This window comes from Acipenser ruthenus, chromosome 10, assembly GCF_902713425.1.
Source record: "Acipenser ruthenus chromosome 10, fAciRut3.2 maternal haplotype, whole genome shotgun sequence".
Taxonomy (NCBI): Eukaryota; Metazoa; Chordata; class Actinopteri; order Acipenseriformes; family Acipenseridae; genus Acipenser; species Acipenser ruthenus.
Window position 1 is genome coordinate 37,539,289 of NC_081198.1, and position 72,089 is coordinate 37,611,377.

Sequence of the window (72,089 nt, forward strand, 5' to 3'; positions counted from 1 at the left end):
GCACACATCTTGCTAACAAAGGAAGAAATATTTTGGCCATAGGTTTTCAAAAATAACTTTGGTCTTGGCTGTTCAGACAGAATGACATCACTTCTGTGAATTCCCTTCCACACTTGAAAATGAAAACATAGCCTGTGGTTCAACTTTCCATGTTCTTTTCTAGTGGAGGTTTGGATGTAACAACTTAATCATGTTTGTGCTTCATTAAAGTACTAACATGTGTTTATATACCGGCAAAAACAATCTACAGTTAATATTTACACCATTTGGTTAGTATAGCGAGGATGTAGACCTGTTTTTACCCACAAGCACTTGGTGGCACTATCAAAGCGTTGACAACAGGCTAAGCCCTGTTCTATGCTGAGACAACTGAAGCTGAAACTATTTCCTGCCCCTTACATTTGTCTGTCAACAGGCACCAAGAGTGATCTTTTTTCTTGTGTACAGTCCATGGCATGAAGAAAAGCAATTTTAGAATCTAGTTAATGTATTTTCTGGATTATATCCCTTAGAGCTTTTTTCCCCTTTTGCTTTGAAAGCTAAGGCTTTATGGCAGAAATAAATGTGTGGTTATAATCTGTGGCAGTCCCTTTGGTCAGGATGTAATGCCTGAACTTTATAACAATAATTAGTAACAGTCCAGCAAGGCGTCAGGAAGAGTGACATCTTCAGCCCTCGTATTTCATAGTATTGCTGTATTATATAACCCAAACAGGGCAGAGGCTACCTCTAAAATTTGGAGATAAACGTTTAGACAGTTTGAGAAACATGAATTGTGAATGCTATATTATGCTTATTATGAATGTGGATGTTATATAAGGTTAGGAAGGTTAAGCATCCTTTTCATTTTGTTAAATACAAATATATATATACCTGTGAGTGCAGCAGCGTTCTCCCACAGAATGTAAGTAATCGTCTATGGTTTTCTAGTATAAACACTGGTTTGGTTTCATGGTTAAACCAAAGATTCAAATCAGTTCTATTATAGTTCTTTTATAATCTAATTTTAATATACAATGCCTCCTATCTTTAAGTGGAGAGAATGACCTTGAACTAACTTCAACTCAGAGACGCACTGTACACTGGTAAATTCTTTAGCATAATGTAGGTCGGTTAAAAAAGAAAACAGGTAGGTTTACAAAAACAAACAAAAAAAAAACAACATTTTGCCAAAAAGTGGACATCCCCTGCTCAAATGGAGAAATAAAACTGTATGGTACAGGAACAAAACTGATTTCATATTCAGGTTTGACTCTTATTAAAGATGGGATACTGTCATATTAGATGAACAAATCATATTAAGATCAATCCTTGTTTTGGGCTTAAAGCCTGGCAGTATAATTATATCAATCTGGTGGTTAGTAAAGAGACACTGCTTATGGAAATGTTGTCTCAAAATGAAAAAAACAGCACCTTTTTCACGAAAGGTTGTTCCTCTGTCGTGGTTTGTTCTATAGTAACTAAATAACACAAAATAGCTCTTTTTTTGGTGCCAGCAGAACTATTACATTTTCCACTCAATGTGCCAACCCATGTGTTAACAGGAACCTGAAGCTGCCAACCAGCACAATTATCTTGACAAGGTCAATTTAAAAAATGGATGCAATTATTACTCTTGTAATTGTTTTCCAGATTGGTTATGCTTGCTGTTAGAGAATAAATAGTACAAAAGTCAATATCAAGATACAATGAAGGTCAATGAAAGGTAATACTGATTGTAAAAGTGCAAAAATATATATTGTGTCCAAATCCATGAAACCATTCATTGTACACTTTCTATAAGGCTAGAAAGAATATACTTTAAACCCACCTTTCAACGTTCCACCCATGCTTACAAAGCATGAGTTAAACCTCTAATGAATAAAACATGATATGTCATGAGTGGACATGCGTTAGAATGAATACATAAGTATCCATGCCACTTTTAACAGAAGATAGGATTGAATTCACCCCAAGCAGTTGATATCTGTAAGTTTACACTACGTACAGAGCACCTACACCTGACCAGCCCAAATACTGTACAACCAGATAATGACATCCTCTTAAACCTTCCTGAGTGGGTCTTTGTGGTTCAACAAGCCAGATTAGTACATGCTTTGGCAATAGTACACCATGTATAGTAATGTCATACAAAATATGTGTGTTGTGCTGGGGACATTTCATCTCTTGTGGTGCTATACAAGGATTTCCTGTGTACAATGACACAGTTTTGGTTTAAGTTTCAGCTAATCTGATTTGAGCCAAATTCAATATTACTGATGAATTTTCTACTAACATGAGTTTCACAAATGCTGTTCTAGATATTGCTATGAGACTGTCGTCGCTGGTCCTAGGAGCTTGCAGAAGTGTCGTGAAACAGGAAATCTCTGAGGAAAAGAAACTTAAGCAGATACAATCCAACGGGAAGTGGACTTTAGGGTGAGCTGTCATGACCTACAATTGCTGGACAATGAGCAGACACAGGAATGGAGGGTCAAAGGGTGTGCTCTTAGTTGACTCAGTAGTTATCAAACTGAAGTTTTCAAGATATCAGAGTCTCTGGAGCTACCGCATCTGTATTTTGCCAAGTGTATTTCATTGACATTGAAGTAGGATAGAGGAATTATCTGTGCTACGGTCCATAGTAGGCAAGATCTTATGGGTACATGCTACAATAACAAGACAGCGACTACTGGATGAACTGAATGCCCTGAGTGGATAGGCAAATCTATTAAAGGTTGATAACTTTAAGCAGTAGAAACGAGTGATGTGTCATCATGTAAAAGGGTCTGGCCAAACCAATAGCCTATTCAATGTATATATTTGTACTTATTTATTTAATTTTTTTGTTCATCATTCTCTCTCAACCTCCCTTGTAAGGGTTTTTGTCCAAAGTTTAAGTTACAAGAAAGAATATGCTCCAAATCTATGTTTTTTTTGTTGTTGTTGTTGTTTTGTTTTTGTAGCAAGAGATTGTGTATTTTTTATCTATATATTTTTTATCTTATATTTGTTTTTCATCTAAATGGTTCAGTATAAAATATTCAAATACCATTAGTGAGAAGAATTATAGGCCTTTCTTTATTGGACAAAGAATATAAAAAATCACGAGCTTTCAAGGCTAAAGATGTCTTTTCATAAGGGGTCATGTGGAAATGAAATAGGATTGTATTGTTCAGCTGCATAATGAGGTCATTACTGTTGGCATATGATCTTCTTTTGAGGAATTTGAATCATCTTGATCACTTGCAGGCTGAAAAAATACCAAGAAAATAGCATTTAAGAAATCTGAATAGACAAACACATTGTGCTGTGCAAACATACGACAGATGCCATTATAAAAACGGCTCTGCTGTGACATTTATAAGATTGTTTCAATATGAAGGCTGTTTACTCAAAGGTCATTGACAACAAAGCTATGATCAAAAACACCTTTTTTATTTGTTATGCACAGGTTTTTAACCCTTTCTGCATTTCACGTACCTGGTCTGTTGAATTACTTTTTATTGTTTATTTGTTTACTGGCACTTTTACAGTGGAGCTGTAATGAACACTTGAAACTCATACAATTGAAAGAGAAATAGTTTGCAGTTGTTAGAGTTACTTTTGAACTGGTCTTTGTTATATTCCATGACTCCAATACTTTAACAATTAACAGCAATTGTATAATCTTCAGAATTGATGACTGCAGTATTTAATAGTTAATATAATTATGGGAAACACTGAGTGCCTTTTAAAAAAAACACTGTTTTCCTGGTCTTTAGGAAGGAAGTGCAGAATTTAATTGATTCCTAGGCCAGGAACTCTGTTTATCTGAGTTTATCTGTGTTCCATTGACCATGTCTCTAATGCTTTCCACATGTTAGCACACTGTTTTTAATCCTAAAGTGCAGTACCCTCTTTTTAAACTGAGCAGTGCTCATTACCATTCATGAGGTTTCCAGTCCAACCTGTAGCCAGCCAGCCAGCCAATCACTTTTGTGGGTTGGTTTCAATTGAAATGTATCATCCAATTAAAAAGACCAATTAATGGAACCCATGGACCAATGTACTAGGAAGACATATATTTCTATGAATAAAATCACTAAAGAATATCTTGGAAGTACTGGTTGGATATACTGGTAAATTGAAAGCATTAGACAATCTAATATTAGCTACTCTTGACTCGAAAGGACCTTGGCCATTTTAATTCATTTAACATTGGCTCTAAAACCATAACCAATGAAGAAGTTACACACAATGATATACTGAGCCAGTCCTATAAATGGAAACATACAGGAACGTATAGGGAAGATCTGTAGTTAAAATGCCCTAATGCCCTAATGCTTATATTTCAGTCTCCCTACAGTAATTATGGCTTTCAGACAAAGTAAAGTAATAGGTTACTGCTATCACCTTACAAACCCTCTATCATTTGTTCTAAAACAATTGTAACAATATATGTTATCTGTAAAATGCAGTTTTACTAAAGACTATCTTCAGTATTCTCAATTGAAAATACCTGCTGTAATATAATATACACTTGACTGTAAAATGTGTGTACAAATTGTTGTCCTTCATATAATGAATTCTCAATATATATATATATATATATATATATATATATATATATATATATATATATATATATATGTATATATATATATATATATATATATGTATATATATATATATATATATATATGTATATATATATATATATATATATATATATATATATATATATATATATGCATATAGGTGCATTTTTTCATTCATGTTATTATAATGAGCACAAGTATATAGCAAGAATGTTTTGAAAAGGTGTGTTATATTATCAATAAATTACGGTATGGCATATTTTACCATTTCTTTTTTTTTTTAAACAAATGCAGAATTATAAAATTATAAAGCAAAACATAACAAACCTAAGGATTACTTATGTCTAGCACTGTAGTTCATTCTCCTACTTTGAACAATGACAAATGAATTGTGTGAAAATGACACTTGATAATACATATCTGTAGTTTCTTCCCCACAAATGGGGTGGGCCCATTAGAGTAGGGGTTCCCAAACTGTGGGCCGCAAGATACAAATTAAAAAAAAACAACCATATAGATTAAGTTTATTTACAGTGTTACAGGTTTTAAAATGTTTTTAATTTGTCATTTTTCCTAAGTAGTGCTAATAGTGGCCTTCAGTACCTAATGCAGTTGAACAAAATTGGTAACCCTTGCATTAAAGGATACAGAGGCTGCATTATATTTTTTATTTACCACAACCACTTTTTTGGTAATACAGTGGCCTGTTTGGAACTTTGATTGAATAACGGCAAAGAAAAGGGGAAATAACAAGTCATAAATGGTATTCTATTTTTTCAAAAAAAGGTTGTAGGTACTAGCATTGCATGTCAAGTCTTTGCCCAACATTTATCGCTGAAATATAGCCACATTATGGACTAAAATGTATTCTTAGGCATCATATTATAGCAATACATGGACTGTATTACTAAAGATAAAGAAAGCTGGGTACTGTATAAATCTGCTTTTCTGTCGAGTGTGAGTCATTACACTTTATCTATAGATCTGCAATGAAGTAGGATCATATATATATATAACAAATGTGGAATATGACATTGGTTTAATTTATTGTTTATTGATTTTGACTTGGGAATGGAAGGTGTTCAATGTAGCATTGAAATTGGAAATACCAAATTATATGTTGCATGAAGATATACTCACTGCCTGAAGAGACATTACAAATGTTTCCCTTGTACAATCTATAATATTTTGCCATCTATAAAGACGTAAGCTGTTTTACATTTTTTCTAACACAATTATGCGGCTCCTCAATTTCCACTGTGACCGTTAATAGTGTGCGGTTGGTATAAAGCCTTATGGTCATGAAACAATAAAAAGCCTGAAAGGTTCATCATCAGAAAAGCAATTTCCAAGGAGGAACCATAAAATAACTTGATGAGTTTTCACGAACAGTACGATGTATTTTACAAGAAACAGTGCTCCAGTGTAAAGAAATACTTTAATCTTCTGATGAATGATACATTGTAATCTTCCATCTGTTTAACATTTTAAAGAGCTCTCATTAAAAAAAATATGAAGATGTTTACTTAGCCTGTTTGACTGCTATTGCGGAAACCAAAGAAACCTGCATATTCTAATCTCAGCATCCAGAAAAGAGGAATGCTCTGTTCAGCTCTGAACTATGCTGGTTGATTATAAAAGATAATGAAAAAAGGAAAGATGATTCCAGATGGATAATTTGACTTGTGTTAAATTGTGTCATTTCTCACTTTTCACAGCCAAGGAATCAACCCATAAGGGCTCTTTGCCACATTTCATTGATTTCAGACTCTCTAAAAATTAGTGATAACAAAAACAGGATTTCCCATTACCTAGTGTAAAAAGTAGTAATCACACCTATTATAGTGATCGGTCTTCTTATGAGTTTGGTGCGGACTACCACAGTTCTTTCACAATTTCAGTTACCACAGAATGCTCCTCACAATGTCATTTATTTGGGGATTGCAATTGTTAAACAGTCTTTGGTCAAAAGAGACGAAATAAATAGTTGGGGCAGCAGTCTGGAGTATTGGTTAGGGCTCTGGACTCTTGACCGGAGGGTCGTGGGCTCAATCACAAGTGGGGGACACTGCTGCTGTATTATTATTATTATTATTATTATTATTTATTTCTTAGCAGACGCCCTAGTCCAGGGTGACTTATAGTCGTAAACAAAAATACATTTCAAGAATCACAGTACAAGTAATAATACAGTTAAGAGCAAGATAAATACAATGACTTTGGTACCCTTGAGCAAGGTACTTTAAACTGTATAAATGGGTAATTGTATGTAAAAATAATGTGATATTTTGTAACAATTATAAGTTGCCATGGATAAGGGTGTCTGCTAAGAAATAAAAAAATAATAAAATAATAATAAATAAAAATACCCATTATTTTAAACAAGCAATCTCAAGAGTAAAGTATAACAATGCTACTTATAATTGCTTGTTTTTATTGTATACCTCCAAAATAATATACTTGCCTGTCTAGGTCTCAGTTAGAATGGATACTATCCAAACTACCTTAATAATGCACGGTCAACACACATTGAAACCATGTGACTGCCCTTCAATTCATTCACAATCACTTTTTCAAAACGCTGTGATAGTGCTTCATATAGGTCATGTGAATAGGTATTTGAGGTTGACTGTATTTCCTTGTTCTTTGAAACTCCAGAAAGACACACCTCATACCCACCCCAGGATCAGCAAAAACAGATAGTGTACAGGGAATGGGAATGGGAATGCATGTGTTAATGTTTGGCAAGCTTATAGTTGAAAACGCATCCGTGTACTGAGACTTTAAAAAATGAAGTTAAATCGTCCTAATCAAAACAATTTGCAGGGAAATGTTGGATAAAAACATCATTTATAATGAGGTAATTACCAAAACAAACTAATCATTGCTCAATATTCACTCTGGTGGATGCATAAGTATCCCAAGCACTACAAAGTAGTGCTGGGACAAACACAGGATTTTCATGTTCGGATATTCGCTCATAATTTAAATATTCGTTCATTTTTCAAAAAGTATTAAAAGCCATTGTATTGCTCTGAACGCAGGTAGAGGCAGCAGCAAGGGCAGGGGTGTGTCCGTGGCCCTCTGTGTGTGCGCCTTTATTTTACAGCAAGACCTTACAATATGTAACATGTTAAAATAATAAGTTGTGTAGGACTTATTTTACCCTAGTGAATTAACTACAAAACAAATGATGCCAAATAGCAGTTCAAGTTAAACATTGTTTTGTTTATTCCCGAAATAAATAGTACATAAATTTGACAACGCATTATTTATCTTTTTTCATTCTTTGCCTTGCCGTTTCTTCACAGTAAACAGTGGCCATAGCCACATTTTCATAAAGTAATAACAGGAGGTTTACTTGTGTCTTTTTGTAGCTGAACAAGCAAACTGAAATTTAATTTTAACACTTCAAATAAAACAAACGTGAAAATGGCGTTGTAAAGTGAAGGGGAAAAAAACTCACCATTTTGGTACTCGTTTATTACATTCCACATAACAGAAAGTCGCAACAATATATATATATATATATATATATATATATATATATATATATATATATATATATATATATATATACAGTCTATATAAAAATCACTACACATTTTCAGGAAGTTGGGTATTGTTTAAGCGAGGCATTCCTGAATGATGTGCTTGCCTTGTTTCTGGCTTGCTCTAAAGCAGCACAATGCATTTTTGTCCCAGATGGCATATGTGCGTGTGCATAATCTAGTTTGTTTACCTTTTGCTGTCTAAAACTTTTAAATAGAGGCTGAAGAGCTGCTGTGTTGATTCTGTGTTTTTATATATATATATATATATTAATCTCACATATCACACAGAGCTCTTTTTCATTTGCCATTTTTTTTAAACTGTCATGCACATTCTGATGAGATGGTAAATAAGTGCAAGGTATTTTTGTCATTTGCAGCGAATACGAACATCTGATTGTTGTATCCGAATACATGTTAAAAAAAATGTGTTCAAATATTCTGATATTTGTATCAGCACAACTATAAAGTGAATCAAAATAAATTAGGCTCAGTGTTGTCATGAATAGTATTTTGTTTTTAATTATTGATTCCCCTGTTAGCTGATTTCAGCATATCATTTTAAGTGCCCAATCTCAAAAATGAAAAGCAGTTTGATTATTCAGACAATCACGTAATTGGACTATAACCTACCAGAGAGAGTCTTGACTTGCTTTAATTTTTGACTAATTATGCAGGGCCGATTTCAAGGCTTATAGTCTTAATTTGTACTACCATTCCATGGAGACCCTTCATTTTAACTTAGTTTACAAAAGCAGTCAATAATGATGGACTCTCATTGCCCCTCAGCAGCTGGTACTGTATTCCTAAAGGTGGAGACAGGGACAGGGACAGTGGGGCTTCATATTGTTACCACTGTTGCTAAGAGGGAAGGATTAAATTAGCTCAATGAATCAAGTCAATAATTTCTGATAAACTAGAAATATAGTTTGTAATCTGGTGTAAGGAGGGAACTAAAAAAAATATTTGTGGGACTGGAATAAAATTATTGAAATTAAACCATCAAGACTGTTAAAAATGAGAAAGGCACTAATTTGATTTATTTTAGTAGGCAGACTAATATTTATGTCCCATCGTAAGAAACATCTGGCCCAGACCATTCAATCATTTTTAATGGGTTTCTTATGGTTACCTTGACATTTCATAGAATGTCACTTGTAATCCAAGCACAGGCTCTCAGAATCAATAAATAAGGTCTACCTGCCATGATTCAAATGTAATGTATTGTTCGATCTGAAACCAACAGTACGTGGAGTTTTCACAGCTATGCAAATGATTCACAGATTTATATATCTGTTAAACCAGGTGACATAACAGCTATCAATGTCTTATTCAAGTGTCTTGCTGATATTATTATTATTTATTTCTTAGCAGATGCCCTTATCCAGGGCGACTTACAATTGTTACAAGATATCACATTATTTTTACATACAATTACATTATTTTTTACATACAATTACCCATTTATACAGCTGGGTTTTTACTGGAGCAATCTAGGTAAAGTACCTTGCTCAAGGGTACAGCAGCAATGTCCCCCACCTGGGATTGAACCCACAACCCTCCGGTCAAGAGTCCAGAGCCCTAACCACTACTCCACACTGCTGCCCTATTAGAAGCTGGAGGTCTCAAAATGTTTTACAGTTAAACCAGGATAGACAGAAGTCCTACTTTTAGGCTCTAAGCAACAGATGGAGTCGACAAACATTGATTTAGGTTTGTTAAACTCAAATGTAAAATCTGAGGTCAGAAACCTGGGGGTTATTTTTGACACTGAACTTTGCTTTGAAGCGCATATTAAACATATTACTAGAGTCTCTTTCTATCATTTGAGGAATATTGCTAAAGTTAGACATTTTCTGTCCTTGGATGATGCTGGGAAATTAGTACATGCTTTTATTTTTTCTAGATTAGATTACTGTAACGCTTTATTTTCTGGACTTACATGTCATGCTCTATGCAGCTTGTGCAAAATGCAGCTGCTAGAATGCTAATGAGAACGAAAAAAAAGGGGCTCACATTACTCCTGTGTTGGCATCATTGCATTGGTTTCCTGTGCGTTATAGGATTGATTTTAAAGTTTTATTACTAGTATTTAAAGCATTGAATGGATTAGCTCCAGACTGCTTGAATGACATGCTAATTCCATACCAGCCGGAAAGCATTCTTAGATCTGCTGACGCTGGCCTCCTGTGTATTCTGAGGGTGAATCGTAAAAGGATGGGAGAGGCTGCTTTCTGTTTTAATGCTCCCACACTCTGGAACTCTATACCGTCTTTTCTTAGAGATTCACCCTCAATTGTTATTTTTAAATCTCGATTAAAAACATATTTTTATAATAATTGCTTTTTCTTAATATTAACATGTTTTAGTTTGAGTTGTGTTGTTACTTCTGCTTTTAATAGTACTTTTTTTTTGTTTCTGTGTTTTATTCTGCTCGTAAAGCGCTTTGAGCTGTATTGCTCATGAATTGTGCTATATAAAAGATTTATTATTATTATTATTATTATTATTATTATTATTATTATTATTATTATTATTATTATTATTATATGGTAAACCAGTAGCTTTGTATGAGGCAATTTGGAGTATTACAGTCCTGTACTGTTGTTAAATTCATTTTACCTAAAATGTATAAAACCTTTAGGAAGTGAGTCATGCTTCAGAATGTGGGAATTATGCCAGGAATTGACCATAAAGAAGGAAATACCTCCTAAGGCTGAGCTGCTATTGTCTTATGGATGACTGGCACAGATAAGATATTTAAAGAAACGGGAAGATTATTGAGCAGTCTGCACTTATTACTTCATTCAGGGGAAAAACAATATCTTACTGGTATTGCATTTTAATAAAAAGCTTGCTTTTGGATATTTTTCCATTACTGTTTTCCATCTCGCCAATAAAGAATATATGGAATATCATGGGTGGGCATGAATATGGTAATTCACAATCAGTGATGATATCTGCATAGTGACTCGAGCAGACAGATTTCAATTTACATTTTCAACTGTTCATGAAAGCAGAAGGGAGAAAATTTATAAGAAGTGAGCTTTAATGTATTTCCTCTCTGATACTAATTTAAATACCATTTATGAAGTGCTGGAAGGTGTAGAAATGATTCATGAAATGGTAAATTGATTTTCTTTTAAACTCCCAAGTAAAGTAAATAGTTCTGTAGCACACAATTCTGCTCTACGAGGCTGTGATTGTGAAAATATGTCTGCTCTTCTGTTGTGTCTTGTTACATCTATATGCAATTTGCATCTACAGTAATAACCATTACCTAGTGCACGAAAGTAATAATCACACCCATTATATTGATCTATCGTTTTGTACAGTACTGTGCAAAAGTTTTAGGCAGGTGTGAAAAAATGCTGTAAAGTAAGAATGTTTTCAAAAATAGACATGTTAATAGATTATATTTATCAATTAACTAAATGCAAAGTGAGTGCACAGAAGAAAAATCTAAATCAAATCCATATTTGGTGTGACCACCCTTTGCCTTCAAAACAGCATCAATTCTTCTAGGTACACTTGCACAAAATCAGGGATTTTGTAGGCATATAGTCAGGTGTATGATTAAACAATTATACCAAACAGGTGCTAATGATCATCAATTCAATATGTAGGTTGAAACACAGTCATTAACTGAAACAGAAACAGCTGTGTAGGAGGAATAAAACTGGATGAGGAACAGCCAAACTCAGCTAACAAGGTGAGGTTGCTGAAGACAGTTTACTGTCAAAAGTCATACACCATGGCGAGACTGAGCACAGCAACAAGACACAAGGTAGTTATACTGCATCAGCAAGGTCTCTCCCAGGCAGAAATTTCAAGGCAGACAGGGGTTTTCAGATGTGCTGTCCATGCTCTTTTGAAGAAGCACAAAGAAACGGGCAACGTTGAGGACCGTAGACGCAGTGGTCGGCCAAGGAAACTTACTGCAGCAGATGAAAGACACATCATGCTTACTTCCCTTCGCAATCGGAAGATGTCCAGCAGTGCCATCAGCTCAGAATTGGCAGAAAACAGTGGGACCCTGGTATACCCATCTACTGTCCGGAGAAGTCTGGTCAGAAGTGGCCTTCATGGAAGACTTGCGGCCAAAAAGCCATACCTCTGACATGGAAACAAGGCCAAGCGACTCAACTATGCACGAAAACACAGGAACTGGGGTGCAGAAAAATGGCAGCAGGTGCTCTGGACTGATGAGTCAAAATTTGAAATATTTGGCTGTAGCAGAAGGCAGTTTGTTCGCCGAAGGCCTGGATAGCGGTACACGAATGAGTGTCTGCAGGCAACAGTGAAGCATGGTGGAGGTTCCTTGCAAGTTTGGGGCTGCATTTCTGCAAATGGAGTTGGGGATTTGGTCAGAATTAATGGTCTCCTCAATGCTGAGAAGTACAGGCAGATACTTATCCATCATGCAATACCATCAGGGAGGCATCTGATTGGCCCCAAATTTATTCTGCAGCATGACAACGACCCCAAACATACAGCGAAAGTCATTAAGAACTATCTTCAGCGTAAAGAAGAACAAGGAGTCCTGGAAGTGATGGTATGGCCCCCACAGAGCCCTGATCTCAACATCATCGAGTCTGTCTGGAATTACATGAAGAGAGAGAAGCAACTGAGGCTGCCTAAATCCACAGAAGAACTGTGGTTAGTTCTCCAAGATGTTTGGGCCAACCTACCTGCCTAGTTCCTTCAAAAACTGTGTGCAAGTGTACCTAGAAGAATTGATGCTGTTTTGAAGGCAAAGGGTGGTCACACCAAATATTGATTTGATGTAGATTTTTCTTCTGTTCACTCACTTTGCATTTTGTTAATTGATAAATATCATCTATTAACATGTCTATTTTTGAAAACATTCTTACTTCACAGCATTTTTTCACACCTGCCTAAAACTTTTGCACAGTACTGTATGTCTGTTGTGGAGTGTTATAGTTGTTTCAAAATGACAGCAATAGATGTCAGCATTTTGTTGATGTTTTTAACCAATTTACTGGTATCTCCTGATGAGGCAATATACAGTTATACAGTTAATATATAAAGTGACACTGCAGGATTGGAAAATAGTGACTTGTAGTAGTCTGGAATCTATGTATTGTCTGTCTACAATTAATGTACAAGCCTGCTCTACTACTGGGTCACTTATTGTAAAGTTTGTCAATTTCGTGATCCAGTTACAGGTAGTACAAATATGTTTGTTTGTGTAACAAAAAAGGATACACCATGCCTCTAGAAAACATAGTTATTGCTACAGAACAGGCAAATAACATAGGTGCTGTGCACAGCTAATCTACAACTTAATTATGGATTCTGACTTCTGTCACAGATAGCTCTGGATCGCCTAAATGCAGACGGGCGTGGCTCTTTTGCATAATGGTTAAGACACTTGCCTGTGTGTGCGTTGTCGCTTGATCATGCCCAGCCTCTGCACTGCTACACATGTACAGATTATTGTATAGATTATGATGCACTCTGTGCAATAGTCATGGCTGTTATTTTAAAATATATACTGTATTTATAGTCTGCCTTGCAGACAAAAGAAAAAAATCCACACAATAAAATGAGTTAAATAGATCATAGTTTCGTTGACTTGTGGTTGAACTCTTCATAACCAGGCTGTTCTTTTTTTCTTTTCCAATAAACAAGTGCATCATGAACAGAAAGGAGGAAACTGTGCTACACTGATGGATAGACATAATTAAATCAGCAGTAAAAAAAATATTGAGTTTTGTGAGTAAAAAATATGTCTTAATAGGTTGCCAGTTACCAAGAAACTGCTGTCCTTGGTTTCATTGCTGACTGATGTGCAACATGAACACCAGTAGCCGATGTGTTCATAGGAAACGAAATACCTGTTGAGAACTAACATTGTCTCATTTACTTTGTTCCCTTGCTGTCTTCTTTAGTGTAAAGACAAAGATATTTGATATCAGTTAATGGGATTCAGTACTCAGTCATTGTTTGACATTAAAAAAAAAACTCAGATAAACCACAGGTCGACATAGCCTGTCCCATCAGTTTCTTATTAGCAATGTCATCAATGCAGTAATATATTCTTTGACAAATGTGTGTCTTTCTCAATGTCTTCAATGCAGTAATACATTATTTGACAAGCGTTTGTCTTTTTCAATGCCTTCAGTTTTAAAATAAGTTCTGGGTCACGTTCTTATACCACTGGGTGCGGTGTAGTCTCACCCAAGTGATAAATATCTTGTATTTTGATCTTAATTGTACTGTAATTCTTGATATGTACTTTTTGTATACAACTGTATATGGGTAAGGGCATCTGCTAAAAAACAAATAATAATAAACAGAGCAAATCTCTTCAATGTCCTATTAAGAGAAATGAGAGTGCACTGGTTATATACATAGCAGACATTAACTGCACAGGTGTGAATAGTTTGATTATAAGCACTGTTAGTCACATAGGGAGATGAGAAGTTAAGCCACAGCAGGATTGAATTAAAGCATTTTACTGGTGTATCATCAGGGGTTGTATAAATCACTTACTTTTAGGGGTAATCCCAGAGAAACCACGGATAGGGGGTTTATACAATCCAAGATGATTCCCCAGTGCAGTAAAATGTTCCATTAAAATTGTGGCTTATTCAGGTGGGATATAGGATGTTATCACCTACAGTGGAGATAAAATAAAATGATCACATAATGTGTTAAAGTGTTGCCGTTGGTTACCATTGTTCTATCAACATTGTCATTCTGCCACCTGACAAAAACAGCTCCTGGGCATGGAAAAAAAAAAAAGTGTTACTTCAACCTCATAGTTAATGTCTATCTTCTCACAGTGAATGGCCACCTCTACAATGTCTTTATACACAGAACTACATTAGAACTCCCTTTCTAATTTTGGAAAAAATGTACTGCAGAATTGGCTCGTGACATACCTTAAAACTTTAAAGAGAATAACAACGGCTCCATTTCAAACTTCAAATAGAATACTCCAAATATTGTTCTTGCAGTTTATATAGTTGCTAATTATTCACAGCTTTACAATGACAGCAATTCTTATTTTATGATCCATTTTGTTATATGCTAACACACTATACTGTTTGATGTAACAATAAAAACTCTGCTGCTTTTTTGTTATGACTGCATTAAATCTGGGCTATTATTTCAGCCATTGGTAACCATAAAGTACAATGCAATTACAAATGCCAGTCTTTAAAGGGATTGTTTTGTCATTAACACATAACAAGTAGTCAATGTTGTTTTGCTATAGACTGCAATTCTACTTAACCCAAGCTGTTTACCACCTGGCAAATTCCAGCTGTTATCAATGAAGCAATGCTGTTACAATTGGCTAGCCTATCATGAAATAGAAAACCTATTTTATATTAAACCCTCGTTTAACTACAAGAATGGAATTTATGAACCATATACTGTGATAAATGATTTAATCCTGGGATGATGGTGCAGTTGAAATATTCAAAAACTTGTAAATGCAAGACTGCCGGCTACCAGAACAGTGACTACTTCCTATTGGCCATCTGTGTAATAACATTCGTGTTGAAAATGGCTGGAGTATTTGGGTTTGCTAACTGGGTTAGTTATGTATGACTATCGCCTAGGTTACATGTCTGTGCTGGGACTGCTGTGGGCATCCGCCTTCAAGTCTGAGCTGGTATTTATTGATTTGATAGGGTCGCTATTAGATGCTGTTCAGAAAGCATGTCCTGACATGTCCACAGAAAAGTTGTCTTCGAAGTATCATTGGGATGCCATAACAATTTCAGTGGAAGGAAACTTGGCAGAACAAACCACGCCACAGGATTACGAGCAATGACAACACAGTGGATTTATCCTGATAGAGTAGGGCACTATCAGTAGTATCATACTACACTGTTCTACAAATATCGCATACAATTGTAGCTGCCCTTGCTCATCCCTTGTCTCTTCGTACAGAACCAATGAAGTGTCAATGCATTGCCATTGAAGATCACTCGGGATCAGGCTTACTTTATTTATTCAGTTTTTCATTTCATGCTCACTGAACACTCAACTGTAAAGCCATTGTAGGGTATAGTAATATCTTCTTACTAAATGTTATGTTGTGACAGAATTTAGACATAAAATCAGATCAAAGAAATTTTGATCTGCCTTTTTTTTGCACTTTCATGTTTGGTTGGAATGTTCTGTAAACCAGAAAATGTCTTTAAACAATGTTGGTTTACCACATCACTGGGCAGGATTACATACAATACAATTTGGTAGCTAATAAGGAGCAGGCATTGTAATTTGAAACCTATAAAAAAAAATAAAGTACTTCAACGGTAAACATTTCCTAGAAAAACACCTGCCAGTAGAGCTATAATTATCCTATAATAGATGCACACTCCACAGTAGCATTATATTTGTTTGCCTTAGCTGAACTTACTAATCAGTTAAATTACCCCTATTGTTTTCCCCTTAAATAATGGAAAAAAGTGTAATTCTGAAAATGAATATAAATGGGTTTTTTTTGTTGTTTTTTATGCAACCAGGTTCTTTGCTTTAAAGGGAAGTATGTCCACAGAGTACTGCTACAAGGATAAGAATACATAAAAAGTCTGCACGGTATTATTAAAGTAAGTAAGGTAAATAATAATAATATGTCCTGTAGACAGCTCCAATATCATCCGACAATAGGATATTTTTGCCAACATCTCCATCTAGTGTGTAATAAGGAACCTACAGGTCTGTTGCACTGTCAACGCAAGACTGTGAAAACTGTCTTTTACACTTTGGAGCAAATCACATCAGCTATTGAATGAAGTTCACTAGTGGCAGTCAGTGTTAGGGTCATTTAAAAAAAGTATACCTTTCAGACACCATAATCCTCTACATCCCTTGTCTTCCCTTATCAGTCTCCCATTGCTTTGATCCCACAAAGATGAATTAGAAAATGGATGGTTAGGGATTTTTTCCCTCCTTAAAAACATCGGACACCAAGGATATTGATTCACTTTATTAAATTACGAGCTACCGAAAAAATAACTAAATGAAGGCGAATTGAGTACTTCAGTTGTAACAAATAGAAATGCAGTGGTTCAAGTGGTATTTTCAGGTCCCACTTGGTAACGCATGCACAGTAGTAATGATTCCCATTTCAGCTGCTGACACATTGCCTCAGACTTGCTGTTGATTACTTTTTGTTTCACAAGCCAAGTCTCCAACAAAATGCTGAGCACAATGGAAATTTCCTTTGATGCTGACTGCAGTTATAAATTACATTTTATGTTGTGAACAGTTTATTGCTCTCAACAGGTGTTTGTTAAAAGTAACAGGCCGTCTGGTGTTCTAGACAGCCATGAGAATAGGAAGGGTCAGTTAACACATGAGGGCCAGTCTCAGTGAAATAAGGCAGCATACTTTCTCCTGGACAGAATCCAAAGATTAATGACCACACCTCATATACAGTGAATATAAGGGAAAGGAATGTAACAGTAGGGGTGCACTGAAGAATGCGATTTATACTTCATAGGTGGTAAACCGTTTAATCGGAATTGTTGGTTGATATTGTGTCACAGAGTGTGCATTATTTCACAACAACTGCATGGATGTAGGTGCTCAACACCTCTAAAGATAAAAGGCTGTTTCATAGAGTAAATGAACAACTACTACAGTAGTATTATTATTATTTTATTATTATTTATTTCTTAGCAGACGCCCTTATCCAGGGTGACTTACAATCGTAAGCAAATACATTTCAAGTAGTAGATCGTCCAGCCTACTTACAGTATAAACTCTAAAGTCAATGTACAGATATCCCATCTCACTCATTTGGAGTGAGACTCAATCATTTTAGGTACCTGTTTTTTTAATTTTTTCAATTTTAGCAACATCAGCCCTAAAGGAAATGAAATGGCAATGCATTGTATTGGAATATCACAAATCTGTGTTCTTTTGAGCCATGTCAATGCCCTTCTCAGTTGGCTGAAGGCACATGTAGTATTAACTGAACACAGTGCCCTGTCGTGCCACATTGATTAATGGTGAGAATGAGAGCAATTTTGCTACGAAACATTTTCCTGCAGAATTTTACAGCAGATATTTGCCTGTATTATTTTGTTGTGGATGCTTTATTGTGCTATTATGGTAAATTAAATATTTAGTTATTTGCACATTCTAAGATATTTTATTTTCTAGCAGACAGAAGTGTGTAATTATTAAAACCAGTGAATCGTGAGGTCATGAAGCTCTGCAGGCAGTATCTGCCCTTCATTATTTGCTCTTCATTCAGCAATAAAACCTCTCAAAGTCTGTAGAAAGCCAGGAAAGCTGTAACAAATCCCTGTGATCCCTGGTTACCTCAGTGTGGATATTAGGCAATAAAGCTAGTGAGAATGGAAATAAACAAATATTGATGAACATGAACAAATACTTTATATGCTCAGGGCATGATACTTATAGTCAGAGCTGTATATGTTCATGTAGATTAATAATATTAACATTGTGTAGTATAATATATGAACAAACTATATAGGAACATTTATACAGGACAGAAACACGTATGAGATAACAGTGCATAGTTTAAATCAATGTTGCTATAATCGTAGTGGTCATTAGTCAAAGAACTATCCCCTCAAAAGTCACTCTACCGGTCAGTTGTAAAAATACTACTGTAGTCTGATGTCACACTCCAGTAGAAAAAATGTCCATCTAGTATATCTTCTCCAGTGAGCAGTAATCCCCATAACCTGCATCTTCTGTCTTTATACATTAATTGTCTGTCACTTTTGCAACCTTTTGGCCAATAGTTTTCCACGATAGTCTTAACAAAGTCAATGTTTGTACAATGTGTTCGTTCTCATAAAAAGCCACAGATACTGTATACATATAAATTCAATACTTTGCCCTGACCATGTAAGTGAATAAGGTTTCACTTTGTTGGAAATTTAATTTTTACCCAAAACTTGATTAAATTCATAAAAAAAAAGTTAGCAATCTGGTTACAGACTTTTTCAGAGTGGAAAAATGAACATTCAAACACATCTGAAACAGTTTATTTTCTGGTCACAGTTTCGGTTCATATTTCTCAGAGGGAATGTGTAATTCCATTTCTGGTGGATTCAGCAATAACTTATTTTTTGTTTTCAGTATCCAAATTAGCCGCTGCTTTAGTCTTTCTCTTGCCAATAGAAATATTTTCAATGAAATATTTCACTTGTGATATACCTACCCAGACAGTTACCTCTGCGAGCATAGTGGGAGGGAGATCAGTGTCTCTGCCATGGCCAGTGCTTGATTAATCTGACTAAAGAAATGTTTTCAAACAATGCCTGGGCCTCACCAGAAGTGGAAGAGCAATGCTAAATGTGAAATTCTTAGACACTTTTGAAAACAAAGGCCTACTAAGCTGTTTGTGCACTTTAAATGTGGGTGTCATGGGAAGTTAAAGTAGGCAGCTGGAATTAACAGATGGCTAATGGATAAAACCGTAATGCTCCACGTAATTAAAATGAAAGTCATAAGAAGGGAAAACCTCAAGATATTCAGGGAAACCCTTTCCTGGAGAGCAGGTATGCCTAATAAAAAACAAAGGAACTGGAAACTACTGGAGGAACAAGCAAAGGGAATCACAAAGCAATCTCCATTTGCTTTGGCTCCTGTACAACTTTTCATTTCATTTGGAAAGATTGACATCTGGAAGCATTTGATGTTAAATGACCAAAATGTAATTCAGTATCACCCACCACAAACTACTGTAGATACCCAGCACTTTAATTGTTGAGCAAAACGCACTTCAGTATGCAGAATTGTCTTCTTGATGATCCTGAATATGTCAGATTTCCATTCCCCCTTGTTTCATTTCATCTTGGTTGTAATGATTGCATTGACATAGTTGAGTAACATGGGGCACTTTTGTCTACTGCAGTTATTATAATGTCAAATTAACTCTGTAGCGCACTTTAAAAAGATATACAGTGTAAATCATAAAAGGCTCATATACTCACTCACCCTTCCCTTTCATACTCAAAAGTAAAGCCATTTGCAGGTTCCACACCAGGTAAAAAAATAAATAAAAAATTCAGGATTTTTTTTTTTATGTCTGTAAATCATTGTTACATTTAGCCTTAAGAGATGGCATTCATTGTCAATGTAAGAATATTAAAATGTCAATGCAATCTTTCTGTACTTACTGTAGTGGTACAGTATTATCATTTATTTATTTCTTAGCAGACACCCTTATCCAGGGCGACTTACAATTGTTACAAGATATCACATTATTTTACATACAATTAACCCATTTATACAGTTGGGTTTTTACTGGAGCAATCTATGTAAAGTACCTTGCTCAAGGGTACAGCAGCAATGTCCCCCACCTGGGATTGAACCCACCACCCTCCAGTCAAGAGTCCAGAGCCCTAACCACTACTCCACACTGTAGCATGGGAACTACAGTGGCATGAGAATTTGCAACCAAAGTGGCAAAAAATGTTTTATGTACCATGCTATCAATGTTAAGAACTAATACAGACTGGTAGTGGTAATCCTATACCATGGTACTGTACTGTGCTACTGGATTAGGACCACTATGCAATATGCATTACTATGGTTCTGATAGGGTTTCTTTATGGAAATACAGTATTATAATGGTATTTTAGCACAGGGTTTGAGGACTTGGTACAAGAGTGGAAACCCTGCTACAGTGTAATGGTATCCATTATCGGGGTGTACCCTTTCAACACTTCAATCACATCCTTCATTTTTTTTAAATTTTCACTAGAAACATAGAACATCCAGAGAAATCAGGTAATTGAGCTCAGAGTGTCTGTTGCTGATTTCAATTAAAATGCCAGTAAACAGATTGCTCTTATCTCTTGCCCAAATACCCACACTCGGATGTCTTGCTTTGCTTTGGAAGCGGTATTCCGATAGGATGAGGGGTTTCCTTGCCATTTTGATTTACTCAGGGTTGTGACACATGTGCAGAGAAGCCAAGGAAAATGGAAAAACAGAAGCTGTCCGGCCCTATTAAGTTGAATTGTTCATTATATTTTCTTGTTGTACTATTTGAAAGGAAGTCCTCATTCCAAAATAATTTCAGGATAAAGTCTGGAGTGAACCATAAGGGCAAAAAGACACACTAGTTCTGATTATTATTATTATTATTATTATTATTATTTAGCAGATGATTTTATCCAAAGCGACTTACGAAAATTTACAGGCAAAACAAATGCAATACAAACACATATATACAATATAAACCAAATAAATACAAATAAAGGTTGAATAAGTGAATTTTGAGAAGATGGCAGACAGCAGTAAAAGACTGGACAATCCTGAGGATAACAGGTAGCTGGTTCCACCACAGGGGGAGGAAGAGAAGGAGCGAGCACGGGAGGAAGGAGAGTGAAGAGAAGGCATAACAGGTCGGTCAGTAGAGGATGAGTGGAGAGGGCGAGATGGAATAGAAGGAGACACAAGGGACTGGAGATAGGAAGGGGCAGTATGATGCGAGCAGAGATAGGTAACAAGTGGAGAGTGTGAAGCAGAGGGCTAGCGTGAGAGTAGCGGGGCTTGGAGAATACAAGACGAGCAGCAGAAAAGTTGAAGAGGGTGAATAGCTGAAGCAGGGAAACCAGCGAGGATAGAATTACAATAATCAAATCTCAAAAGAACAAGAGTTTGGACCAGGAGTTGAGTGGAATAAGTAGATAGAAAAACGAGTGGATTCTATAGATGTTGCTAAGAAAGACACTACAAGTACGTGTTATTGAAGAGATGTGTTGAGAATAGGATAGGGAAAGGTCCAAAATAACACCTAGATAATCAGGTATTAATCTGATAATCAGGTGTTTTGTACAAACAGGGTTCCTTGGACTGTGACCACATGAAATGTGCTTGATAATCCAGTTTTGAATGATAAGGCTGTATTCGTAAAACTGTATTCGTAATTAATCAATCACAGGGCGTTTCATTTGAGTCTGTTGGTAGTTGGGTCTGTTGGCAGCAAAAACCTGAAATTGTTGACAATATTATTTTGAAAAAATGAAAGGGTTAAGAAATCTGTGTTTGCCAGGTTTTGCCAGGTTTCACATTATAAGACCCTTTTTAATCTCATTGGGCAATCTTGTAGAATGTCGGTAGCAATCTAGTTTAAATGCAGTTATTTACAGTAATGCCAAAGAAAAAATATACATGTGGTAACTGTAAGTATAAGATGTATAAATGTCATCTTTATTATGATGTAATTAGTTATATACTCACTGTAAGGGATCAGGATTTCACTGCACTATTTCTGAAAATGAGGATACAGCACAGACAAAAATGACTTATGTAAGTTATATCATAATAAATTAAAATGTTTCCTTCAGGTCTGTTTTCAGATGATATATGTATGTATTTATAACAGATAGTATCCATAACTGCATATTTACCCTTTTTTGAATTATTATTGCGGTTTTGAATTTTATTGCTTAGAGCCTTTTCTGTCGCAACCTCAGTCTGTTTCTTGACTAGAGAGATACTTACAGTATTCATTTATTTATTTATTTTTCATTTACATTAAGGAAATTTCTCAGGCAATGTTTTAAGATAGGAGTTTAAATGATTGATCTTCACTCTCATGGTTTATCATGTCACGAAGCCCTTGATGTAAATTATTTGCTTGTGATTATACATTATTTAGTCTAAAAAAACCAAAAAGGTTTTGTACTATTACACTAGTACAAAAGCAAGTGCTGAAGTAGCACCAGAATTTGCAGGAATGGGCCTTTTGTTAAGCAGCTTTATTGCTTACTCCTGACTTCCTTTCTGATCTCAAATCCGTCCCTTGACCTGGTCCTACATTCAGTTCCTGTCATTTTAAGCTGAGCAAGGACCTGCACTTCCTAGAGCAACGAGCAGGATGAGGAGAAAGCTGTGGACTGACCTTCACTCTGGCAATTAGAAAAGGACACTTTAAAGGGCGCGGAAGCAAATCCTGCTTAAAGGAAGAGAAAGCTTTCAATTCTAAAAATGATTATTTGTGTGTCTCATCTGACCTTTGTAGCGATCATTAGAATGATTATTCAGCTGTTTCATTGTCTTTGCTTTATCACAGTAAACTACTCTTATAAGTATCAGTTGGCTCTTCTCTCAAGGCCATACTCTTCAATGTCCAGTTTCTGATGGAATTTTGTTTATTCATCCAAATTTCTATATTTTTTGTCTGAAATTTTTGCTGGGAAGCAGAGCAGAAAAACTAAAATCTTCAGTTAGCGAATTTACATGTTTTGAACAAAATGTGCAATTACAAAACAACAGTAAGCAACTTACACTACATTAAATCCATCCTGTTGTGCAAACTCCAGCCCCAGGGATGTATAAAACAGACATTGCAGTAATCAAACTCTTCAGAAACCAAATACCAGACCCAGGAATTATATAGTTAATGGTTTTGCTTCAGAAATTCCAATATGTAGAGAGAAACAATATCAGACATCAAATGAGCTTCTGACCGAGCCAGTAACCAGCGTGTGAATGACGTGCTATTCCACTGATGTGATCTGGTTTGAGTATAAGTAATTAACAGCAGTTTCTAGAAAAGATTAGTTAAACATTAGACTTTAATTATATGATATGACATTCCTTCAGATAAAAAAAACATTGATCAGCAGATTAAGGCAGCTGTGAATTAACGGTATCCATCAAGAAGTTAATTTGTCTGCCATTAACATTGATGAAATCACTTCCAGATGTTTGGTTTACCGTGTCACTTCAGATCTGTAAGAAGATCAATAGCCACTCAAGCACACAGATAATTATTACGGTATTCTTTTTTTTTATTCTAAACTTGAATTTCCTTTGAAGAGGTAAACAGCTACTTTGGCCATGTGCAAATGGATATCTACAGTAATAGCTACTGCATTTTAAAAAAAAAACATTGGGAAGCATATGGGTTTAATCATGGATGTGTTGGATCTGGCCCTTTTTGGAGTCAAATCAAGGGTGTTGTTACTCTAACTAAGCATTCTATAAGCCACTACATGGAGTCTACTGACATTCAGCAACAACTGGTAAAATTGCTGATGTTGTTTATTCAAACCAAGAAACAAACAAAGCCTGTTAACAACCCAGAAGAAATGACAGCAACTCAGCATTAAAATGTACAACCACTTTATTTTTGTAATATTTGTAATATATCTGGGGCAATATAACAATTTCTCCCTGGTCCCCCCTACCGTCTAGTTTGTTGGAGATATGACCAGTGTCTGTTTGACAAAAATCACCTCTAGCTTCCCTTCTTTAAAATCTCCAGTTTCACTGCCCCCACTAGAGGTCGCCACTGACCACACCCTACAACCACCCCCCGCACTGGAAACACCTCCTAATTAAAGCCCCAATTTAAAGATATTCTAAAACTGAACAATTTCACAATCAAATTACTCGTCAAATAGCAGAATGTCAAAATATATTTAAAAACAATAAATAATTTAACCAATCACTGAACCTCCTTGTGCTCCATCCTCTGGATGAGATGTTAAATCAATGTCCTATTGTAAGTGACTCTGCATATAATGCAGTTCACAGCCTACCTGTGTAAAGTGCTTTGTGATGGTGGTCCGGTAGTGGTCCGATAAACAGGTAGTGGACAAAAAAATGTAAACACCTGAGTAAATGAGGGACACCAAGTATATTGAAAGAAAAGGCTTCCACACAGGTATGGCTCATGCGTTAATTAAGCAAATAACATCCCAACATGCTTAGGGTCATGTGTAAAAATGCTGGACAGGCCTGGTTGCCTATTATTATGGCTAGCATGGCTGCAAGAGGAGACCTCAGTGACTTTGAAAGAGGGGTGATTGTTGGGGCGCATTTGGCAGGAGCTTCAGTGACCAAGACAGCTCAACTTGCTGATGTTTCACGAGCAACAGTGTCTAAGGTCATGTCGGCATGGAACTCCGAGGGAAAGACATCATCAGCAAAGGGCAACAGTGGGCGGAAGCACATACTCCAGGATCGTGATATCCGTGCATTAATTCAAAGTGCAAGGCAAAACTGCAGATCAATTTCAACCTGGGGCACGAGCAGCCAGTTTCATTCAAAACGGTCCTCCGAGAACTCCACAGAGCGGGATACCATAGTGGCCCAACGCCCTGTTAAGTGACTTTACATTGGTGTTTCCATTTTATTGTCCACTACCTGTATATATATATATATATATATATATATATATATATATATATATATATATATATATATATATATATATATATGGTATTGCAACTTTATGGTGATTAAGCTTACAGTTTGCAATAACCTACAATCATTCACAACCGTATATACTGGCCCAGAAATCTCTATAAAAAAAATAAAGCTATGTGTGTACTTTTACTAAACCTGGTGTTGTGTTTGCACTTTACTATTTGAGCCTGCCACATGTAGATGAATATTTGTCAGGCTTTATAACAAATGTCCTTTTTCTCAAGGCATGCTTCTGAAGTGAGGTTGTTTTACAAATGATGCTCAGCTTTATGTTCTGCCCCCTGTGCAACAGTGGCAAGTTATTACATACAAAATATCACTACAAAAACAACTTAGTGCACAACTGCACAACTTAGTGGTCATTTTTCAAACCACCACCCTTTTTTTTACAATCCACACTGTACCCCATGTTTCTTTTATTTCAGTCTTGCCCTTTTTGCATTTGTGGTCAGTTTTATTTTGTCTTACCTTGTGCAGTCAAAAGGGGAGAAACTGCAACGTTATTATTTTTATTTTTTTAAGAGATTTTTGCTTGAGGTTAATGATCGCAATGGAGTTTCCTGGTCTGTAAAGGATTGTTTCTATGCAGAAAACTTCTGTGCTGCAGCATTCCTCTGCTTCTGAGATCTTTGCAATGTTCATTTAAAGTAAAAGAAATTCAATTGCAGTAGCACAATATCTTTTTGCAAACATGGCAATACAACTAAACAACCCTTTGTTGCAAAGTGTGTGTAGCAAGCCTGCCATGCTCATATTAATGCAAGAAATGAGAATGTGCCCATTAGCCTCTTCATATCTCCCTGATCATCAGAGATTCATTAGCCTCTTCATATCTCCCTGATCATCAGAGATTCATTAGCCTCTTCATATCTCCCTGATTATCAGAGATTCAGTGCCCATTAGCCTCTTCATATCTCCCTGATTATCAGAGATTCAGTGCCCATTAGCCTCTTCATATCTCCCTGATTATCAGAGATTCAGTGCCCATTAGCCTCTTCATATCTCCCTGATTATCAGAGATTCAGTGCCCATTAGCCTCTTCATATCTCCCTGATTATCAGAGATTCAGTGCCCATTAGCCTCTTCATATCTCCCTGATTATGAGAGATTCAGTGCCCATTAGCCTCTTCATATTCTCCCTGATTATCAGAGATTCAGTGCCCATTAGCCTCTTCATATCTCCCTGATTATCAGAGATTCAGTACCCATTAGCCTCTTCATATTCTCCCTGATTATCAGAGATTCAGTGCCCATTAGCCTCTTCATATCTCCCTGATTATCAGAGATTCAGTGCCCATTAGCCTCTTCATATCTCCCTGATTATCACAGATTCAGTACCCATTAGCCTCTTCATATCTTCAGATTCAGGTTCATACCTTTTAGCATGCTATGTATTTCCTTTGGCATTCATTTTTTAACTTAATCTGAAAATAGCCAAAAAAGCAGCTCGGCTCTATTTGCAGGTAAGGGACGAAGTGTCAGAACACATACCGCACCACGAATGTGCAGCAGGTAGCCAGGAATGTCCCCAAAGAACAAGACATAATGTAATTACTCACATGTTTGTCTACTTTTTTGAAGATATTAATAATGAAAATCAGTTTTGTTGGAAAGTGTGTATACTGGTACTCTTTTTTTTTACCTATTTGGTTATCTCACACAAACAAAGGACTGTATATATCTGTACAATTCCTTCTTTCAATATTGGTACAGTGCACACCCCCATCCTGACCTGCATGGTTATTCAATTTGAGAAGTTGTAGGGATGCTTCAACAAATTAAAACTCCAGAAGATTTACTTTTGGGCTATATCAACAGCAGTCTATTCACATTTCGGTTGCTATACAAAATAAAATCACAGATTTGGGGGATTTACAAATCGCCTGAAAATTGAAAAAGAAAAAAATGTAATAAATAAAATGAACGCTGAAAAACTTTGATATTCATTTGAACTAGTTCCATTTTATGTGCAAAGAATTAGACTGTAAATTTATTTTCCAAGTCTTTTGAAAACATGTTTAGAAAGGTCAAGAGTTTGGGGCTAAGTCAATTATTTGGAACACAGGGACTCTATTTATTGATCCTGGCTTGTTCAAGGGAACATAAAACAAAGCTTTAATTAAACAAAATGTGTGTAAGGAGGATAAGGGGGAGGTTAAATAGGAGTCAGAGGACTGTCAGTAAGGGTGGGGAATGGTTTTACACAGTCAATGTAGAGTTCTGAAAATATATTCATTTCACAGGCTTTTTTGTCACAACAAACAACTGAGTAATGCAAGACAGCAAGTGTCATTTCAGATTATTAATGGTATGCTCATCATGACATTAACTGTCTATCTGACTTTCAGCTTCCTAGAAATTCTTAAAACTCTAACTGCATGTGTGTCATAATTCCAAACTCGTTTACTCCTCTGTACTATGCAGACGGAGCAAGCATTCAACACAAAATGGTCACACATGAATAAGTAAAATAATTCAAGGCGGATCTGCAAACTGATTTGACAGTTTTATGAACAGTGCCCTAAGCCTTTGCAGAGACAAGGTATTAAGGTTTAAGGTTCAATTAGCATGCCATAGAGCAAGAAGTGAAACTAAACAGAAGCAAAGTGGGAGTTTTGTAAATCTATACAGCTGTATAAGGGAACCTGGAGCCAAACCACCAAAACACACCCTGAGAGATAGCTCTTGGTGTGTAGGGTTAATGTTTGCGTTAGATTTTTAAAAACATATTTGTTCCATTCCTGCTGAGCATACCCATAAATTTCCGCTGGCATGTTGACACTGTATCAACATGGAATACAAGAATTCTATGTTTGCTGATGCTCAGTTTGAAGGGAGCAAGCCTAATGGAACTAGCTTACAACTTGTAAAAATATGGATGATTCCGCTTTAGATCACAGTTGTAGAACAGGAATAAAATGAATGTCCCCCTCTGGTATGACAGAATGAAACTGTCAGCATATTTAATCCTGTGTGTCTTCTGGAATCTCCCCAGGAAGCAAGTGAACAGGATGTTAACAAAAAGAAAACAGGTTGCAAAATAATTTTTTAAACCTGTTATCGGTCACTATATTACTTAGTGTGTATTTTAAAATGGGTCAAAGCAGTAACCAACAAGATTTGAATGTGTCTCTTGTGTATAATTTATTTCGTTGCCAGTGGTTTAAATCAGTATTAAAAAAAAAAAATACTTAGCATATACAGTAATACTTGCTACTTAGAGGAAGTCTCTGCAAGCCACTCTAGCTGTCTTTATCACTGAATAGTATTTTGAGGCAGAATACAGCATAACATTTAGTTTCTGTCAGTGTATTTCTTAGTGTGTTTCTTCATGTTTGTGTATTATACTGGGTTTAGCAGACTGCTAGTGGTTTGTGAAACCACCACCTACAGTAGTTCCTATTATGTCTTTTGAAAAGATTACAAGTATTAAATTACAGTGTATCTGATGCAGGAGATTATTCTTTTTTTCTTCCAGATAAGGACATTTACTGTATAATATTACAATTGTAGTTTTCAGTTTATGAAATGTATGAAAACCAGGAAAAGACCATCTAGATAGCAGCAACAGTATGTATCACAGTCACACAAACATTTAGCTATGTGGGCAGATTGTACCTATATATTCTAATCAAGAAACAGTCCTTTCAGAAGTAGGCATTGCATTAGTCTATGGGTTAAGTAAAAGTGTGTTTTTGTTTATGAGCTCTTAACATTTGTACAAACCAGGACTTTCAACAGAGGTTTGTGTATATAAAGTACTGTATGTGTTTCTTGAATTGATACCTCGGAATATTTTTCCAAGTACCTGTGGCAGTGTGCCCCGCCCCTGTATTTTTGTGTTTGATGTTGTCTGTTTATTATATGTATTATTGTAGTGGTGCACGGAGTTTGGGTTATGTAGCACAGGTGATGTAAAATGTATATCTGTATTTAGGCACAGGGAAATGCACCACCACTTCACGTGCAGATTAAAATGGGTATTTGTATGTGGCACGGGGAAGTGCACAATTAGTTCACGTGCAGATTGTGGTCTGCATACCTCGCAGTCCTGACTGTTTGTGATCCTTCCTGGTCTGATGTCACCCACCAGCCAGCCTTTTCGCAGTGTACCGTTAATGGGGCCTTGGTTACAAATCTTATTCACAGATCAGCAAAATGGTTGGCAAATGGAGTAGGCCTTGTCAAGATTCTTCACCCTGTGACCGTAGCAGTGGACTGACTTTTAGACTGCAATATCTTTAGAGAAAACAATGGCTGCATTTAGACTTATTAACATCTCTGAAATTTTAAGAGAATGTCCTTCGGGACATACTTACTCCTTTTACATGGTCGCCTCAGATTTCAGCATTCCAACATTTGTGTACATTTATCTGGCACATGTACAGTAAACTATAGATTCTAAGATTATTAACAAAGATATTCATCTAGATATTAATTTTGTTGATTTAAAAAATGACTCAAAAAGGTGATTTATTGAGGTGTTTTATCTCATCAATATATCATTAATAAATAATTGAATATGTAACAATTGACTAGAGTTTGCAGTGGTCACAGTAAAACCGTAATAATAATAATAATAATAATAATAATAATAATAATAATAATAATAATAATAATTTCAAACTTGTGTAAAAAGGTTGGTGAATTGACATAATAACAAAAACATAAATATTAAAAAAAGATTACAAGACACAGAACTTTATCCACTGAACAGCAGTCACTGGCCTATCCAGTTAAAATACTCAGGCAAAATTAATAAGACCCCAATAGAACAGTTCTATGCTCCTCTGTTAGTCCACCTTATTATGCTGAAAAAACTACTTAGGTAACTTTGGTACATGTCCAGGTTCCTTGATTTGTGAATTTTAATGAAGAGTTCAAAAAATCCATCAACATGTCAGTTTTTACCTGGGTACACACATAACTCTTTATCATGGCTGTATTATGCTTGAATGTTTAAAGCTAAATGTCATGTAGTAAGATATATAGAATAGGACTCCCTTTTCATTGTAAAAGAATGCCATTGAGAGGTTCAGCCAAAGTTTCACCAATTTGTACACACTTTATCATGATCTATAATTAAACTGGGGAACTGAAAAGTGGGTATTACTGTATTGGGTATTCCTACAGTATGCATTTCAAGTTTTCAAAAGAATAATAAATACATGGTGTAGTTGCAGCCAAAGCTAGGCAGCTATGGAATTCCATTAGGAATTTGCAGTTCAAGCATCGAGACCAAACCTCAATGTAACATATGGAAATGTATGAACCGGGAAAGACCTGGTCTCAAACACAATTTTTCAGAATTTCAAACAATTGCTCAATCAGCTAATTAACAAATATTAAACATCGGGGGGTGGGGGGCAACAGACAAGCTCAGGGCAATCAGTGTCCCCTCCTCCGCCATCCCGTCCAATACAAACAAATTCAAGACATCACAACCAGATTGGAATCCTTGGGTTGAGGGTTTTGTGACAATACCTTTATGGAAACAGATAGCGCTATGCTGCCACCTAGTGGAAGTAAACAGACAAACCGGTTGCCATTATTTTAACATCACAACATTGTGCCAAATCCAACAGACTTGTACTCCGCTGAAAAGTTTGCAATAGTTTGTTTTGTTTTTTTTGTAACTGGAGTTATACTATTTGTTCACAGTAAATCTGACCCTCTTACTATCCAACTTATTTTCCATGAGGTTCTAGGTACTGGTTCTGGACTTTCTACCACGTTTTAGGTTGTATAGTGAAAATGTAGTACAGTAATTTGCCCGTAATGTTATGGAGAATGGTCGGCGAGGTGATGACATTATGGACACGTGTTGGTGTTGTCTGAAGTTGTGTAACCTTCAGCTGTTCCAAGCAGAACAGGAAGAACATACCTATTTGGATAAAAAGTGAGGTAGCTTGTGTCCCTTAGATAAAACTACTTTTGGGAAACAAAGTCTGGTTTCATATAAAAATAAAAAAAGTAAAGTAGAACGTACAGCAGAGAGTGGGAGAAGCACTGGGCCAAGTAAACAGTGGCTCATGATCACAGCTGAGGGTTATCTCAGCCTCCAACCAGTGGTTCTTAAATGGAAGAAATATTTAAAGAAAAAAAAACATTTATTTAGACTTCTGTGACAAAAAGAAAAACTGCACCACAGTAGGTTGTTTATGAGGATAGATCCATACGTTACTATCTAAATTAAAGGGCTTGGAGTGTAAAGTGTGTAGAGCTTTTATGCCTTAAATATATATATATATATATATATATATATATATATATATATATATATATATATATATACATTTCCATGAAATCTGCAGTATCTCCAGAAAAGGAACACAGTGTCCTCTGGTGGTAGAAAAAAGGCACAACATTTTCAAGCACAATATGCACTAAAAATGTGAACTACGGTACTGTATAGCTTTATGTGAGACTATCCATTTATCAATGAAATTATATTCAAAATCTGGTCATGTTAAAATAACAACACCTGTATAATCAGTATACTGTAGCAGTGACTTAAAGGGCTTTTACCAATATATTATACTTTCCACATATCATAATAATAGTAACAATTATATTTATAAGTGTTTGGTGGCTACAGTACAGCTTTTGTTGACAGTGACAGGATGTCACACAAGTCATTAAACTTGTATATTACATCAATAAAAGAAGGGATTATAATGGTTGATTTAATGCTAGTGGAAATACCTCACTGTCAGCAATCTCCTCTAGAAACCAAGTTTGAAAAGGATTACATTGAACTGCAGTTTACTGTAACAGATCCCATATATCTTGACCAACAAAAGCAAATCCAAGAAGATACAAACAAACTAAATCGTAAAGCACTTTCACGTTTCTAATCTTTATAAGACAGAGAATTATGTTGGCTATTATTACTGTAATGTCCTGTTGATCGTTGAGCACATGACTATTGCTCTAACACTAACAGGGACAAATACTGTTTGACCACAGAGCTACGGTGGCTGCAGCTGCACTGCCAAAGTGCTTGTTGTGGACGTATTCTACGATTGTGGTCACACCAGCCATGGCCTCCTCAAACGTGGGCTGGATCTGATCCTCAAGCAGTATAAATCCCAAGGTGTCATTGTCTCTCAGCTCAAACTTATAGGTAAATTCAATTCCAATATCCCGAGCCCAATCATGGGAAAAGCCAGTATAATTAGCTGTAAATAAGATTATAACACTCTTGGTTTTGTTTCACTATTCCTTGTTGCTTTACATATATACATGTACATGAACAACATGATTCATGGATGCGTGACAGGGATTTGAGCTTGAATACAAGAAAAATCACAGGATATTCTTTAAAACATATACAGCATTATATGCTTTCAGGAAATGTATCTTGATATAAGGCCTTCTGCTACAGAATTAGCAATGATATGTCTCTATCTATTGCCTACTACTGTAGGGCTCTCTCTGCTTAAGCAATAGGATCCTGGTTAGAGGACATTGACAGGAAAGAGGTACTGTACAGATTAAAGCATTTCATATCTTTTTGTAACACTTTAAATTACAGACCTATTTAATTTTCCATGTTTACTTTCCTACCGTTTTTTTTAAAGCTAGACTGCTGTCTGAATGTTTCGTCATCATTCACTGTGTGGTAAAGCTACCTGATAGGTGGATGAAAGTTCTGAGGTTTAAAAATATGTGCAATTCTTCTTAACTAAAATAATACAACCGTATACGGTATGTTTTACAAAATAACAAATGACAGAGTGTCTTTAGCACTGTAAATCAATTTTTAGGGATCTAGTAGAAGTACATCAAAAATAACACTATAATACACAACCTATCTTCTACTGTATTATTCCCCCTCTCTAGCACTATTTATAAGTGCTTTTATACTCAAGAGGTCTTAGCTGAAGTGAACATTTAAAAGCCATTTCGCTTACCAAATAACAAACAAAATCAATATTACTGAGAATACCTAGAAATCAATCAATCACTTACACAAACCACAGAGGGTGGCCCCACTTTATATGAAATGCCATGCTTTTGCTCCACAGCTCTGGAGGCAAGTTGTCCATCTAGTAAAAATACACATCAACAAATCCCCTGAGCATTGTTCTGCTGTATAAAGAACAGCTTGGCAGGCCGATATAAAACAAGCTAGGTCACTTTGACATCATTTTTGGATAACTTGCCTAACTTGCCTAACACCTAACTTGCTTGTAATTCAATTCAAACCCATCACTCCAAACCCAGCACCGTTTACAATAGATGCATTCAACACTGGCTAAAAGCACGCAACACAATTTGCTAATGAGGTGGTTCCTTTTACATTAGTACCAACCGTACAAGATATGTTCCTTACTAATTCGTCATGGTTGCTGGCTGTCTTGCCTGGTTCACCAAAGGGTGTCTTAAACAGCTGCCCATTTGAGTGAGGAAACAAAGGATATCATTCTTTTTATTGTTCATGAATTCCGTCACTGCTTTAGACTCACTTTCAGATCCTGGTGCTGATCCACAGAAAGTCTGGGAACTACGGTTTCTAGAATCACCAATACCTTATTAAAATAAAAACAAAGAGACTTGAGAGACATGCTTATCCACTTGTGCTCATGAATGGTAGTTTGTACTGAATGTCAGAGTGATTTAGAGGACCCAAGATCTAGTCTTCCAGGCTGCCAGGAGCCAACCTCAAATTAATGGAGTCCACAGTTTTATGAATAGTGCACAATTGTACATTTATTATTTAGTATTGGTAAATCTCTATTAAGCACTTGAAATATTAAAAAAAAAATGTCTTACAGTTGTCCATGTGTAAATGTATCTGTCAATGTTGAGCATGGGAACAACATAAAAATCCATATTTTGGAGAAAACGGCTTATCTTTGCATCTGTTTTGTAGTTTTGTAGTTTGTGTTTTAAAGGAGGGGAAATGTTTTTTTTTTTTAGGTTATTATTATTATGCATCAAAATAGAGCCAATTCTCACTTGCTAGGCCTGGTTACTAAATTGATACAAAACATGCATACAAGCCTTTAATGTTCAGCATGTATTCAGTAATAAATAGCAAAGCAACTGTGTACATTGACAAAACTTGTATAGGGATACGTGCTGTATGGCATTATCCATAGAAGACAGCAAATGAATGGGATGAGTATTTTAATAATGCTTTAAATATAACATATTTTTGTAAAATGGCAGTTATGAACGTAATTGTAATTTATTTTCAATATTCCCCTTACAATTGTATGTTCTTTACAATCATTCTGAATGGTTCTGGGGTTGGATGTTTGATGTTTCTCTAAATCTGCCTTTAACTGGCTTTGAACTCGCATTGAGTTTGTCTTAATTCCAAAGTGCCAGGACTGCACAATGTTCCTCGTTCCTTTCAAATCACGTGACCTTTCAAATGCCAGCCCCACCTACTCTCTGTCTATATCCATGCAGAGTGGATGGGGCTGCCAGATTTAAAGGTCACATGTTCACATTATTTGATTGGAACGAGGACAACAGTATATCAGTACCAGTATGTACTACCTTCTCCATTGTGCTGGTGATGCTGTGGTCTGCAAATAGCTCTCTGGGTTTCTGTAGTGTAATGATTGTGATCTCACATTTAATCGCATGCCTAATGTCAATTACAGTACCAAACTCTTTCACAAACCACTGGCAAAAGGCAGGAGAAATCCATTCCCTGGCGTGAAACCCACAATTCATCCAGATCACCAGTCTTCCTTTCATTCAAACCTAATGACAGAATGACTGGGTGAATCACACTGTTCCACATTACACCACGTTGCTAAGCATATGCAAAGTTTAAAATTAGGAAGGTAATTCCCTGAATTTAGCTGTTAAGTTGAGGTTCATACAAAATGTATTTCCATACATTGCACTTCCACAAAAAGAATATTTCATGAATGTTCTTGGAGGGCTGTGTTTATTTATGGATTAACTACAGTATGTCATGAGCATTCATGGAGCATCCTCTTTAAACTTATCTATCTGTCCAAATATACTTCCAATAGACATTAATCATGTGTTTATCAATTTAATAACTTTCCAAAATAAAGGGTGGATTACACCATGTAATCATTTTTTTTTTTTTTTTTGTTCGGGTAGTAAGTGTTATTTCCTAATTGCTTATGCCTCAAAAGTACAGAAAATGGCTATTATTCCCCACAAACTTTGCTTTTGTGACCAGGAGAGTGATATTTTGAAATGTACCTATTTCCAATGAGAAAACGCTCGAATTTGTGTCTTTTTGTTCACATAAAGTCAGAAAAAAACAACATATGAATCCAAATTAACATGTATTTATACTAAAGTAATACAAAAATGACTACAAAAGATTTAGAAGTGAGTAGTTTTTCGAGATTTACGATTATACTGTAAATCACTTTCACGAATCAGCCCCCAAATGTAGTCTCCCATCATGTTCATGGATTTTGTGGCACTTGATTACACAGTGATTGATGGAAAATATTTGATTGAAAACATGTTGTACATATTGCGATATTCCTCACAAATTTGATATCTTCCTTAATTATCTAAATTAAATTGAACTGCACTACTTTTATTAGTGTTTAAACTGAGCAATTTTACCAATTACATTCCAAAAGCATGATGGCTCTGCAGATATGTGCACCAATCAGCTGTTACAAAGGGATTGTTTGAATTGAGATTTGTTACACCCTTGGTGTTTTTATCAATAATTGCACTCACAACAAGATCAACAGGTTCTCAAGGAACACTATGGGTTTTTTATACACTCAAGCAAAACATTAAAACATACCCTCCTTAAACTTTCCAATTAAAAAAAAATAAATGCACAACTATGTATTTTTGCTCTGATACCATGCAGTTCCATCAAAACTACTGGAAATGGCAAATGTAGGGTTTTGGAAGTGCTTATTTCAGTAACTTCAAGGCCTTAGTAAACTAAATCATCTGATATATTTTGAAAAAGATACACATTTGTTCTGATTCATTTAGAGTCTGAGAGGCATACATACATACATACATACATACATACACACACACTCTATGTAAGCAATACGACACGACAGAGTGTTGGATATGCATTCAGCCCCTGGAAGTTATTCTAGTACACCCAACACCCAGGAGTGGAATGTCTTATACCGCTTATTAAATGGGTTAAAGTAAAGATATATACACATTTTTTTTTATTTCAAATGAAATAGAAATGTATTGAGTTAAATATATTACTAAGCTAGGGACAATAATCCTGTTATATATAATTGAATTACATGAACATAGCTAAGTCTGTATTACTAGTGTTACTAGAATCTTTTTTGGAACCTTTTAAAGAAAAATTGGGTAAAAGAAAATGCCTCAGTCGTTTGCAATGGTGGTTTTGTGCAGTTTTTTTTTTTTTTTTTTTTTTTTTTTTTTACTATCAGTGACGTATATATGTATGTAGTGAGTGTCCATTAAGGGTGCATTTAAAAGTTGTCTCTAAATAAGATGCCATCCAAGATAACATGATAATAATGTACTGTAAGTCATTACTGCAAAAACAGAGGTGGTTTTTCTGTCATTCACACCCTCTGACTAGGTGTTAGTAGCAGGTTTCCTAATGACGGCAGATCCTTGCCCGTCTCTGTCTGTCAGCACTCCTCTGTTGTTTTGCAGCCGCGGCTGCTCCAGCGCAGCACCTCATAATCTGCGCGATATGTGCAGCCGCTGAAGCCCGTGGCTGCATGACCTGGTGACGTCTTTTCCAGCTGAGTTTACGCAGACAGCGAACTAGAACGGGTTTTGTGCAGGATCTACGCAGAATCTGCGCAGACTGGTGAAAGTCTGCGCGTCGTAAACGCAACCAATATCTACGATCCATGCGTGGTAAACCATAACAGCAGAAAGTACAAACAAGTCCTCAGTATAATTCCACTTTCAGTTTCTAACAGAATAAGTTAGAACTGCATTTTTACTGTAAACCTGTTATACTAAATGTCAAACCCAGCGGAGAAGATAATTTATTGTTTTACTTTGTTAGAATTATATGCAACAGAGTTCATTCACATATGGAGGCTTCTGGCATGTGTCACACCTCATATTTCACTGTGATGCACCCTCTTGTGCCATGCGGAAAGACGCGACCAATTTTATTAGATAATATTTTGCCTTCAGAAAAAAAAATAAACAAAAAACTAATGTGTAGTCAGGGCTCCAATTAAGATTTTGGATCATTGAGCTTTTCCGACCTTCGGGGAGGGCTTTTGTGGCGGGATTTTAACTTTCCAACTGTTTTTCACCTTTCAGTCCCAGCTGTCCATTGATTGAAATCCTGAAGTTACATAACAACTGTCATTTGTTTCGGAAAACAGCAGAACAGTGTTTCATTTTGTGATGAAAACAACGTTCGGGATAAGGACGGGATTAAAACAGACGGAAACAGCGCGTTTCAGACTGTCAGAAGGCACTTTTGATATTCAGGGCCTATGGGCCCGATTTTCCCAAGTTGGGCAATTAGTCAGAGTAATGGTCAGTAACACATTGAAAGTTCCTTGCAATTTTACAACATTGGCTCAACCTATAGCACTTGAATATAACGTTAGCGCAATGTTGGCCCACCTGAGGATAATGACTAAATATATCAGCATTGGCCCGATGAGCAAAATGATGTTGGCCCGCCTTCAGTTGCCTACGTAAGAGCAACCAAAAATTGCTGCCTGGAGATGGCAACGAATTATTGCAATGAGTGGAAAAGAAAAATTAGTACTATTGTAGTTTTGTCAGTATACAAAACTACAATAGTAGTTGTAATTACATAATTTCATATTGGGAAAGACAATGTATTAGTTTTATTATTTTCTTTTAAACAGTTATAGTTGCAATAGAAACAAGAGAGTACGTGTTTCGTAGGTAATGCAAAATATATATTCTTTAAAAAAAAATTATGAATATGTGACATTCTTCTCGTGATTTGTTTCAAAACGCTTTTTTTTGTTTTGTTTTGTTTTTTTGGCATAAACTACAGCTGGCACCTTCTTTTGCTCTGAGGGCAGGACTAAACACGTGCACGTTTCGCTCCTCACTCAAAAGTTTTCACGCAATCTCCGCAGAGTCTTTAACAAGGAAATATGAACTTAGTTTATGATCTGATGCTCATGACAGCCGTTGATAAATTACACTGTAGAGTTAATTTGTGTTATGGGTTTTTTTCTGATACACTGACACTTCTACAAAGTTAATTCATTTAAAAAGAAAACATTACCCGAAATTTACAACTTGGTGCTGTCCTTTGACTCTATAATTTTGACACATTTATTTGCCTCACCAGCTCCATGGGTCTGAAGGACTTCTTTCGTGCCGTCTGCTGCTGTGGATGTTGTGGTACTTGCAACAAAACGAAAGAGAAAGAACCTCTTTTAAGGTAAATAATAAAATGCTACCTTCACTACTTATCTACGTAAAGTAGTACGTACAGTATTTAAATATATAACGCTTAAACACAATACAATTAATGAGTTTCTAGGTTGAACCATATTTTATGTATTGTCGTTATAATAGATAGGATTTTTTTAGTTCACAGTGTGAATCTTGGAAGTTACAGGTAGGCTGTACAGGCACTTGGGACTATGAAAAAATAAAATGTTACCGTTTGATTACGTGCAGCTGTGATAACCTGCTGTAGAACTGATGTGCAAGTTAACTTCTACAAGCGCCCATAGATTTAACAATCAACAGCTGAAAAGTCCAACACGGATTTTAAACAGCAGTATGCAAAGAATTTGGTTTAGGTCTGTTTGACCAACTTTCTTTGTTTTACCGGTTGGTTTAAATGGATTTAAATGGATGATGATGATGATGATGATGATGATGATGATGTGTTAGTAATAGTAGTCGTAGTCGTAGTAGTCGTTGTAGTCCTATTTAGTGCCAGTAGGGGGACTACACTGGCTGCCCAGTGGCAGCTGGTGCACTGGCTGACCAATGGCAGGCGGAGAAAAAATTCGGTTTAGCACCCCCTAAACAAAAGGGGATGCTAACAAAAACTGGTGTATTACATTCTAATTCAAAGGTGTATTGCCAGATAACGTTTTAAATATATGTTTCCATAGGAGTCAGTGGTAAAAAATATCTGTAGTGGTGTAACCCTTATAACCCTTCAGTGCCCAGCAATTAACATTGCTATTAGTGTGCCCTAATTTAACATTAACTTTGCTATTGGTGTCCCCTAATTTAACATTAACATTGCTATTGGTATGCCCTAAGTTACTGTTCACTTAATTAGTAAATGCCTGCAAGCAGTATCTAAAACAAGGTGGGTGGCATCATCAGAGAAAATATCATTAGCGGCGTTTACATGCACAAGTCATGAAAGTTTCCCTCACGACCTGTTTGCCGTACTTTTCAGAAAATGTGTTGATATGCAGTTCTGATTTAGGTGAAAAAATGGTCCGTGCCAATGGTGATTACTCAATTCATAGTCATTTAGGGGAGGGGATATTTAAATGTTCGTGTCTGTTTACTAAGTAGGAAAAGAACGACTCTGAATATCGTGAGAAGAGCTTCATGCGTTGCCATGAAGATAAAAACATTTAACAAGATACATGAATTCACGTCTTGTCGCCCACATACTGAATTACACCGCGCATTAGCTACTTGTTTGTCTGGTTACCTTTCCAATACACACACACACGCACGCACGCACGCACACGCACACAATTAGGTCAACAGATGTTTGATATGATGTGCTTGAATAAAACTTTTCAGTTGTATCCGATAGTTTGTCTTTCATTTTAATATTGATGGTGTTTAAAATGTACCGGCGGTTGTAGGTATGAGTGTAACCGCGGCAGTTGTAGTGTTGAAGTAGTCCAGAAATGTACAATGTGTGTGTGTGTGTGTGTGTGTGTTGTGTGTGTGTTGGGTGTGGGTGTGGGTGTGTGTTTTGTACGGCCTTTCTGCTGGAGATTAGGTGATATTAAGTCAGAAGAATGGGATCTTGACTGCAGAAACCTTGTGAGCCACAAGCACGATTCCTGCTCCAGTTTACATGGGTTTTTATAGCTATTTTTATTGTGAGAAAGTGATTGACCCTGCCATTAAAGTCGTGCTGCCAAAAGGACGTCCTTTTGCTGTTTCACGATGTATTCGCATGACAGCGTCACACAGTCATGACTATAGAGCCGATTTTCAAGTGCATGTAAACCAAGCCATTTGTTGTACCAGGCTTATGTATGTAATCTCTTTATTCTGGTTGGACTAAGGAAAGTAATGCTAATCCTTTGAAATCTTTCCAGGACCTGATTTGACTTTCATCTGGATTTCCATCAACGCAGCCCTGCCTTATGTTCTGCAACAAAATTTAAAAAAAATTAAAAAATACATTTGTATAAAAATTTTAAAAAAAGATGCCTAACATGTGGCAAATGTGATTACATAAAACAGCAGAAGAAATCAGACGACACACATCTTACACCTTTGTACATCAGTCTCTTTATCTTCCCTTGTTATATAACAAAACAAACACCACAATGCGTCTGTCCAGACCGGTTAAACAAGTTAATAATGATAGAAATAGAGATCAATCAGTCTTGAAACATTACTTTTAACTTCAAATCACGTGTGTTGAGGTCTGACACAACTGTGTTAATGGAATAATGAAGAGGTAACCAGACTGTTGGTTCTGTATATATTATGTATATATTGTTATCTTCAGAAATAACCACAGAGGTACCACGTACAGTGCAGAATCAGTGGACCTGAGCGATGATGAGTGGAACCTGTGGAGTGTCCCTCACGACTCCTCACACATGGAGTCTGATGACGACAGAGAGTTGTACAGCCTGATTGTGACAAGGAACCAGCTACAACATGACACAGAGGTAGGAGAGCTCTGTCTGCGATTCTATGTAATTCGGTTTAAACGTCATACATGGTGAATGTGGGTCTACCTTCCCTTTAAGAGAAAAAAAATAATAGCACAAAGTAAACATTTCATAAGAATGGAATTTTGAAGAATTAATTACTGTAAAAAAAAAAATGTAGGGAATGCCTTCCAATTAAGCACATTCCTCAGTGGAGAACACTAGAGGTTTTTAGCAAAATATGCTTAACATTTTTTATTTACTTGTTTATCATTGAAGGGGATATAGTGGAGACCGTTGTACATTGTACATACACTATTCTTCAACACATACTGGGGTTGTATTTGGACTCAAGATATACCAAAACTGGGCTCCCGGGTGGAGCATCCGGTAAAGGCGCTCCGCGTGGAGCGCAGGATGCACCCTATAGCCTGGAGGTCGCCGGTTTGAGTCCAGGCGATTCCACTGCCGACTGTGGACGAGAGCTCCCAATTGACCGAGCGTTGCCCGGGTGAGGAGGGCTTAGGTCGGCCAGGGTGTCCTCGGCTCACTGTGCACCAGTAACCCCTGTAGACTGGCCGGGCGCCTGCGAGCTTGCCTGTAAGCTGCCCAGAGCTGCGTTGTCCTCCGACGCTGAGGCTCTGAGGTGGCCGCATGGCGGGCCTGCAGAGTGAAAAAAACAGTCGGCTGATGGCACACGCTTCAGAGGACAGCGTGTGTTCATCTTTGCCGCTCCCAAGTCAGCGCAGGGATGGTAACGGTGAGCTGAGCCTAAAATAATACCATTGGCTATTTCAGATTGGGAGAAAAATGGGGTAAAAATCAACTGGCGATTACTAAATTTATAAAAAAATAATTTTAAAAAAGGATATGCTTATTGATGGTATCGAGCCGGAGGGCTATAACCTCCCAATGTCTCACACAGCCGGAGGGCTAACAGGCTTGCACTGCATTGTAAATTGAAATGCTATGCTGGAACAGGTAAGTAGTTCTGTTTTTTGTTATGCCATGTATTTTTTTGTGTTTTTTTTCATAGCAGACACCTGACATCACATTGGACAGCTAATCATTCAAACATTTCAATTACACGAAGCTTGTATTACTCGGATAATACAAGATTAGTTATTTAGGGTTTAATGCCTTCCCAGTTGACTTTTTTGTACCAGTTTCGGAATGAAAAATGTCCCGTTGTGTTGTAAATAATTACACAATTTCTAAACCCTTGTCAATAAAATCACACAATGGAAGTTTTTTTGTTTGGGCCAATTAGAAAACTACATATTATCCTTTCCATAGCTTAATAGTGAAAGTTGGACAACTATGTCATGCTCAGGAATTAAATATTTAGGTTTCATGTAATTTAGGTTTATGATGGATTAAAGTGGATTTGTAACCTAATGAACAGCCCTGTAGTTTACCAGAAGTGATCTCTAAATCCATTCATGTAAGCTACTTTTCCTTAGTTTATCTTCAACAGAGAATTCTGCAATGTCTGACTTTAATCTCAGCTTTATTCTTTTTGTCTATATAGATCTGCATTCCTTATTATTTTATTTTAATTGAGCTCAATTGTGTGGAGTTCACAGGGGAGCGGTGCAGTTTCTACAGTTACTGATCATGTGGCTTTTGCATTTTATTTAGATTTGCGATAATTGGGCCCCTTACAGTGAAGGCGTGTGGCAAAGCGCCCCGCCCCTGTGTGCATTTGTGTTATGTGTTGTATGTTGCGTGTGTAAATGTTGGTGTATAGATTGGTACACAGGATATAAACGGGTCTGTGTTTCACGTGTGTTTAAAAAGTGTAGATTTGTATTTAGGCACGAGGAGAGCACAAATCACTTCACGTGCTGGTTAAATGTAATATGTGAGCACGGGGTTGCACAGAATTAATTCACATGCTGGGATTCAAGTGAATAATTAATTAGTAATTGAATCCCAGCACAACAGTATATATAGAGACACGTAGCATGCAGTCGGGGTTGGTGTTCGGTGAGTGGAGAACGGGTTAGGAGACGGAGGGTATTATAAAGTAAAAGTAAAGTAAAATCGTAAAGATAAGTGTTTTCACTCACCGTGTTTGTTCGTCTGTCCTGCACCGTCTGTTTAGTGGTTAGTCGTTTTGTATATCTGTTTATTTTGGCAAGTGCCGTGTCCTGTTTTGTGCTGTTTACAACCCTTTTATTTGTTAAATAAACGCTGAGTGCAGCCATTGCACTCAGCTCATCATCACCACCGTCTCTGTCTGTGTATTCCTGCTTCTGGTCTGACGCCACCCACTCTGGCCGTCTTTGTGACACGTGGTGTCATCGTGGGATAATAGCGCCTCCAAGCGTCAGACCAGGAGAGGGGGTTTTGTGAAAAAAATAAAAAAAATAAAATAAAGCGAGGATGGGAAGAAAGAGCTGCAGGAAGCAGCAGAAGCAGCAGCAGCAACAACAACAGCTGCAGCCCTCATCCTGCATGCCGGGCTGGGAGGAGGACAGCCACAACGGGGCAGTAGCCACCCCTCTATCCCCACTGCCACCGGGTTCCCCACCGTCCCGGGAAATATGGGACTGGCTGGTGCACCCCGAGGGGAACTTCGCCAGTGACCTCCCCATGGTTATTCACGCACTGCAGATGCGAGATGGGAAACGATGGGAGGACTGGGAGCAACAGCACAACCCGGCATCCGTTCGTGACCTCACCATTGTGGTGCTGGGTTACCTAGCTGCAGACATGGGAGGGATGCCTTCCAGTGAGCAAGAGGGAGAGGAGCAGTCGCTGCCCTCTCCAGTACCTGAGCGGGAGGAGCCTGAGCGTCCACAGCCCGAGCGGGAGGAGCCTGAGCGTCCACAGCCCGAGTGGGAGGAGCCTGAGCGTCCACAGCCCGAGTGGGAGGAGCCTGAGCGTCCACAGCCCGAGTGGGAGGAGCCTGAGCGTCCACAGCCCGAGTGGGAGGAGCCTGAGCGTCCACAGCCCGAGTGGGAGGAGCCTGAGCGTCCTACGCCTGAGTGGGAGGAGTCTGAACGTCCTACGCCTGAGTGGGAGGAACCCGAACGTCCTACGCCTGAGTGGGAGGAACCCGAACGTCCTACGCCTGAGTGGGGGGAACCCGAGTGTCCACAGCCCAAAAGGGAGGAGTCGGGGCGTCCACAGCCCAAAAGGGAGGAGGTCGAGGATGATGGCTGGGAGGTTTTTTTAAAGAACCTCGCAGCAGAGTTATGCCCTGGCTGTGGGGCTTATGGGCACACGTTAGCCATATGCCCCACCCAGTATGAAGAGGAGGAACCAGCGCCCAGACGGGGGGACCGCGAGCGTCCAGCGCCCAGACGGGGGGACCGCGGGAATCCGAAGCCTGAGAGGCAGCTGTTCCCACCTTCACCAGCAGAGCAAGAATGCCTGCTGGTTTCCCCATCACAACCAGCAGAGGTAGAATGCCTGCTGGTTTCCCCAGCACAACCAGCAGAGGAAGAATGCCTGCTGGTTTCCCCAGCCCAACCAGCAGAGGAAGAATGCCTGCTGGTTTCCCCAGCACAACCAGCAGAGGAAGAATGCCTGCTGGTTTCCCCAGCACAACCAGCAGAGGAAGAATGCCTGCTGGTTTCCCCTTCAGAAGCAGAGCCGCACCAGTCCGCTGCAAGAGAGGCAGAGCAGCACCAGTCCCCTGAAAAAGGGGGAGACTACACGCTGCTCCCACCTCCATCGGCAGGAGACTACACGCTGCTCCCACCTTCACCGGCAGGAGCAGAGCAGCCGGAGCTGCCTCTGCCACTTCCAGGAGCAGAGGAGCAGGAGCTGCCTCTGCCTCCGCCACCTACATCGGCAGGAGCAGAGGAGCCGGAGCTGCCTCTGCCTCCGCCACCTACACCGGCAATAGCAAAGGAGCAGGAGCTGCCTCTGCCACTTCCAGGAGCAGAGGAGCAGGAGCTGCCTCTGCCACTTCCAGGAGCAGAGGAGCTGCCTCTGCCTCTGCCACTGCCAGAAGCAGAACAGCAGGAGCTGTCTCTGCTTCCCATACCTCCACCACGGGGAGTACGGTGGCCGGAGCCCCAGAAAGGGGAGCTGTCGGCCACGAAGAAGGGGGAGGAGGTCTGGAGACCACCAACCCCAGCAGCAGTTTCGCTGCCGGAGATCGTGGGGGAGGTCCGGAGACCTGCTCCCACTGCAGCAGTTTCGCTGCCGGAGATCGTGGGGGAGGTCCGGAGACCTGCTCCCACTGCAGCAGTTTCGCTGCCGGAGATCGTGGGGGAGGTCCGGAGACCTGCTCCCACTGCAGCAGTTTCGCTGCCGGAGATCGTGGGGGAGGTCCGGAGACCTGCTCCCACTGCAGCTTCTTCGCTGCCGGCAGTACTGTGGTCGGAGCCCCATCAAAGGGAGCTACCGGCTACAAAGAAGGGGGACGAGGTCTGGAGACCACTTTCCCCAGCAGCAGTTTCGCTGCAGGAGTTCTTGTGGCCGGAGCCCCACAGGAGGGAGCTGCCGGCTACGAAGAAGGGGGAGGTCGGGGGACCACCTGCCCCCGCAGCTTTTTCGCTGCAGGACGGGACCAACAGGCTGTCAGCCGTGCCACTACCGGCAGGGGTGCTGACAGCATGGCCAGCCATGGGCCCACTGAAGCCTCCCTTCCCAGCCCGAGACTTTGTCCTGGACTGCTGGATTTTTAAGGGGGGAGGTGGCCGTTGAGGCCATGTGTGCTGCGCACAAGGGGGGGTATATGTGGCAAAGCGCCCCGCCCCTGTGTGCATTTGTGTTATGTGTTGTATGTTGCGTGTGTAAATGTTGGTGTATAGATTGGTACACAGGATATAAACGGGTCTGTGTTTCACGTGTGTTTAAAAAGTGTAGATTTGTATTTAGGCACGAGGAGAGCACAAATCACTTCACGTGCTGGTTAAATGTAATATGTGAGCACGGGGTTGCACAGAATTAATTCACATGCTGGGATTCAAGTGAATAATTAATTAGTAATTGAATCCCAGCACAACAGTATATATAGAGACACGTAGCATGCAGTCGGGGTTGGTGTTCGGTGAGTGGAGAACGGGTTAGGAGACGGAGGGTATTATAAAGTAAAAGTAAAGTAAAATCGTAAAGATAAGTGTTTTCACTCACCGTGTTTGTTCGTCTGTCCTGCACCGTCTGTTTAGTGGTTAGTCGTTTTGTATATCTGTTTATTTTGGCAAGTGCCGTGTCCTGTTTTTTGTGTTTTGTTACAAACGTTTATTTTCTGTCTGTTTATTCATTAAATGCTGAGCGAAAGCATTCGCTCAGCTCCACCAAACTCCACATCTCTCTGTCGTTTGTGTTCCTGTCTTCTGGTCTGACGTCACCCACTCAGCCATTCTTGTCACAAGGCATTAAAAACAAATTCTCTCTTACTTGAATGAAAACCATTTGCAGTTCCGAACATTAAAAAAAGCTAACATCTATAAGAAACATACTCATGTAGACAAACATTTCAGCTTGTGCCTTCTTCAGGGTACATTTAGAAAAGATAAAAATGTCATGTTTTAAACATATTTTATATAAGACAAATCCATGTGCTATAATTAAAGTGAACAGTATTGAAGAACGAGAATAAGAGACCCCTTAATGTAATTCAAGCTGTACATACCTGATAATGAAATATTATCCAAAGGTGGGAAAGTATCTCAGAAGTGGTAATGCCCCCATATGCTGTTCATAAGATAACATTGTTCTGTATGAATGCTGCTGATCAATTGCTCCATTGTTTTTTCCTTTATGGATATAGTGACCATATGGCAACAGTTCTTTATTCAATAGGTTTGTTCAATGTTTGTAATGTTAAAGGGTTTAATACATTTTCCCTGTCCTTTTTTACAGGAGTGGGCGAAACTTAATTACGACATTCACACCCTGCGGCAAACCCGTCGAGAGGTGAGAGGCAGATGGAGAAATATTTTAGAAAAATTAGGTAAATACAATTTGGGCTAAAATATATGATATTTCAACTTTCTTCTTTAACTGTGTTTTTTTTCTTTTTTACTTGTCACTATCCATGACTGTTATCTTTCTACATTTTCTCTCTGTGTACCGTGTTACACAATGAACAATTATGTCAAGCTCACACTCTTGTATGCAGCAAGCCCAAGCATGCACAAAAGTCAAGGACAGAAATCTGCCTACCCAGCGTTTACACTGACTCCACCTTAACCGTCCATGGTAAATATAAGAAGGGTTGTATTGGTCATGAAGACAGATATTACTTAAAATGTACATCTATAGGGCTTTATACACATGTATGGCAAATCAGCAGATTAATCCATATTCAGTATTGTTTCAGAATTGAAAAAAAGCAGGATTAGCAGCACATTTTAAAATGCTGAAACCAATAAAGATTGTACTAATTGTGCTGTAGGTGCAGTCTAGTAACAATCAGCTCTTCAAGTTCAGAGCCATGCAGAGTAAAATCTGCAGCTGCATAATGTATAAAGAAAAAAAGACTATTTTGTGTGCCTCAAAGTTGTTCCTTGATAGCTTTATTTCATTTCAAGTGTTTTATTACAATTTGCCCTTGCCCTTTCTTCAAAGGAGCCTAGTTAGTTCCTGTCATTTGATTGCAATTAATGAATGTCTGTTTTTAGTGAAGCTTCAGAAATACCGTGCTCTAGGTAAGATAGAAGTTTATTTCTGCTGATGGTTTTTCCTTTGGTGGTTCAGGGTTTCAGAAAGAAGTGGATTCCTTGCTGCTGGTTAGCAAATCGAGTATATTGAGTGACTCTGAAAACCTCAGTGAAGCAAAGGAGGTTTTGTTAAAACTGTCAGAAGAGACCAGCTTATTTCCAAATGGTTTTGGAGTACAGGAAAGGTATCTTTTTGTACTGGTGAGATCAATTTTATTTTATTTTTCAAATGTTATGTATGATAAAAGGTACAACAGGAAGATAACAGGTGTGCAATATTTAACTTGCCCTTTTAGAGCTTTGTTAGAAAAATTGCAACATTTGGCCACATGATGGCACTGTGTGTTAAATTAAAATCTCAGTGAAATAATCCATAATTGCAAAATCCTAATTGAATAGAATTTGCATTAAAAAAATAAACATTAAAACTTCACTTTTCCATTTCAAGAAGACATTCAATAAGTGATGTGTTTTGTATTTTTCAATTCATGTGTTGATCTCATTAACATGTCAAAATGTTATGTTTATTTTCATGAAAGGATCGTCTTGTATCCCTGGACGGTGCTGAAGAATTTTTCAAAATGGCAAAAAATATATATCCGAAGAACTCTGAATAAAATGTACAAATGTGCAGCCCACCGTGCTAACAGACATTTGCTTGATATTATTCTGAACACGGAGAGACTATCAAAGGGATCTTTTTATTCTTGCCAACAGATCTGCCAGTTGGAATTTCAGGAAGTCTCTGAACTGTACACAACTATTACAGTCTCTAACCCACTATGCAAGCTGCACAGTGCGTTCCAATAAAACCTGTGGAAAATAACAGAAAAAATGGCTAAATACATATGTTAGTTATACTGTATTGAGTATGAATGGTAAGTTTTTAAATGTAGTGGTTAGACCATCTATATGAACACATATTCATTATTGTATTATATAAATACAGCAAGAAAAGCGTTTATCAAATATTTACAAATCATGACAACAGTTCTTTATTTTTAAGAAAAGGCAATAAGGGATCAACAATGTAAGATAGAAATACAGTAACCTATTCTCAAAACAAGTATTCATATCAAAAGCTACTTAAGGTGGTTCACTACAGTTTGACATTTATGAAAATGTAATAACTGAAAATTCATTCATTAAATTAATATAAAAGTAAGCAAGTAATAGGGAGGTCCCCATGCTTGTGTGATTTCCATTATATTTACTGTTCTTTTAAATTGTACATATGTTATCAATCTGGTTTATGCTGAGTAAAATTAGTTTTACATGCAACTTTAGTCAATATTTATTGTTATAGCATGTTACATACACTAGGTGACATTGCAGGTGTAGGTTTTGGTCCAAAATGAATTAGTGAATTGATTAACCCATTGAGACTGCCACAAGAGCTGCACTCTGATATTTCACCAGTATCAGTCAAATTAAAATAACTACAGGAATTGTATTGTGTTGATTAAAAAACGTGCTCAGCTGGGTCAGCAAAGTTAATGTTGGTTTTGTTTCGCATAAATATTTCATCTGTAAAAGTTATTTTCTCTTCCTGTCACATTGCTACTGGTGGTTTGTTCCCAATGACTGCAGGAAATACTACGTCACAAGTGCATTTTCATTTCCTGTCACATGACTTTCGTTGTTTTATTTCAGTGTTATTTTTTAAAGGGGTTTGAGTCTTAAATGATTCTTTGGTAAGTATTCTTAACTCATAAAAAGGCGTCTAAATGAAATATTCTTAATATGGGTACAGAAAATATGGTAGTTTGTGCAAGTGTTTGGAATGACCCTTTCAGTACTTTCAGAATAAAATTGGGCTAATATGTGCAGTAGTTGTGTTGGGTATATTTGCTCGGTATATTTTCTGCCATTCTAAAATGCATTCATTTGCTATTTTGTAGACCTCTTTGTTGTGTTTTTATTGTATTTAGTGATGTTAATAAGCACCCTTTGCAGGGAAATGACCAGATGGAATATTAAAGTACAGCTGTAGAATATTATCCACCAATAGAATATTAAAATAACCCCAATGTGTCAACAATAAGGACTGTTTATTAGCATGCACAGCATGCTGATTAACAGAGTTCTGTTGCACAAGAAAAATCATATCTGATAAAAAGCTGACATAAAGAACTTCTCTAAACAGCTGTATTCAAACATGGGTCTGGGGGGACTTTATCCAGCTTTGTGGTGCAATTCAGACCCCTCTACTTTAAGTAATGGGCTCTATTTTCTATTCACTGCACTGTAATGTGCACGGAATGTGGTATTTAATTATCTTATAATCACACTTTCTCTAATTACAGCTGTATCATATTTTCCATTTACCACATAAACTACATTCATTTTCATATTGCAAGTCCCTTAAACTGGGTTAGTGAAGGAGCCTTTTCAACACAGCCGAATAAGGGAACGTGGATAATCCAGCCAAATGTGTGTTCTCAGAATTATTGTATGTGTTCATCCTGGCATAAGGCTGTCCTCTTATTCATGCTCTGCCAAGAATAATACAGGTTTGCTGTGAGACCTGAGTGAACTTATGACACTGGAATATCCATCAATCTAGAATGACACTACTTTGCTTAGCAATTAAACATAAACAACTTTACACAATGTAATTATGCTTGAAGGTTTGATCTGTGTGCAGAGAGTTATATTACCTTGGTTTATTAGTCAAAGTCTACCAGGAGTCTCATTGATCAATTGCCACCAAGAACATGCAATCAGTGTGTGTTAAGCAGATTGCTTTATTGTCCATGGCATGGCTAAAGCCCATTTGCAGTGAATAACTTTAGACGATCTATTGAATGGTTCACCTAGTGCCTTACAACTTTTAAATGGTCTTAGTAATAGTTAGGCACAGCACTCCCAAGTCTCCTAGAAAGAAGTTTCAGAGGTTTTCAATTTGGGGCCATTCAAAATACATTAAGTTATTTATGCATGCAGTAACTTCAAAATACCACAATAAGGCAGAAGACACACATCTCTGAATATACAGTTCCACTCCTTAACAGGAAGAGAATCAGACTCAACACAAACAATTGTTTCACATCTAGTAACTATGTACTGTACAAGGTGTCAGCAGCATTTAGTGAAGTATGTTTTTCATAAAGTGCACAACTACTTGGAGAACTGTAAGCCTACTGTAGGTCTACATCGTACATACTTTAATCATACATGACTGTGCTAAAACCTTTCTAATTGGCTATATGTTTATTTTTTTAAATACTGTTACAAAACTGTAAGATATAATAACTGTAATAGTTTAATTTCTCAAAAATATAGTATGTACTGCATGTTTTATAAAGAAAAAATATTATATTGCATTTGGGTTATGGAAAAAAATAATATTATATTTGTGTGGTAGACCAGGCTTTAGTTTTGATTTGATCAACTGTCGGGATTAGACAGCTCATTTTTGGAGCATTTTACAGCACTGGAAAACACCCAGCATCAACCATCTATCCTGTGTTATCCCAGGTGGGATCACTTTTACTGTAAAATGCTCTACAAACACAAAAGCTGTGTCTAACCAAAGCAGCATATAGGTTGATCAGTTCAACCCTATAGCTTCCTCACTAAGAGGGATATGTTGGCAATAAAACATTTTATCACCCAGGACACCTGCCATGACATGACTTCTGTTTTTTTGACAGCACTAGGTATAGTGCACGAATCATCTTTCTCCAATTTATTTCATTGCTTAGAACATTTGGGAACACGTAGAGCACTATGACTGAAAATCTGAGAGTCACAAGGGACCTCAGGCAAAGCATTCTGTAGCACTTAAGTGTATGCGACAGGATAATTGAGCTTTTATAAAGACCACTGTTGGATTCCTTGAGTATCACAAGGTGAGAAAACACTTTAGGAAGGTTGTTTGATATATATATATATATATATATATATATATATATATATATATATATATATATATATATATATATGTATATATATATATATATATATGTATATATATATATATATATATATATATATATATATATATATATATATATATATAACACAAGTAACTTTTTTCAAAATCAGTTTACATTTATATCCCTGTTTACATTAATTCTCTAGGCATGAGATGTGATGTCACTGCGCCCAGGGCACATCTGCTCCTTATATCAACAGTTGTGTGTGGTGGCGTGCGGTGATGTCACTTAAGGGAAACTTGCTGAACTCTGTAATCTTCAAAATAATTAGTTATTTGGGTGTTTGTTTAAGACAACCAGCATATGACTCAAAGCTTTTTTTTTATGATTTTAAAAAGTAAGCCTCAAGTTCTTAATCTTGAATTTGAATTGTGCTTTTTTAATCCTGTTCTACAGTGAAGCTGTAGAACAGATGTTTGAATCAGGGTCCAGGATTAAAAGTAGGGAACATCTATTACTGCTGTTTGTGTCCATAACAATGACAGGCTGCATTATTAACCTTGATAATGAAAGAAGATACAAAGTTAGAGATTAAAACAAAATTCCATTTTATGCCCATGTCAAATCATACTCTGCCTTTTCTTTTCTGATAATGTCCCTTTCCCTCTTGGTGCCCTCCTTTTGCCTATGCTATAGTTAGTGCTTTTTCTTGAATGCTCTCTGTAAAATGTAGGGCACATGGTAATTTTGGTAATTGTATGGGTTTTTAAAATTTGTATACAGTATAATACATTTAAAAAATAGATATCCACGTACAGATACAGCACCATACCTATTACAGATCTCAGGGATGCCAATTATGAATAGCCCTATCACTTTTATTGAAGCAGCCTCCAGGAAATGAACAAGAAAAAGCTGTTCAAATCTGTTTTTCCAGCTTGGCGCTTTGTGGTTTAAAACCTAACATAGGTTTTAATATCCCTAAGGTGGCCTGTCTGTATTTTGGGGAACCAGCTCCATTGCACAGTTGGAGAACGAATTAGAAGCAACCCATAATGAGATGACCTTTTAACATTCATCTGCTTTACTTATAAAAAAGGAAGTTGCAAAACCCCATTAGTCTGAAAGTACAAACCTAGTAGTTTAATGAGGTTAAGGCTGACAAGACACAGATGTCTGAAATGGCAGGGGAGTTCATGAAAGGTAAATATTGGCTAACTCTCTTTAGCCATTTCTCCAATGACCAAATATTTTCCTTGTCTGTAGACAGCACTCTTTAAGGAAAAAGGTGACACAGTAATATACAGTTTTGTACAACAGACTGATTAATTGTGGCAGGTGTAAGTCACATTTTCTTGAGTCTTTACTCTGTTCCACTGAGTCACAGCTTTATGAGATACACCCTGCTGACAAACAACATACCAGTAGTCTGTAATGCCCTATAATGTTATTTTTAATACATGCTAACATCTTGTCCTTCATGCAAGTATAAGGAATTGCCCTTTCAGTATTCTGAATACAATTTGCCTAATGCATTTTACAATGTTACTATTCCAAAATGATTATTCCAAACAAATAAAGTTAAGTAAGGTTTTTAGTGTTTGTTTTTAAATAAAGCAGTTTCAAGTGGCAGGGCATCATCATTTTTTTTTTTAGAAATACCGTATTCCTTTGAATTTAAGACGCACCTTTTGAACAATTTTTTGCTTCTCAAAAATAACCTGCGTTTTTAAATTCAAGTACAGTATAGTGATGTGTTTATTAAAATCACCAACAAAAGACATGACTACCCGAGTACACAAACAGCAACATGACTGACTGCCAAGAAAAGACAACAAAGACGTCTGCCCGAATGCACAAGAAGCAATGTGACACTGCTGAGAAAAGACAAACCAAGCTTCCCAAGGAATTCCAAGAAAAACGTTTACAATTTCAGCATTTTTAACAAGCAGTACCAGCTTGGACAGATCGGAAATGCTGATCAGGCCCCCATGTTTTTTGACTTTCAAGTAATTCACAAATTCACAAATTGGGAGAAAAACAGGTGTGAGTAATCTCCATATGCGTATGTTATGTTCTGTTAGTTGGTATTGTGCATACTGTTTTGACTTGTGTTCACAATGGAACAATGCTGTTGTGGTTTTGGGTTACATGTTGTCTGATGCTGTGGAGTATTGTGTCGTGCTTGCTGTTGCCAGGATGTGTGATGCCGTAAGTGAGTGGTGGTGTTTGTACGACAGAGACGCCATCTTAAGTATTGTACAGTACATAGCACAATAAACAAACGCCTTGATTAATCTACACTGTTTTGTACGATTCAATAGCGTAATTGAGGTTGAATCTTTGTAAATGCATATTTATTTGATGTTTTATTTTTTCCTCAAATTGAGGGTGGTCAATTTGGGCTTAATCTTAAATTCGAGGATGTCTTAAATTTGAATACGGTAATCCGTAACGTCTAAGAATTTTACAAGGTAAAAAAAGAAATTAAAGTATTTTGGAGGTACCCTTAAAACTTATTTACAGACGTGCTCAAATTTGTTGGTACCCCTCCACAAAAAACGAAGAATGCACAATTTTCTCTGAAATAACTTGAAACTGACAAAAGTAATTGGCATCCACCATTGTTTATTCCATATTTAATATAAATCAGACTTTGCTTTTGATTTTTTATTCAACATAATATTGTAAATAAGAAAACAAATGAAAATGGCATGGACAAAAATGATGGGACCGCTAACCTAATATTTTGTTGCACAACCTTTAGAGGCAATCACTGCAATCAAATGTTTTCTGTAGCTCTCAATGAGACTTCTGCACCTGTTAACAGGTAGTTTGGCCCACTCTTCCTGAGCAAACTGCTCCAGCTGTCTCAGGTTTGATGGGTGCCTTCTCCAGACTGCAAGTTTCAGCTCTTTCCATAGATGTTCGATAGGATTCAGATCAGGACTCATAGAATGCCACTTCAGAATAGTCCAATGTTTTATTCTTATCCATTCTTGGGTGCTTTTAGCTGTGTGTTTTGGGTCATTATCCTGTTGGAGGACCCATGACCTGCGACTGAGACAGAGCTTTCTGACACTGGGCAGTACGTTTCGCTCCAGAATGCCTTGATAGTCTTGAGATTTCATTGTGCCCTGCACAGATTCAAGGCACCCTGTGCCAGGCGCAGCAAAGTAGCCCCAAAACATAACCGAGCCTCCTCCATGTTTCACTGTAGGTATGGTGTTCTTTTCTTTGAAAGCTTCATTTTTTCGTCTGTGAACATAGAGCTGATGTGACTTGCCAAAAAGCTCCAGTTTTGACTCATCTGTCCAAAGGACATTCTTCCAGAAGGATTGTGGCTTGTCAATATGCATTTTAGCAAATTCCAGTCTGGCTTTTTTATGTTTTTCTTTCAAAAGTGGAGTCCTCCTGGGTCTTCTTCCATGGAGCCCACTTTCGCTCAAAAAGCGACGGATGGTGCGATCAGAAACTGACGTACCTTCACCTTGGAGTTCAGCTCGTATCTCTTTGGCAGTTATCCTTGGTTCTTTTTCTATCATTTGCACTATCCTTCGATTTTCCTCTTGCGGCCGCGCCTAGTGAGGTTGGCTACAGTTCCATGGACCTTAAACTTCTTAATAATATTTGCAACTGTTGTCACAGGAACATCAAGCTGCTTGGAGATGGTCTTGTAGCCTTTACCTTTACCATATTATTTTCTTTCTGATCTCCTCAGACAACTCTCTCCTTTGCTTTCTCTGGTCCATGTTCAGTGTGGTGCACACAAAGATACCAAACAGCACAGTGACTACTTTTCTCCATTTAAATAGGCTGAATGACTGATTACAAGATTGGAGACATGTGTGATACTAATTAAAGAAACTAATTAGTTTGAAATATCACTATAATCCAATTATTTATTATCTTTTCTAAGGGGTACCAACAAATGTGTCCAGGCCATTTTAGAATATCTTTGTAGAATAAGCAATAATTCATCTCTTTTCACAGCTTCTTTGCTTTATTCTATGACATACCAAAGGCATGCAAGTATACATGATAAAATAGCTTTTAATTTCATCACTTTTCAGGAGGAATGAAGCATTACTTCAATGAGCTGTAAGGGTACCAACAAATTTGAGCACGTCTGTATAATATGAATGATTTAAACTTCTTCACATCATTTCCCAATCTTTTATGTACAAATGTTTGGGACACCACATTAATAATACATTTTGCAATATCTGTTTTGGAACAGTTGTGGTGTATTTACAGTACAGTCCAACATTTTTTTTCCAAAACATCTGGAGATGTCTAAGAGTGGACATTATCACATCCAAGCCAAGTTGCTGTGGTAACCCACAGGCGGGTCAAAGTTCTCATGGTAACATGATTAATGGGAGTTGTGCTAATTTGAAATACAGCAGAAGTTAAAACACATTTCATAAAAATGTGACTTTATTGATAAAATAGGGATGAATTTAATATATTCCAATTATGAAAATTACATAATAGTATATACCATTCTACTTTATGTGATTTAAATTAAGAGTTTGTTTTCTGTTAATGCAGATTTTCAAGTGTAACCTCTTTGTCTGGTAATGTCATCCAGAACTCTGCTGCCCGCCTGGTGTTCTCTCTGCCTCGCTTCGCCCACGCTACTCCACTACTCCACTCGCTCCACTGGCTCCCGATCACCGCTCGCATCCAGTTCAAGACTCTTGTACTAGCCTACAGATGCCTTGACCAGTCTGCACCCAGCTACCTCCAGACCCTCATCTCTCCCTACACCCCCACTCGACCTCTCCGCTCCGCCTGCACTAGAAGACTAGCTCTACCACCGCTACGCTCCCCTGCCTCCAAAGCCCGCTCCTTCTCCACCCTTGCTCCGCAGTGGTGGAATGACCTTCCTACAGATGTCAGGACTGCCCAGTCCCTGACCACATTCCGGCGCCTCCTTAAGACTCACCTCTTCAAAGAGCACCTGTAGAACTCCTCTGTTTGTATCCTGGGACACTATCACCCTTCATGTAAATGTGCTTTATTTTGCTCTTATCAGCCCCTATTTTACTGCATTTAATCCTGTACTTCAGAATACTGTAATCTGCCAAGTTTTTAACCTGTAGTACTTTGTATTTAATCACATCCTGATGTAACTATCACTATTTAATCATATCCTGATGTAACTATCACTATTACCTGCTGTATTATTGAATTGTGGTTTGTCACACTTGAACAAAAGTTATTGTATTTCTTGCTCTTATTGTATTACTTGTATTGTAACGCTTGAAATGTTTTTGCTTACGATTGTAAGTCGCCCTGGATAAGGGCGTCTGCTAAGAAATAAATAATAATAATAATAATAATAATGTAGTTTGATTGAATAGTGCCAGATAAATACCATGGGTCAAAGCACTGCTGTATGTTCGATTGAATTTTGATCATCTTTTTTCTCAATATCCATACTGGTAATTGAATGACTTCTTAAGTAAATAAGAACATAAGAACATAAGAATGTTTACAAACGAGAGGAGGCCATTCAGCCCATCTTGCTCGTTTGGTTGTTAGCAGGTTATTGATCCCAGAATCTCATCAAGCAGCTTCTTGAAGGATCCCAGGGTGTCAGCTTCAACATTACTGGGGAGTTGGTTCCAATAATCTGTGTAAAAAACTGCCTCCTATTTGCTGTTCTGAATGCCCCTTTATCTAATCTCCATTTGTGACCCTTGGTCCTTGTTTCTTTTTTCAGGTTGAAAAAGTCCCTTGGGCTGACACTGTTAATACCTTTTAGGATTTTGAATGTTTGAATCAGATCGCCGAGTGGTCTTCTTTGTTCAAGACTGAATAGATTCAATTATTTTAGCCTGTCTGCATATGCCATGCCTTTTAAACCCAGAATAATTCTGGTCGCTCTTCTTTGCACTATTTCTAGAGCATGTAATGAATGACCCCTACTGGCCGAATAGGCACATTGTAGGTGTGCATAAAACACATGACTACAAACCCCACTACTGGGGATTCCCCTTTAGCAAAACTGTAGCGCGTCTGCCTTTAGTGCCAAGGGTCAGCAGCTCGAATCCAGACCCCGGAGGAGAAAGAAAAAATATAATAAATACATTAAAAAAAGCCATTACAAGCGGCGCCCAACTAGTGGTTCGACTCACACGGCATGTGTAGTCTCATTGCTGAGTTCAGATGTATGCTGCTCAGTTGCTCTACACTCGAGGAAGATTATTGCCTGAGTACCTTACACTTTTCAATATACTATTGGTGTGCCAAAAATAGATTCTTTCAGCAGCAAGTTTAGAATGATCATTGTGGAGGTTTGTTGAAAGTGTATAAGAGTGCACAGTGAGTTAGCAGCATTATATACTAAAAACTGTTAACTAAGGAACTCTTTGCCTTGTTTACCAAAACCGTTCAAATCCTCCGAACCTAAATTCTAAGTGGGTGTGGATCTGTTCCCCTAGGCATTTAAGTATGTAGAACAATTCTGGACCTGAACTAGAGCAAGCAATAATGTATTATTATACATGCCCAGGGCAATAGAAACATATACTGTTGCTGGGTGTCCCAGAAACAGAATCTGATTTACTTGCTCAGGCTCAATGTTCGCTCCATTTCGTTTCTGAAAGGAAAATAAAACCTGGTAATGAAGCAAAACTAGAAACAAACTTCTAATGTTGTTTCAAGGTCCCCTGCATGTACCTAAGCTACAGTCACACAATTGAATTTTCTTTCATATTGTACACCGGAGAAAACGCTTAATAAATTGGTCCTCAAATTCCTCACAGTCAACAGTGTGTAGCTCACATGTCCATTCTTTTCATACACCAGATGAATGAGCCTTGGTGGTCTTGAGAATAAATGGAAAATAATACATATATTGCTCATAAGTCAAGATCATTTTCTTCATCGAAATTCAAACATCATGAGTATGGGAGTATTTTTCCACTGATCATCAATCGAAGCACAGGGTGACAAATCAGAGCTATCTTCTGGTTCTGTTACACATTCACGTTGGTGTCAGATTAAAATATCCTATTATTCCTGTGCACGCATAGTGCACCACTGTTGTAGAAAACGACACTTCAATAGATAAAGATTTGTTCAGACACTTGGCCACATAACCTATATTTTATTTTCCGCCATAAAGTTTCCAAGTTTGAACAAGTTGATAAAAGCATGTTGAATTAATTGCTGAAAAATAAGCACTGCCATTAATGTTTAGGGAGCAATGTGCTTACTGATAAAAAAAATCTACTTAAATTAGCCTCTTTTGAAGCACACGTTAAAAATAAAGTTTTTGTGTAAAATATTTGTTCACGTTTTATTTAAAGGAGATTTTAAAACAAAAAGCACACCTGTATGCCTACAAGCCATAGGATATAACACTGTAGCCAAGTCACTTATTATACGGATTATACGGATTATATTGAGAAAAGTCTAATTGTGATGCTGAAACACTGAATGCTGGTCAGATAGTAATTTTGCTTGCCAGTTGTCTTGAACCAATCGAACACCAAAACCATTTAAGAACATATTAACAGAAGAAAATGTATGAATTCGAGGAAGCCATTTGGCCCATCTATGCTTGTCCAAACCCTTGTAGCTGATTAACCCAAAACTTTGTCAACTTAGCACTTTAAGGCTCTTAGTGATTCAGCATCAGCAACGTGTTATGGTACCAGTAATAGTCCATTAGTTATGGTAAAACGTAATTAAATAAGGCCTCTAGACTTAAGGAATCTATTGTTTAATAAACTTTCAAATTTTTGTGTGTGTGTAAAATAGCTATTCATTACAACTGGTCCAAATCAAAAGTCTCTCTAAGCCTTCACAGTAGGAGGCTGAACTGCTTTAGGTCACATTCAACAGGCACAAACAAGTTTTAGGAGCTATTTACAGCTGGACCTACTGAAATTGTACACCTGGTAAGAACATTGGCTACACAGTAGATACAACGTTTCTACATCTTACTGCAGAACTGGCCATGTTAAGGAGCGGGGTCTAGCATATTACTTTTGAATTAGTTCATTCTGTACAACCAAAGAACTTCATAAAGAAGCATTGGGACAGTGGGTTCTAAACAGTGATGACTGGGGTGTCTGCTTTTAGGTTGTTAACAAAAAACACTAATAAAGCATCATAAAACAAAAAGAATGAAACAGATGTTTTTTTTCTTATGAACACTAAATGAAGATCACTTATCACTGTGGAGGTTTTGTAGATATGCCTCTGATCTGTGCCCAGGTATTTCAAAGCAAGCATATTGTACTGTACTGAATATCAATGCACTCTGTTATTGTTATCTGTGCTGTTATTTTCAATTTGAATGGTTCACAGCATGCAAAAACCCTAATGTTCTGGCCATCTACAAAGAGCCTGAAAATTGCTTAAAAGTAAACACAGAAGAAAGAAATAAATAAACACAGGAGCCTTAGTTATATTCCTCACAGCTGTGTAAGTCTAGCAAGCTCGGTGTAACATGAATTAATATTTAGGGACTTTGCTCCTACTTGCTCACAGACATCCCTGCTGGGCTAATAGTCAACCAAACAATAATCAAGTGTATAGAGTATGTCATTTGTGTATTGATGAAAAGTGGGTCTTATGATTCCAAGGTCCACCTGTCTGAGATACTGGTGCTCCAAGCATAAGAAAATCCTGATTTATTTGTTAGTACAGGATTTAAAGCTTTGGATCCTAAAGCCCTGTGTTGTTAAGGCATTCCTAGCTGATCCTCAAGAGCTGGTGGAAAAGTCTCTGATTATTTATTTATTTATTTTACCTTGTTCTAAGACTTCTGAACCCTTATCTGTCTGGCCTGCATATCTAGATTGTACAGGGATTGTCTTATCATCTTATCCTTTGGTGAATTGAGGAAGCCACTCCCTTAGTTGCACCAAAGGTCATTTACAACTGAACTGTAGCTTGAAGTCATTCAAGCAGAAATGAAATATCTGTAACTGCTGATTCTCCTGTTGTCAGCAAGCTACTTAATTTTGTCCCAAATCTGTTATGGAAACTTTCTATGTTGGATTGGTTCTGGAATATCAGGTTTCAGAGGGTGTGAAGACATTATTCAATTCCTTTGTAAACTTTATAATGTGTTGTCCCTGGTAGGTAAGAGTGACTATTTGGGTCTACAGTTGTAATCCTGCTTCTCTACCGACTATATGTCTATAACATTCTTTATTCTGGTAAAAGATGAAATGCCATCTTACACAGTTCAGGTCTACAATGCAAAGACTGGCTGTAGCACAGGTGAAGTTCCTCCTAGATTTGCCATGATAATCCCATTAAGGTTTGTTACACTTATGTCTGTCTGTGTTTTTCAAACAGTGAGACCTGAAAGTAATCCCAAACAAATGGTAAAGATTACAAATTGGATGAGAGTACAGTTCTCACACACCAAACCGAGGAAGATAGCTATCCATCACCATAAGACTTGCCTGACTGTTTCAATGGGGTTGTGCTATAGATGTTTATAGAAATTATATTTATAGATCTTTACCTCACTTGATCCTGATATCCGAGACTGCTTATAGCTAGACCGTTTTGACTCTTGAAATAAGATACTTAAATCTTATTTTCATGACAAATCTCATGAAAGATTCTTCCAAGTTTATCATTTCACCAGCCATTGTTTCGACTTTCTCACCTCAGAATGGTTCTCCAAACAGCCAAAATACAGATGCATCCTGCTTTCACTGAATAAATAAATATGCTCTTGATATTTCTGTATAAAAAGTAACCTACTTATCTGTTGACATAGAGCCTCATTTACGAAAGGGCGCTAAACTTTATGGTGTGCGATAATTGTAATTACTGTCCACGGTAATGATTTCCGTATTTACTATTGCAATTTTATTGATTTTCACACAAAACAGTGGGCATATTATGGTGCATGCTAATTTTATTGTGCCATACTATGGTAATTAGAATGAATATGTGATGTGTATGGTAATGCATGATAGTGTATTTAAATGAGCATCCAGCTCAGAACAATGAGATGAGCTGTATTCACATGTTATTTACTAAAGGATGTTAATTTCAGTGCACACATTGGAGTGATAATTTATTAGTGCATATGGGACCAGGCTTTAACCACTGATAGGCACTATTTTTCTGGCCTGAAAACTAGTGATGTACAGTTAGATTCCTTTTACTGACTCGGATTTGTTTGATGCATTCATTTTAGTGAATCAATTCAACAGATGTGTTGGTTTGATTCACTGATTCACTAACAAAATAAATACTTCTTGCTGAATTACAGTACTTGGTTATGAACATTTGTTTGAACGAAATAATCTGGCAGCAAGGGCCATTCACTTGGTGGGCCACACTGTAATATATATATATATATATATATATATATATATATATATATATATATATATATATATATATATAGGAGGCTGGGTGGTCCAGTGGTTAAAGAGGCTGTGTGGTCCAGTGGTTATATTTCCCAGTGCTGCTGGGCAATGTCCTGCCTTGCTGACTTGTATCTAGCATTGATTCGTTCTGAATACTTTAAACCCGCCCCAGCTACTGAGTGACAGCACATTCCAACATTTCTATTAGAGACTCCGATTTGCGAGATTTAAAACAAGTTTACAATCAGGAATGGAGGCTTGTTAGCGGGATTTAAAGATGTATTACAGTTAAGATAGAGAGGATTTAAAACTAATTGTGGCAAAATGTACAAAAATGCCTACACACAAAAACCCCAGAAGAATGTGGCCATGACCATAGGGATTTTGTTGTGGAAGACAGCAAAAGAAAGAAGGTACAATTTAAGTGTGCAAGTACTGTCCAATTACTACTATACATATTTTGACAGAAAAAAAAACACTCATTTTGGAAAGAAACCGAAAACACTAATTTCATACAGTATATCAAAAACGAAAGCCCCGAAAAAACAACGATTTACATCAAACTAAAAAATAGCTAAAAGTAAGCACCGAAAAATACAATTAATAAAAACGTATATTCCAAAATGTAACGTTTTTAACAGCACTGAAAAAAAAAATACTGACTGTGAAAATGCGAAATAGCATCAATGCAATTTTAGAAACTAATGGGCGGGCCGTATGCATTAAAGCTACTGACCAAAAGGTATGTCTGGACTGCTGGGGCTTTTGAATCACGGTAGTCACAGGTAAGTCTAACATTATCATGCACATTAAATTATCGCTCACAATACATGTAGTTTGCACGGTATGGTATGTAAATTATCCAAATACTGTGCACGTAAATTAATGCGTTCTCTGTTAGTAAATGGGGCCGTACATTTAGATTTATCACACACGTTAGGCTCATTACTTTACATGCGCGCTAACTCCACATTTAGTGCCCTTTCGTAAATGAGGCCTACCTAATAACGTAGATTGTACTTTGTTTTTATCGATAAATCTAATTCCTGATAAAGCATTGACTCATACATGCCATGAAGATGAACCCATAAAAAAACAATTCAATTCAGCAGTGTTAGCTATTATCATTGGTGTTTATAATAAGGTTTCTTAGACATTAGAGATTGATAATACTATATTATTATACATTATATAAACTGGCCCATTGGTTTAAACTGTTAAACGTTGGAGGTATTTAGGTATAACATAGACTTTGTGACCCCTACATAACGTGATCCCTTAGGTTCAGTGTACCACTTAATAACATGTTTCTTATTTATCTCTGTACTAAAATGAAGTCTTAAAGCATGTCAGCATCAATCACGGGGAGACTTTCACTAACCTTGTCTCCCCACTATACTGTCCGTGGCATAGCTTTAGGGAAGTTAAACAGAACCAAATACTTTAAAGAAGAATAAAACAAAGAAAGATGTTAGTTCAGAGGTCTAGTACAAAACAGATCACTTTAAGTAACTCAAATAAAAAGAAAACATGCATGTGCACTGTACAAAACAGCATATATTGACTTTCAGTAAACAGCTTTTTTATATTGTAAAACCAAGCCATTTTTAAAGCAGACCCAAGGGGCCTCATGCTTTAGTCACAGCAGTCTTCTCATCCAAGCTAGAGATCTGGGCTGGGTTGCACCAGCTATGTGTACGTTTGTCCGTAAGTTAACACGTAAAGCCTTCACTAAGTGCTTAGTAGTTACGACGGTAGTTTGTTGATAACTAAGCACTGTCCTATTTTTGGTTGCACCACACATACTTAAGGCAGAACTTAGCTAGTTTGTTACTAAGTGTGGAGACTCCAAGTCGATCACATGTTCCATTTACAGTAACCAATCAGCACTGAGGATGTTGGAGCGCAGATGCTGCTGATCAAAACAACTACACCATAATAAACTTGAACGTACAACCGATTAGTCATAGTGCCTGGCTTTAAACTGTTATTATTAGTAATATAGGTGACCGATTATAGGTACTGATAATATACATATCATTTAGTTAGGAATGTTTTTAAAGAGCTGGTAATGAAATGCGAGGCAAACCTGGAGAAATGGAGGAAGTGCTCCATTTCTGGAAGATGAATGTTTTATACTACTTTCGAGTTCATCAGTGATCTTCAAAATATGCTCACGTCTAAATCTAAAATGGGCATAAAGGTCAATATCATCGTAATTGTCAAGATGCATGCAGTCTCGCAAAACACGCTCACGCTGAAAACTTCAAACACAATCTTGCAGTTGCTGTGCCATCTTGGAATGTGATTCTACGAACAGCTTACACCTACCCGAAGCTATGCGGAAAATTTAAGTAAAAACTAAGCCTTACGTTATAACTATCTTACCTAGTTAGTAAAGACTTATGCTATAACTAAGCTAAGTAAGCACCAGCTATGCGTAAGTTCTTATTTAGCTTAGTTATAGCGTAAGTCTTTACTAACTTTGGTTTTAGACATTACTAAATTTACACGGGTTGCACCAGGTAAGATAGTTATAACGTAAGGCTTAGTTGTTACTTAAATTTTACGCATACCTTTGGGTAGGTGTAAGCTGTTCCTAGAATCACATTCCAAGATGGCACAGCAACTGTTACTACGTGAAGTTCTGTTTGAAGATGACTGTGTTTGAAGTTTTCGGGGTCAGCGTGTTTTGTGAGACCGCATTCACCCCCCTGACAATTACAATGATATCGACCTTTATGCCCATTTTAGATTTAGACGTGAGCATATTTTGAAGATCACTGATGAACTTGAAAGTAGCGTAAAACATTCATCTTCCATAAATGGAGTACTTCCTCCATCTCTCCAGGTTTGCCTCTCTTTAAGGTATTTCCCTACCGGATCTTTTCAAAACCTGGTAGGCGACTTGATACAGGTGCATAAATCAACAGTCTGTTTTGTTGCACTCTCTCTGTGTAAACTGTTGCAGAAGTATGTATACTTCTGCAACTACTGAGTAATTACATAGGGATGTGCTGGCATTTTCTTACCTTATTTCATGGTAAGACTTAACGCACAAGTACTTACCATGTAAGAACAGGAAACATTGGTAGTTATTATCATGTTGTGTTATTGGTCATCTAAAGCGCTACTGTTGAATTACATGACACACCTCAGAAGACAGCTTGCTGTTATCTGCTTATTAGGGGATAGCATTCCTTAAGGATCATAAATCAATAAATGCCCTAGTAATTGTATTACTACTGGTATTCTATATTATACAGTAATTTATGTGCAGCAGTACTACAGAAAGGCTTTCCAGCTGGCTGATTGTTACCCAAGAGCCTCAGGATGAAGTCTGGGCTGCCTTGTGCCGTGAGCTCCTGAAAGGGAAAGCAGGAATCTTCCTGTAAGTTGTGAGTGATGTCCTCTGACTCAAGAAGCATCTGGCTATCATTAAACCTCCAGGACCGGCCCCCGCTGCTTGCAGAGGTTGTGCTCTGGGGTTCTCAGTATCTTCACAGGGAGTGGCAAGGCACCACCAGGTACTACTGTGCCCCTGCAGCTGCCATGAATTTTAAAAGGTGGCTGATTATAATTAAACGCTCACACATAGACAATATTCCTTTTTAAAAATCAATCACTTATTGCCCTCAAATGGTGTAACCAATGTGAGTCACAGACCTTGAAGTGGAACAAATTTTCTGAATGGGAACAATCATTTACTGCCTACTTACTATAGTACTTTCTAAGTTACATAACGGTCCTGAAGGCATTGTTTTATTTTATTGTTTTCTTTAATAACTGAAATAAAATATAAAAATGATCTAAAAATGAATTAAATAGATGTTTTGAATTACTTTTTCTATATACATTCTACTTCAAAATGTGCCATAAAATAGTATTAATTCTACCCCAAGGATGCCATAAAATTACTGAAGTTTGAGGGAAGCAAGACAATCCATTCAATCTTATCATCTCAACAGAGTAATCAGGAACGGAAACATCACAATATAGTCTTCTCTACCAAAATGTGCATTGCTGTGTATGGTAGCATGGGCTATCCCAGCTAATAGGGTGTTGTGATATCTAATTTAAATGAAATGTATTTGTATTTCACTTTAGTTTAATTGCAGGGGAATTTCTATCAGGAATGACCCATGATAGGCTGCTTGTTAGAGTGTGCCTGTATGCCCATGTTTACTGTACCTCACATAGAACCTGAGCCTTTGTAATTCAAGCCCAGGTGTGTGAATTAGTGAGCTACCAACACCCTGTGATTTGCACTTGTTAAAATACAGGGACATGTTTTAGAACAGATGGTGCTATAAGCTCTGAAAGGGTAGAGCACCAGCAAGATCTCCTGGAAGGCGGTTCTCAGTATCTTGTTGTCAAATCCCACCTCGTACAAAGAGTCGGGTTTCTGTGTTAAGTGGCAGCCCGGAAGATGACTGAGAAAACAAACAGACAGCAACGTTTGTAGAGTTACAAAGCAGGTTATCTTGTGTAAGCAAAGGTTACAAAGCTAGTACCGGTCACTGGTTTTCCCAGAAAGAAGAGAAACAAAAGTTTAGAACCGGCTAAAATGATAAGCACAAATGGGAGTGGGAATGATGATAAGGTTTATCCATTCCCCCTTAGCAACTAAGGAAGCAATTAAGACTCCTCTCAGATTTGCCCACAGAAGCAGTTTTTGTAGGATGATTAAAACAAACTTTATAGTCTAATAGTCTATTAGTAATAGACAAATGCTCTGATAAATAAGGTATTTATTTTGATTTGTACTAAAGCCTGTGCATTTATTGTAATTACAATTATTGTAACATATTAAAGGCTTATTCCACATAATCTAAATATTAAATAACAAAATAATCAAATAACAAAATGGAGACGAAGCCACACAACTCTGTTGCGTAAAACAAGACGAATAATTATTTAAAATACTAGGGGAATTCACAAAGCAAAGTGTCCTTTGTACAATTTTTCCGAAAAGAGAAAAAATACCTTTTGAACCTGGAAAACATGAAATCAACAACACAGGTATTTAATCCAAGGGCTCCCAGGTTGTTTATTTCGAGAATTGAGACATTTCTCTCTTTTAAGAAATAAAGGTGCTAATAACACTTCAGAGTAAAGAGCTTTAATGTGGAATATATTTAGTGTTTATTTTGTGTATATGGTAAAAATCATGTGGAGAAATACTGGTATGAACAATTTGTTTTCTTTTACATTGTAATAGTTCCTTGCCATTTGTCTGTTGAGCCTCTTTTGCTACCACCTGTTTTTTGTTTTTTATCCCATTTGCATCTGCATGCTAACAACTGGGGTGTGTGTGAAATCAGTCAGATTAGCGATGGGGGGGATGGATGACTGCGAATCGATTCACAGTAGATCAGTGTTGTTTTTTGCCATTAAAGAGATCAGACAACAGCAGAGATGAAACAGAAAAGTTTAACATTTGCCCGTCAAACAGCTAACCAGTAAAAACATTTACGGTATATAAAACACTATAAAATCTGTCTTGAAATTAACTATACCTACTTCATGTACAGAACCAATTCCTGCACAAGGATGATTGGCTAGTTAGAGAAAATGTCAAACCAAGTTCTCTCTGACTTGAATATAGTAAGGATTCCAAAGCACCCACCTTTGAAATGCATGGTTTCCACCCTAGTGTCACCCTCCAACCGTTCTTTCCCTGCCCAATATGGAGACAGGGCCTCTTTGGAAACAAACACGTACTAATGGCTACACTATCTTATGTATATATAAATCTCTTTAATCAACTACAATTTGCGGATTAGGATAACTGTTTTTCAAAAGCAGCTGGGGATCCTTTTTGATTTGCAGGAGAAAGGCCGTTGGAGAAACGCCTTTACATTTGGGGATTTTTTTTCATCCAGATGATGAGTTCATATTTCAACAATCCAGTACAATGGGTTTATTGTTGGTGTGCTTTTTGTTTTTAATATAACAAGTTAGTGGTCATTTTCCAAACTCATTAATAGTAAGAAGTGTAAATAATGGAAAACAGTATTATTTGTCATACTGGACAATACCACATGCCTAAACAAGTATTGGGACAGATGGATAAAAACATAGTAAAGTAGACTGGGCTGGGGTATTTCTTTTTTACTGAGCTTTGACTGTTGACTGTTTTACTGAGCTTTGCTTACTAAATATATTGTTATTCCTGAATAGACAAAGGTTCCCTCTTGAAATATCTGCAAAAAAATTTGAATGACCAAGCCATTTCACAAATATGATGTGGTTACTTCTACTTGTCTGTTATAACTCAGGAAGCATGACACACATAAAAAAAATATTCAGCTTGCATTTATACCTTAACATACTTCTCAACTTCTCTCAATTGCATCAGGTACTACATATTCAAGAAGGGTTACCACAGCAGAAATCCAGTAGCCCAGAACCAAGGTAAACTCTAATTCCTCCTACTTTTTTGCACATGCACTTTAATGTTTGGGGCACCAACTGTGTTAACTCTTAAAAAGGGAAACTAGATATACCTCATGTTTTCAATTTTTAAAAGAAAAATAAAATACATGAGTTTAATGGAAAATGTTAGTCAGGAAGCTCACTTATGTAATACAATCCCCACAATTTTTGATGGAGGGTGGATGTGCAATTATTTGACAGCACCAAAGAGGGTCTGAAGTAGGGGTGGATTCACAGCTATGATCCCGGTCCAACTCCATCTTATATTTTTACATCGTGACTTGGACACTAGCATATTTTATACAGAGCCTGATATAGTATTTTGAAAAATATTAAAATATATATACATTCCAAATGCAAATTACTATGCAAGCAAAATGTAGATATATGGGCTGATGTAAGGATAGGCGTAGTGCAAACAATTGGCCAGGCAATTATTTTGCACTGCAGCCTATGTAAGCTTAAGAGCAATGCAAATTACTCAACACGAACAAATAATGAGCTGCAATCATGATAATGAGGGTAACAATTAATGCTGCCTGTGCATCAGGTTATTTAGTGGCCACACTTACAGCCCAGAGGTGATGTGAGAGGAGTACAGAGAGCAGTAGATGCTGTATGAGATTTGTGGAGCACGAAAATCAAACCAAACAAAAAAATATGTCAGCGGAAGGGCAGCAAAGTCCTCTTGGCACACGGAAAAGAAAAGAAAAGTTTTCTGATCTAAGAGTCCTTATGGCTGAGGTCACTCAGCATGAAATGCAGTTATTCGGAAAAAGCCTAGGCCAACATCAGTTATGTTACCAAAGAGGCCATATGGTCCTCTATAGAGGAAAAAGTCAATGCTGTAGGTGTTACCAGGAGGACAGTCAACCAGGTGTTGAAAAGGTGAAATTCAACTATTAGGTCTAGGATGACCTGTGGAGTGATACAATAACACCTTACCACCGCATCCTCTGGCATCCCAAACAAAGTGACCCTGGGTTTGAATATGCCGGGTCTTCTCCGTCTTGCCCTTCTCCTCCGAAGGTTTTCCTGCCTGTCCTCAACAAGAGCCAAGCGTCACCGCATCAGGAAGTGTACCACAGCAGCCATCCTGAGGTCAATGATGGGTCTCTGAAGGTGTGTGGTTTTATGCAGCTCTTAATTACTCGCTTCTACACCTTGTAAGAGGAGGTGCAAAGCTTTTGGAGGGTCAGCAATTGCCCAAGTGCAAGGTAAAATCCTTACATCTCATTATAATGTTTGCGACCACTTAGTATTCCAGATCCCCGCACACTTCCATGCTCTCTTCTTCATGTGACTACATTTCAATATCATTTAAATGAATTAATGATGGCAAAGTGCTAATTTCATAGCGGGTGCAGAACGCCAGGTAAAAAACATTTTTACATACGCTGCATTTTTAGTGGCCGCTAAAGTCCCACTTTACAGCAGCTAAACACGGTTTGCGTGTGAAAAACACAGATTTTGCACGTATCCTTACATCAGCCCCATAATGTACAGTGTGTTAAAATAAAGATGTAATAATATACAAATACGGAAGGTAAACTCACAATTAAAATAGAACGTGTGTTATCTAGCTTGGCTGCAAAAACGGCAAATTACTGTTTCAAAGTCTGGAAAATTGTGAGTAATGGTCTTGAAATTGTTTATGATTTCTAGCCAGAGTTCAATCAGTGGAAATCTGAATATAAACTTTCTTTAAAGCGTGAAAAGTTTATATATTGGTGCACCGATAGTGAAAGAAGAACTACTGAACCTCCCCCTACTTTCTTATGATAAACACTATGCCAGCTTCTCACATGGGGTTATACCTGCGTGTGTTTAAAATGTATAAGATTCATATAAGACAATATAACAATGAACATGTTTCAGAAATAAATCATCAACAAATGTCGTGCTTCTTGGTAACACATAATCATTTTCCAGTTTTTGCTTTAAAAGTATTTTTAAATTTAAATGTTTTACATTTTTAGTTATCCTTCTTAGGAATAGCCTAATTTAGAAAAAAAGGTCCATCATCTCCCATAATTCTCTTGGGTATTATTGTTTAAATAGTATGCATGAACTAACCAAAACGGTGAAGTAGTTATGGCTAGTAAGATGCATCATTCCAAAGAATATATGTCATACCTGTGTTTATACTGTATTGTACTTTTATTTACAGTAAACATAGTATTTATTTTATTCATAGTTGCTTTTTAATGTATTGAAGTGCAAAAAAAGTTATATGGTATTTGAAATATTTTCAAAATATGTAATATTTAATAAAAGTATTGTTTATTCTGATAAGATGGACACCATATTATCTTATCGTATCAAACGGTTAATTGTCACATCTTATCTGAAACTAATGTTTGCAACTCTGCTATCTTGTAGTTGCCTGTTTTACAGCCTCCCACAGCATAATGTCCTTCATGCATATTGACATTAGACTGGAAATAACTGGAATAGTGGACAAAACAGTGCATGATGATAAAAGCCTGGAGAATGAATGAATGGACTCAGAGCTTCCCAAAGAATGAAGAACATCTCAATAGTTTTAGAGTCTGTACGAGGTGATGTTCTGTGGGTAGACAGAGCAGGTGTTTGCCTGACTTTGCGGAGTAGAATCCATTACAAACTATGTAAAAATGACTCTTGTCACTGCTGGCTAACCACACAGGGCAGCTGCAGTCTGTTTAGTTATTAAGAAATGATCCTCGGAAGTTGAATTGCTTTGACTACAGTGCTTAAAAAAATGATCAGACAAAGAGAAAAAGTTCTAAAAATGATGGTAATCATCATGATTTAAACCATAATTACTACCTGACCCCTCCTTACTGAGCAAGGACAGGTGGTCTTTCGCATTGCCAGAGAGCAGCTTACAAAAATATTTTATAAGAAAATAATTTAGAATAAAATGATCTATGAGTCCGGACACTCCTTTTTTAAGGATGTGGATTTTATTTTTAAAAAGAAAAACATTTATTAGCCGTTTCCTCTCTAAATGTGACTTCAACGATGCAGTCATTCTTCTGGCAGGCTGTGCTTTGCCTGTCATTTTCCTATAATTGCAAGATAGCAGGTTTTGGAATCCTTGTGAAAGAGGAATCCTACTTGTCATATAATGTCCCATATATTTCACGATATATTCACAATATTGTCCAATAAAGAGCTATATGTATAATGTTACATCCAATACTCATTATTTTAGTGTGTATAAATATAAAGCTGGGGGAAAACACACCAAAATATGTGCCTATATATCTGAATTAAAGCTGTAGGCTGCAGCTGAAAACTAGCGTTCTAGCCTGTCAGTGCGTCATAGGGAACCCACCCCTATGTGATCCAGCTGTCTGACGTCTGAGGTGGCCAGGGGTGAACTAGCTTAATCAACACATACAGTATTCTGCCAGAGACCTTAAAACAGGATTGCATTTTTTTTTTACAATAATCCATAACTCCCACAATCTGATTTAATTTTAAAATGTTGAAGTTGGCACATCAACAATGTTAATGGCCATTTTTAAAGGTTATTTGTTTATGGCTTCAGAAACAAATATGTTGATATATTTTTAAATGAACTAAACTCAAATAATGCTCTCCAGACTAATTAGGTAATCTCTTTAATCATGGGAATGTAAATTTTGTAATCCCCAGCAGACAGTTTAAGCAAACAG

General features: G+C 37.3%; 1 protein-coding gene and 1 long non-coding RNA gene across 2 annotated transcripts in view; one reads left to right on the plus strand and one right to left on the minus strand.

Moving 5' to 3' along the window:
* LOC131738180 (uncharacterized) overlaps nucleotides 1-14,747 on the minus strand; it is an 18,580-nt gene extending 3,833 nt beyond the window's left edge. The window contains exon 1 of the long non-coding RNA XR_009329724.1: nucleotides 14,630-14,747. This is a non-coding gene — a long non-coding RNA (uncharacterized LOC131738180). The remainder of the gene's footprint in view (nucleotides 1-14,629) is intronic.
* Nucleotides 14,748-38,376: 23,629 nt separating this feature from the next.
* On the plus strand, nucleotides 38,377-49,671 carry LOC117400193 (melanoregulin-like). Its single transcript, XM_033999740.3, has 5 exons — nucleotides 38,377-38,678; nucleotides 40,971-41,136; nucleotides 46,945-47,035; nucleotides 47,782-47,945; nucleotides 48,284-49,671. The coding sequence occupies exons 1-5, from the start codon at nucleotides 38,590-38,592 to the stop codon at nucleotides 48,359-48,361; spliced, it is 588 nt and encodes a 195-aa protein (XP_033855631.1). The 5' UTR covers nucleotides 38,377-38,589; the 3' UTR covers nucleotides 48,362-49,671.
* The last annotated feature ends 22,418 nt before the right edge of the window (nucleotides 49,672-72,089 follow it).

What these genes read in the sequence shown, in the direction of transcription:
- LOC117400193 (XM_033999740.3), top strand. Translation starts at nt 38,590, where the DNA reads ATGGGTCTGAAGGACTTCTTTCGTGCCGTCTGCTGCTGTGGATGTTGT. An exon ending in AGCTACAACATGACACAGAG is followed by an intron (nt 41,137 to 46,944) that starts GTAGGAGAGCTC and finishes CCTTTTTTACAG; the next exon opens with GAGTGGGCGAAACTTAATTA. An exon ending in AAATATTTTAGAAAAATTAG is followed by an intron (nt 47,036 to 47,781) that starts GTAAATACAATT and finishes TTGGTGGTTCAG; the next exon opens with GGTTTCAGAAAGAAGTGGAT.